At 51.0% G+C, this 57,408-nt stretch overlaps 1 protein-coding gene across 1 annotated transcript; it reads left to right on the top strand.

The window, feature by feature from the left end:
* Nucleotides 1–24,555: 24,555 nt before the first annotated feature.
* On the top strand, nucleotides 24,556–46,135 carry LOC134347622 (acidic phospholipase A2 E-like). The gene is made up of 4 exons (XM_063049990.1): nucleotides 24,556–24,678; nucleotides 30,427–30,598; nucleotides 36,414–36,538; nucleotides 45,411–46,135. The coding sequence occupies exons 1-4, from the start codon at nucleotides 24,639–24,641 to the stop codon at nucleotides 45,536–45,538; spliced, it is 465 nt and encodes a 154-aa protein (XP_062906060.1). The 5' UTR covers nucleotides 24,556–24,638; the 3' UTR covers nucleotides 45,539–46,135.
* The last annotated feature ends 11,273 nt before the right edge of the window (nucleotides 46,136–57,408 follow it).

The following is a 57,408-nucleotide window of genomic DNA, read 5'->3' as shown; positions in this document are numbered from 1 at the left end:
GTCTCGCACACACACACACACACCCACAACATGCCTGTCTCGCACACACACACACACACCCACCCACAACATGCCTGTCTCGCACACACACACACACACACACACACACACACACAACATGCCTGTCTCGCACACACACACACACACACACACACACACACACACAACATGCCTGTCTCGCACACACACACACACACACACACCCACAACATGCCTGTCTCGCACACACACACACACACACACACACACACAACATGCCTGTCTCGCACACACACACACACACACACACACACACACTTCACAAGAATGGTTCCTGAAATGCAAAGGAACTTAGGAGTCCTTGAGCAGGGTTCCCTAAAGGTTAATTTGTAGGTGGTGAGGAAGGCAAATGCAATGTTAGCATTCATTCATTTTGAGAAAGCTAGAATATAAAAGCAAGGATGTAATGTTGAGACTTTATAAAGCACTAGTGAGACTTCACTTGGAGTACTGTGAGCAGCTTTGGACCCCGTATCTAAGAAAGGATCTGCTGAGGAGGTTCACAAAAATGATTCCAGGATTGAAAAGCTTGTCATACGAAAAAGCTTTTGATGGCCCTGGGCCTGTACTCACTGGAATTCAGAAGAATGAGGGGTAACCCCATGGAGACCTGTCAAACATTGAAAGGCCTTGATAGAGTGGATGTGGAGAGGATATTTCCTATGGTGGGGGAGTCTAAGACCAGAGGACACAGCCACAGAATAGAGGGGTGTCCTTTCAAAATGGAGATGAGGAGGAGTTTCTTTAGCTAGAGAGTGGTGGCTCTGTGGAATCCATTGCCACAGGCAGCTGTGGAGGCCAAATCGTTGGGTATATTTAAGGCAGAGGTTGATAGATTCTTAATTAGTCAGGGCACAAAGGGATACCGGGAGAAGGCAGGAGATTGGGGCTGAGAGGGAAAATGAATCATCCATGATGAAGCTTGATGAAAATGGCCTAATTCTGCTCCTAAATCTTAGGGTCTTATGAGAGACTGCAGTTAGATGGACTGACTGGACAGGCTGGGGCAGTTTTCTTTGGAGAAGAATCTCTTTACTGTACCTGACTGAGGCAGGTATGGTAACATTTTAATGGTACTGATGGGGAGTGAAACACTACCTTGTCGTTCCTTTATTTTTGGAATATTTAGTTATTTTCATGATTTATATATTGCACCGTACTGCTGCAGCAAAAGAACAAATTTCATGATGTAATATATAACTGAGACTTAATGTTAACAGCTGAATATGTTTGCACACTATAGTATGAGTAACCCTGAAGGAAGTTACATTAAGGTCACAAATAGTGAGGCAGCAAAGTAGCATAGCGGTTAACATAACGCTATTACAGCACCAGCGATCTGGTTCAATTCCTGCCGTGGCCTGTAAAGAGTTTCTACATACACTTTGTGACCGTGTGGGTTTCCTCTGAGTGCCCTGGTTTCCTCCCACATTCCAACGACATACCGGTTTCAGCTGTGTTGCCACTGGAAGCACGGCAACACTTGCAGGCTGCTCCCAGCACATCCTCGGACTGAGTTGGTCATTGATGCAAACGAATTTCACTGCATGTTTTGGGATTTCAAAGTCTTTTAAAAGGCCTTATCGTATCCGCCTAAACCACCGTTGCCGGCAGCCAAGTCCACGCACTCACCACTCTCTGCATAAAAAACTTACCCCTGACATCTCCTCTGTATCTACTCCCCAGCACCTTAAACTGGTGTCATCTTGTGGCAACCACTTCAGCCCTGGGAAAAAGCCTCTGACTATCCACACGATCAATGCCTCTCATCATCTTATACACCTCTTATCAGGCCACCTCTCATCCTCCATCGCTCCAAGAAGAAAAGGCCGAGTTCACTCAAACTATTCTCATAAGGCATGCTCCCCAATCCAGGCAACATCCTTGTAAATCTCCTCTGCACCCTTTCTATGGCTTCCACGTCCTTCCTGTAGTGAGGTGACCAGAACTGAGCACAGTACTCCAAGTGGGGTCTGCCAGGGTCCTATATGGCTGCAACATTACCTCTCAGCTTCTAAATTCAATTCCATGATTGATAAAGGCCAATACACCGTATGTCTTCTTAACCACAGAGTCAACCTAAGCAGCAGCTTTGAGTGCCCTATGGACTTGGACCCCAAGATCCCTCTGATCCTCCACACTGCCAAGAGTCTTACCATGAATACTATATTCTGTCATCATATTTGACCTACCAGAATAAACCATTTCACAATTATCTGGGTTGAACTCCATCTGCCACTTCTCAGCCCAGTTTTGCATCCTATCAATGTCCCGCTGTAACCTCTGACAGCCCTCCACACTATCCACAACACCTCCAACCTTTGTGTTACCAGGAAACTTACTAACCCATCCCTCCACTTCCTCATCCAGGTCATTAATAAAAATCACGAAGAGTAAGGGTCCTAGAACAGATCCCTGAGGCACACCACTGGTCATAGGCCTCCATGCAGAATATGACCCGTCCACAACCATTCTTTGCCTTCTGTGGGCAAGCCGGTTCTGGATCCACAAAACAAGGTCCCCTTGGATCCCATGCCTCCTTACTTTCGCAATAGGCCTTGCTGAAATCCATATACACTATACCTACTGCTCTACCGTCATCAATGTGTTTAGTCACACCTTCAAAAAATTCAATCAGGCTCGTAAGGCACGATCTGCCCTTGACAAAGCCATGCTGACTATTCCTAATCATATTATACCTCTCCAAATGTTCATAAATCCTGCCTCTCAGGATCTTTTCCATCAACTTACCAACCACTGAAGTAAGTCTATAAGCGCCTAGGCTATCTCTACTCCCTTTCTTGAATAAAGGAACAACATCCACAACCCTCCAATCCTCCGGAACCTCTCCCGTCCCCATTGATAATGCAAAGATCATTGCCAGAGGCTCAGAAATCTCCTCCTTCGCCTCCCACAGTAGCCTGGGGTACATCTCATCCGGTCCCGGTGACTTATCCAACTTGATGCTTTCCAAAAGCTCCAGCACATCCTCTTTCTTAATATCTACATGATCAAGCTTTTCAGTCCGCTGCAAGTCATCTCTACAATCACCAAGATCCATAGTGAATACTGAAGTAAAGTATTCATTAAGTACCCCTGCTACTTCCTCCGGTTCCATACACACTTTTCCACTGTCACACTTGATAGATACTATTCTTTCATGTCTTATCCTCTTGTTCTTCACATACTGGTCGAATGCCTTGGGGTTTTCCTTAATCCTGCCCACCAAGGCCTTCTCATGGCCCCTTCTGGCTCTCCTAATTTCCTTTTTAAGCTCCTTCCTTCAGCCTTATAATCTTCTAGATCTCGAACATTACCTAGCTCTCTGAACCTTTTGTAAGCTTTTCTTTTCTTCTTGACTAGATTTATTACAGCCTTTGTTCACTACGGTTCCAGTACCCTACCATAACTTCCCTGTCTCATTGGAACATACCTATGCAGAACCAGTTGTTTACAATATATATTAATGACTTAGACGAGGGATTTAAATGCAGCATCTCCAAGTTTGCGGATGACACAAAGCTGGGCGGCAGTGTTAGCTGTGAGGAGGATGCTAAGAGGATGCAGGGTGACTTGGATAGGTTAGGTGAGTGGGCAAATTCATGGCAGATGCAATTTAATGTGGATAAATGTGAGGTTATCCACTTTGGTGGCAAGAACAGGAAAAAAGATTATTAGCTGAATGGTGGCCAATTAGGAAAAGGGGAGGTGCAATGAGACCTGGGTGTCATTGTACACCAGTCATTGAAAGTGGGCATGCAGGTACAGCAGGCGGTGAAAAAGGCGAATGGTATGCTGGCATTCATAGCAAGAGAATTTGAGTACAGGAGCAGGGAGGTACTACTGCAGTTCTAGAAGGCCTTGGTGAGACCACACCTGGAGTATTGTGTGCAGTTTTGGTCCCCTAATCTGAGGAAAGACATCCCTGCCATAGAGAGAGTACAAAGAAGGTTCACCAGATTGATTCCTGGGATGGCAGGACTTTCATAAGATGAAACACTGGATCGACTAGGCTTATACTTGCTGGAATTTAGAAGATTGAGGGGGGGATCTTAATGAAATGTATAAAATTCTAAAGGGATTGGACAGGCTAGATGCAGGAAGATTGTTCCTAATGTCGGGGAAGTCCAGAACGAGGGGTCACAGTTTAAGGATAAAGGGGAAGCCTTTTAGGACCGAGATGAGGAAAAACTTCTTCACACAGAGAGTGGTGAATCTGTGGAAATCTCTGCCACAGGAAACAGTTGAGGCCTGTTCATTGGCTATATTTAAGAGGGAGTTAGATATGGCCCTTGTGGCTAAAGGGATCGGGGGTATGGAGAGAAGGCAGGTACAGGGTTCAGAGTTGGATGATCAGCCATGATCATACTGAATGGCGGTGCAGGCTCGAAGGGCCGAATGGCCTACTCCTGCACCTATTTTCTATGTTTCTATGTTTCTAACTCCACACAAAAATCCCCTGAACATTTGCCATGTTTCTTCCGAAATTTTCCCTGAGAACATCTGTTCCCAATTTAAGCTTCCAATTTCCTGCCTGATAGCCTCATAATTCCCCTTACTCCAATTAAATGCTTTTCTAACTTGTCTGTTCCTATCTCTCTCCAATGCTATTGAAAAGGAGATAGAATTATGATCACTATCTCCAAAATTTTCTCCCACTGAGAGATCTGACACCTGACCAGGTTCATTTCCCAATACCAAATCAAGTACAGTCTCTCCTCTTGTAGGCTTATCTATATATTGTGTCAAGAAACCTTCCTGAACACACCTAACAAACTCCACCCCATCTAAACTCCTTGCTTTAGGGAGATGCCAATCGATATTTGGGAAATTAAAATCTCCCATCACGACAACTCTGTTATTATTACACCTTTCCAGGATCTGTTTCCTTATCTGTTCCTCGATATCCCTGTTACTATTGTCTGGCCTATAAAAAAACCCAGTAAAGTTATTGACCCCTTCCTGTTCCTAACCTCCACCCACAGAGACTCAGTAGACAATCCCTCCATGACGTCCATCTTTTCTGCAGCCGTTACACTATCTCTGATCAGCAGTGCCACGCCCCCACCTCTTTCGCCTCCCTCCCTGTCCTTTCTGAAACATCTAAAACCCGGCACTTGAAGTAACCATTCCTGTCCCTGAGCCATCCAAGTCTCTGTAATGGCCACCACATCATAGCTCCAAGGACTGATCCATGCTCTAAGCTCATCCAATTTTTTCACAACACTCCGTGCGTTAAAATAGACACATGTCAAACCGTCCATCTGAGCGCGTACCTTCTCTATCACCTGCCTATCCTTCTTCTCGCACTGTCTCCAAGCTTTCTCTATTTGTGAGCCAACCGCCTCTTCCCCAGTCTCTTCAGGTCAGTTCCCAAACCCCAACAATTCCAGTTTAAACTCTCCCCAGTAGCCTTAGCAAACCTCCTCGCCAGGATATTTGTCCCACTGGGATTCAAGTGCAACACATCCTTTTTGTACAGGTCACACCTGCCCCAAAAGAGGTCCCAATGATCCAGAAATCTGAATCCCTGCCCCCTGCTCCAAGCCCCCAGCCACGCAATTATCCTACACCTCACTATATTCGTATACTCACTGTCACGTGGCACAGGCAGTAATCCCGAGATTACTACCTTTGCGGTCCTGCTTCTCAACTTCCTTCCTAACTCCCTGTAGTCTTTTTTCAGGACCTCTTCCCTTTTCCTCCCTGTGTCGTTGGTACCACTATGTACCATGATCTCTGGCTGTTCTCCCTCCCACTACAGGGTATCTTGGACACGATCAGAAACATCCCGGACCCTGACACCTGGGAGGCAAACTACCATCTGAGTTTCTTTCCTGCGTCCACAGAATTGCCTATCAGACCCCCTAACTATAGAGTCCACTATCACTGCCGCCTTCCTCTTCCTTGCCCTACCCTTCTGAGCCACAGGGCCAGACTCTGTGCCAGAGGCACGGCCACTGTTGCTTCCCCCAGTGAGGCTGTTCCCACCCCCCCCAACAGTACTCAAACAGGAGTACTTATTGTTCAGGGGGACAGCCACAGGGGTACTCTCTAGTACCTGACTTTTCCCCTTCCCCCTCCTGACTGTGACCCACTTGTCTGTCTTCCGTGGCCCCGATGTGACCACCTGTCTATAACTCCTTTCTATCACCTCCTCCCTCTCCCTGACCAGACGAAGGTCATCGAGCTGCATCTCCAGTTCCCTAACATGGTCCCTTAGGAGCTGCAGCTCGATGCACCGGGTGCAGATATGGTGGTCTGGGAGGCTGGGAGTCTCCAGGACCTCCCACATCTGACACCGAGCACAGAAAATTGGCCTCACACCCATACTTCCCTTCCGCAATTAACACAGGTAAACCTACTTCGCCTCGTTACCACCTAAGCCCGTTGAGCCAAAGAACTATCACTCTGCCACCTCTCACTCCGCTGCCCACTGGATATGGTGGTCTTCTTTTCAAACTTTTCCCGCTGTACTGGCTGATGTCATGCACCTGCGCAGTCTTGCCTCTCTTTTACCCCTCTCTTTTACCTTTGCTCCAGAAATCCTTAGCTGTTCCACTCGCAGCCTTCTTGCTCTGCATCAGTTACAGCTCGCCGAAGGAGGATGTTGACCTGTGTTTAGTGAGATGTTCATACCAGGTGATCATTTCATGTCTGTACAGAGGTAACTGATCATATAATTTTATGCATGTAAATACATGTCGTATTCAAGCCTGGTCTCCCACTATAGAAAGATGTATAGAAGAGGGCAAAGATCACCTACACCTGTCCAATAACAAACCCTGGCTTTGGAGAGGGTCCAGAGGAGGTTCACAAGAATGATTCCGGGAATGAAAGGGTTAACGTATGAGGAGTGTCTGATGACTCTGGGTCTGTACTTACTGGAGTTTAGAAGAATGAGGGGGAGGGGATCTCACTGAAACCTATTGAATATTGAAAGAAAGGCCTAGATAGAGTGGATGTTGAGAGGATGATTCCTATACTGGGGGAGTCTAGGACCAGAGGGCGCAGCCTCAGAATACAAGAATGTCCCTTTAGAAAAGAAAAGAGGAGGGATTTCTTTAGCCAGAAGATAATGAATCTGTGGAATTCATTGCCACGAACAGCTGTACACACAAAGTCATTGAGTGCATTTAGAGTGGTGGTTGATAGGTTCTGGATCTGTAAGTGTGTCTAAGATTACAGGGATAAGGCAGGAGAATGGGGTTAAGAGGGATAATGAATCAGCCATCAGAATAGCGCAGCAGACTTGATGGGCCGAATGGCTTAATATCTCTCCTGTGTCTTATGGTTCATGGCTGGACATCAAGTGCATTATTGACGTGGAAGAACAGACAGCATCGACTGTACCAGTGACACCTCTCACTCTGACGCACTAAACAACTTTTATGCACGTTTTGAGGCATGCAACACAACGCCGGCCACAAAAACGGCCCCTCTCCCAGGTGAGCAGCCACTGTATGTAACAGCAGCAGACACGAGAGGACTCTGTCGACAGCCAACCCCCACAAGGGTCAGGCCAGACATCATAACCTGAATACTACTCAGGGAGTGGGCACACCAGCTCACTGACATCTTTAATGGATGTCTTTAACACTTCATTCACCCAGGCTGCTGTCCCCATATGCTTCAAATCAGCCACCATCATCCCTGGACTGGAGAACTCGACACCTTCAGAACTAAATGACCACTGTCTGGTGGCACTGACACCGATCATCATGAAGTGCTTTGAATGGCTGGTAATGGCACAGATCACAAACTCCATTCCTGCCACATAGACACTCACCAAATAGTGACAGAACCACTCTACAACAAACGCCATACATCTGTCGTTCAACTAGTAAATATGCACATGCCACACCGAGAAAACAAGGACACATGTCAGAATGTTGTCTCTGGATATCAGTTCAGCATTTAACACTATTGTCCCACAGACTTTAGAAACATACAAACATAGAAAATAGGTGCAGGAGTAGGCCATTCGGCCCTTCGAGCCTGCACCGCCATTCAGTATGATCATGGCTGATCATCCAACTCAGAACCCTGTACCAGCCTTCTCTCCATACCCCCTGATCCCTTTAGCCACAAGGGCCATATCTAACTCCCTCTTAAATATAGCCAAGGAACAGGCCTCAACTGTTTCCTGTGGCAGAGAATTCCACAGATTCACCACTCTCTGTGTGAAGAAGTTTTTCCTAATCTCGGTCCTAAAAGGTTTCCCCTTTATCCTCAAACTGTGACCCCTCGTTCTGGACTTCCCCAACATCGGGAACAATCTTCCTGCATCTAACCTGTCCAATCCCTTTAGGATTTTATATGTTTCAATCAGATACCCCCTCAATCTTCTAAATTCCAACGAGTACAAGCCCAGTTCATCCAGTCTTTCTTCATATGAAAGTCCTGCCATCCCAGGAATCAACCTGGTGAACCTTCTTTGTACTCTCTCTATGGCAAGGATGTCTTTCCTCAGATTAGGGGACCAAAACTGCACACAATACTCCAGGTGTGGTCTCACCAAGGCCTTGTACAACTGCAGTAGTACCTCCCTGCTCCTGTACTCGAATCCTCTCGCTATGAATGCCAGCATACCATTCGCCTTTTTCACCGCCTGCTGTACCTGCATGCCCACTTTCAATGACTGGTGTATAATGACACCCAGGTCTCGTTGCACCTCCCCTTTTCCTAATCGGCCACCATTCATATAATAATGTTTTCCTGTTTTTGCCACCAAAGTGGATAACCTCACATTTATCCACATTAAATTGCATCTGCCATGAATTTGCCCACTCACCTAACCTATCCAAGTCACCCTGCATCCTCTTAGCATCCTCCTCACAGCTAACACTGCCGCCCAGCTTCATGTCATCCGCAAACTTGGAGATGCTGCATTTAATTCCCTCATCTAAGTCATTAATATATATTGTAAACAACTGGGGTCCCAGCACTGAGCCTTGCGGTACCCCACTAGTCACTGCCTGCCATTCTGAAAAGGTCCCGTTTATTCCCGCTCTTTGCTTCCTGTCTGTCAACCAATTCTCTATCCACATCAATACCTTACCCCCAATACCGTGTGCTTTAAGTTTGCACACTAATCTCCTGTGTGGGACCTTGTCAAAAGCCTTTTGAAAATCCAAATATACCACATCCACTGGTTCTCCCCTATCCACTCTACTAGTTACATCCTCAAAAAATTCTATGAGACTCATCAGACATGATTTTCCTTTCACAAATCCATGCTGACTTTGTCCGATCATTTCACCGCTTTCCAAATGTGCTGTTATCACATCTTTGATAACTGACTCTAGCAGTTTCCCCACCACCGATGTCAGGCTAACCGGTCTATAATTCCCCGGTTTCTCTCTCCCTCCTTTTTTAAAAAGTGGGGTTACATTAGCCACCCTCCAATCCTCAGGAACTAGTCCAGAATCTAAAGAGTTTTGAAAAATTATCTCTAATGCATCCACTATTTCTTGGGCTACTTCCTTAAGCACTCTGGGATGCAGACCATCTGGCCCTGGGGATTTATCTGCCTTCAATCCCTTCAATTTACCTAACACCACTTCCCTACTAACATGAATTTCCCTTAGTTCCTCCATCTCACTGGACCCTCTGTCCCTTACTATTTCTGGAAGATTATTTATGTCCTCCTTAGTGAAGACAGAACCAAAGTAGTTATTCAATTGGTCTGCCATGTCCTTGCTCCACATAATCAATTCACCTGTTTCTGTCTGTAGAGGACCTACATTTGTCTTAACCAAATTTTTTTCTTTTCACATATCTATAAAAGATTTTACAGTCAGTTTTTATGTTCCCTGCCAGTTTTCTCTCATAATCTTTTTTCCCCTTCCTAATTAAGCCCTTTGTCCTCCTCTGCTGGACTCTGAATTTCTCCCAGACCTCAGGTGAGCCACTTTCTCTGGCTAATTTGTATGCTTCTTCTTTGGAATTGATACTATGCCTAATTTCCCTTGTCAGCCACGGTTTCACTACCTTCCTTGATTTATTCTTTTGCCAAACTGGGATGAACAATTGTTGTAGTTCATCCATGCAACCTTTAAATGCTTGCCTTTGCATATCCACCATCAACTCTTCAAGTATCTTTGCCAGTCTATCTTACCTAATTCACATCTCATACCTTCAAAGTTACCCTTCTTTAAGTTCAGAACCTTTGTTTCTGAATTAACTATGTCACTCTCCATCTTAATAAAGAATTCCACCATATTATGGTCACCCTTACCCAAGGGGCCTCTCACGACAAGATTGCTAATTAACCCTTCCTCATTGCTCAATACCCAGTCTAGAATAGCCTGCTGTCTAGTTGGTTCCTCTACATGTTGGTTCAAGAAACCATCCCGCATACATTCCAAGAAATCCTCTTCCTCAGCACCCTTACCAATTTGGTTCACCCAGTCTATATGTAGATTGAAGTCACCCATTATAACTGCTGTTCCTTTATTGCACACATTTCTAATTTCCTGTTTAATACCATCCCCAATCTCACTACTACTGTTAGGTGACCTGTACACAACTCCCACCAGCATTTTCTGCCCCTTAGTGTTATGCAGCTCTACCCACATTGATTCCACATCCTCCCGGCTAATGTCCTTCCTTTCTATTGCGTTAATCTCCTCTCTAACCAGCAATGCTACCCCACCTCCTTTCCTTTCATGTCCTGAATATTGAATATCCCTGAATGTTGAACTCCCATCCCTGGTCACCATGGAGCCATGTCTCTGTGATCCCAACTATATCATATTCATTAATAACAGTCTGCACTTTTAATTCATCCACCTTGTTACGAATGCTCCTTGCATTGACACACAAAGCCTTCAGGCTCACTTTTACAACTCTCTTAGCCCTTGTACAATTATGTTGAAAAGTGGGCCTTTTTGATTTTTGCCCTGGATTTGCCGGCCTGCCACTTTTACTTTTCACCTTACTACTTTTTGCTTCTACCCTCATTTTACACCCCTCTGTCTCTCTGCACTTGTTCCCATCCCCCTGTTGTGAACTAACCTCCTCTCTCCTTGTCTCTTTAATTTGATTCCCACCCCCTGCAACCATTCTAGGTTAAAGTCGCTGATCTCCCTGCCAGGATATTGGTCCCCCTAGGATTCAAGTGTTACCCATCCTTTTTGTACAGGTCACGCCTGCGCCAAAAGAGGTCCCAATGATCCAAAAACTTGAATCCCTGCCCACTGCTCCAATCCCTCAGCCATGCATTTATCCTCCACCTCATCGCATTCCTACTCTCACTGTCGCGTGGCACAGGCAGTAATCCCGAGATTACTACCTTTGCGGTCCTTTATCTCAACTCCCTTCCTAGCTCCCTATATTCTCCTTTGACTTTGGTGAGCAAACTCTTACTCCTCAGACCGAATACACCACAGTGGCAGTGGATGTTGCATTTCCTAAAGAACGGACCTCAGGTAGTCAGAATGCACAAACACTCCTCCCTCCTCATCATACTCTACATCCACCCCCCCCCCCCAGGACTGTGTGCTGAGCCCACTGCTGTACAATCTGCTCACACATGACTACATGGCCGAACACCAGAGTAATCACATCGTCGTCGATGACACAACTTTGGTGGGGATCATCACCAACAATGACATGGCCTACAGAAAGATGATTAAAGAGCTTGTGGCCTGGTGCCAGACTAATAACCTCTTCCTTAATGTCAACAAGACAAAGGAGATGGTTATCGACTTCAGGAGAACTTGCACCACTTGCACCCTCTTTACATCGGAGGACAGCAGTGGAAACTGTGAAGTTTCAAACTCCCGGGAATGCACGTCACACACAACCTCTCATGATCCTAGAACACATCCTACACAATAAGGAAAGCTCACCAATGCCCCTACTTTCTGAGGAAGTTGAAGAGAGCTAGACTATGCACATCAGTACTCACGTCCTTCTACAGATGTGCAGTAGTGAGCATCCTAACAAGCTGCATCACAGCATGGTACAGAAACTGCACTGTGGCAGACAGGAAGACTCTACTGCCCAGTGTATTACTGGCACCAGCCTATCCACCATCAAGGACATATATACAAACAGCTACAATTAAAGGCTTGTAATATCATGAAGGTTCCACCCACCCTACTCATGGGCTGTTTGTCCCACTCCCATCAGGGAGGAGGCTTCGTAGCATCCACACCAGGAACACCAGACTAAAAAAAATTTACTTTCCCCAAGCAGTAAGGCTGATCAACACCTCCACCTACTAAGCCCAATCACCAATACTCTATCATTTCCTGTCAGAGTCACCACTAGTCACTGGAAGCCAACCAGAAAAGGATCCATTTGCTCCCACTTGCTACCTCCCACCAATCAGCTAATGCTCTAATCATGTCAGTAACTTTACTGTAATACCTTTGAATCTTAACTTGGTAAGCAGCCTCATGGGTGGCACCTTGTCAAAAGAATTCTGAAAGTCCAAATATACAACATCCACTGCATCCCCTTTATCTATCTTACATGGGAATAAAGGGATCCTATTCTGGTTGGCTGCCGGTTACCAGTGGTGTTCCACAGGGGTCCACGTTGGGGCCACTTCTTTTTACATTGTACATCAACGATTTGGATTATGGAATAGATGGCTTTGTGGCTAAGTTTGCTGACGATACGAAGATAGGTGGAGGGGCTGGTAGTGTTGAGGAAACAGAGAGTCTGCAGAGAGACTTGGATGGATTGGAAGAATGGGCAAAGAAGTGGCAAATGAAATACAATGTTGGAAAGTGTATGGTTATGCACTTTGGCAGAAGAAATAAACGGGCAGACTATTATTTAAATGGGGAGAGAATTCAAAGTTCTGAGATCCAATGGGATTTGGGAGTCCTTAAGGTTAACCTCCAGATTGAGTCGGTGGTGAAGAAGGCGAATGCAATGTTGGCATTCATTTCTAGAGGAATAGAGTATAGGAGCAGGGATGTGATGTTGAGGCTCTATAAGGCGCTGGTGAGACCTCACTTGGAGTACTGTGGGCAGTTTTGGTTTCCTTATTTAAGAAAGGATCTGCTGACGTTGGAGAGGGTACAGAGAAGATTCACTAGAATGATTCTGGGAATGAAAGGGTTAACATATGAGAAACGTTTGTCCGCTCTTAGACTGTATTCCTTGGAGTTCAGAAGAATGAGGGGCGACCTCATAGAAACATTTCGAATGTTGAAAGACATGGACAGAGTGGATGTGGCAAAGTTGTTTCCCATGATGGGGGAGTCTAGTACGAGAGGGCATGACTTAAGGATTGAAGGGTGCCCATTCAGAACAGAAATGCGAAGAAATTTTTTTAGCCAGAGGGTGGTGAATCTATGGAATTTGTTGCCACGGGTGGCAGTGGAGGCCAAGTCATTGGGTGTATTTAAGGCAGAGATTGATAGGTATCTGAGTAGCCAGGGCATCAAAGGTTATGGTGAGAAGGCAGGAGAGTGGGACTAAATGGAAGAATGGATCAGCTCATGATAAAATGGTGGAGCAGCCTCGATGGGCCGAATAGCCGACTTCTGCTCCTTTGTCTTATGGTCTTATGTAATCTCCTCATAGAATTCCAACAAGTTTTTCGGGCAAGATTTTCCCTTAAGGAAACAATGCTGACTTTGTCCTATCTTGTCCAGTGTCACCAAGTACTCCATAACCTCATCCTTAACAATTGACTCCAACATCTTCTCACCCACTGAAGTCAGGCTAACTGGTCTATAATTTCCTTTCTGCTTCCTTTCTCCTTTATTAAAGAGTGGAATGACATTTGCGATTTTCCAGTCCTCTGGCACCATGCCAGAGTCCAATGATTTTTTAAATATCACTAATAATGCCTCCACAATCTCTACCTCTTTCAGAACACTAGGGTGCAGTTCATCTGGTCTGTGTGACTTATGTAGCTTTAGATCTTTCAGCTTTTTGAGCACTTTCTTCCTTGTAATTGTAACTGCACTCACTTCACTTCCCTCACTCCCTTCAACATCTGGCACACTGCTAGTGTCTTCCACAGTGAAGACGAATGCAAGACACTCATTTAGCTCATCTGTCATCTCCTTGTATTGAACTTCATGAGTTAGGGATTGTGTTCAAGAGCCATGAGGTAATGTTGAAGCTCTATAAAATACTTGTAGACTACATTTGGAACATTGTGTTTATTTCTGGACACCTCATTATTGGAAAGATGTGGAAGCTTTAGAGAGGATGCAGGGGCGATTCACCAGAGTGCTGCCTGGATTAAAGAGTAACACATACAAAATGCTGGAGGAACTCAGCAGGTCAGGAAGCATCTATGGAAAGGAAGAAAGAGTTAACTTTTCCGTCTGAGATTATTTATCAGGACTTATCAAGGTTCAGATGAAGGGACTCGCCCTGAAATGTTGACTCTTTATTCGGCCTGACCTGCTGCGATTCTCCAGCTTGTTGTATGTGTACCTCTGGATTTCCAACATCTGCAGAATCTTTTGTGTTCTGTACAAACTGAAGAACTTATTACAGGGCACTGCTCTAAGCAGCAACCTTCAACCCAGATCCCCAAGGTGCATGGGAAGAACTGCCCCATAAAGGGACTTCCATTGGGGACTCCAGCCCCCCTCACCTCCAGGTGGTGCGTCGGGACGGTGGGCGAGGGCTCGGAAGTGAAGGGTGTGGAGTAGTAGCCCATACAGGTAATGGACCTCCTACCCGCATCCCTGAATGGGATTGTGGGTGTTGATGAGAGACGGCTCAAGGTGCGGGCTCGGCTCTCGGATAAGACTGCGGGGCCTGGGCCCGACCAGCAGTGATTGTGGGTGTTGATGAGAGACGGCTCAAGGTGTGGGCTCGGCTCTGCGGGTCTGCGGATGAACCCAGCCCGAGTCGTTCCACACACCTGAGTCGCACCGACATCAGTTAAGGTAGGGCAGGGGGTCAGCCAGGACTCCGCCCTCTGCCAGAGGAGGGGATTCCAGGCCTGAGCCAACCATGTTCCAGACTCTCAGTAGGTCCTGATAGAAGCCGGGCAGACTCCGCAAAGCAGCACGGCTGACGCCCGCCGGCGGTAGCCGCATCTCTTCGTGAGGACAGCAGCCCCTCCGGAGAAAGAATGTCGCCCACAAGTGCCACCTGGGAGGGGCCCTGAGGCGGAGAGCCGCCAGTCGCGTACGTACACACACCAGCGACTGTCCGCCCTCTCCCACTGGGAGACTCAAGGTCGCAGCGGAGGCCCGGTGATTCCTGTTACCCCAGAAGAAGTCCACTAACTTCCTCTGCATTCTCGCGACAAAGGGGGCAGGTGCGACCAAGGTGACCATCCGGTACCACAGCAAGGAGACCACCAGTTGGTTTACGACCACCACCCTGCCTCGATAGGAAAAAACCCTAAGAAGGCCTGGCCAGCGCCCCAGCCGGGCTACTAACGGTCTTCAGGTCCTGCCAATTCGCCAGCTAGCCCCCCCCCCCCCCCCCGAGGATTCAGGTAGACTCCAGATAGAGGAGATGCTTGGTATTCCACTCAAAACCTCTCATCTCCTCCGGCAGGGAGTCCACCTGCCACTGACCCACTAAGAGTCCGGAACATTGCGCCCATTTGATCCTAGCGGAGGACGCTGCCAGGAAAACATCTTGGCAGTCACTGGGATCTGTCCCCATCAGGAGCACGTCGTCGGCGTAGGCCGAGAGGACGACCTCCAAGTCCGGTTCGCGCAGAACCACGCCCGCCAGCCTTCGTCGAAGAAGGCTCAGGAATGGTTCGACACATCGCTACAACTGGCCGGACAGGGGGCACCCCTGACGTACTCCTCTTCCGAAGGGAATGGGCGCTGTCAATGACCCGTTAATCTTAACAAGGCACTCTGCGGCGGAGCACAGGAGCCGAACTCGGGCTACAAAGTATTGTCCGAGCCCAAATGCCTGCAGAGTGCCCACCAGGAACCTGTGGTCCACCCGGTCAAACCCCTTTTCCAGGTCAAGAGAGAGACACGCTGTCGGGGACCCAGTCTCCTGGAGCAGATGGATCAGGTCCCATACTATGGACATTGCCCTGAATGGACCGGTCCGGCAATGTGTAAGGTTGGTCAGGACGGATCACATCTCAATACCGAGTCAAGACGGTTGGCCATTACCCGGGCGAAGATCTTGTAGTCCGCGCACGGGAGAGAGACCGGGCGCCAGTTCTTTATCAGGCGGAGGTCTCCCTTCTTGGGCAGTACGATCACGACAGCTCTCCCTTAGGACAAGGCTGTAGTCATCCCCCAGGACATCCCCAAAAGCCTTATAAAACTCTACACTCAGTCCATCTAAGCCAGGGGACTTACCCCTCTGGAGTTGCCGAAGGGCAGTAGACAGCTCCTCCCGAATCAGGGGAGCGTCCAGCCGCACTGTGTTCTCAGGGCTGACCGTAGGCAGATCTTTCCAGACCTCATTGCAAGCATCTGCATTTGACGGGTCTGGTGAGAATAAAGTCCGATAGAAAGAGCGGACTTCTTTATTGATTTCATCAGGGTCCGTGATGGGGGAGCCACCAGCAGCCAGTAGCTTCACTGGCTGCTTTTGGACACCACGCCGCTTCTCTAACGAGTAGAAGAAGATTGAGCCACAGTCCAAACCCTGCAGCATTTGGATCCGTGACCTCACGTACGCACCTCGGGACCGCTGGAGCTGCAGATTCCTTAGTGCGTCCTTCTTTTTCTGGTATTCCTGCCATAGCTGTTGGTCTCCAGCGGTCAGACCGAGGCGGGACCCTCGGTCAAGCAACGCTCTCTCAAACCGCTCAATCTCAGAGCCCCGCCTCTTTGTCGACCCCCTAGTATACTCCCGACATGAAAACTGGATGTGGCCTTTGCCCACATCCCACCACAGCCGTAGGGAATAGAACTCTCTCCGCCTCTCTCCCTGGGTGACTCAGAACGCTCGGAACGAATCCCGGAAACGGCTGTCCTCCAGCAGCCGGTTGTTAAAATGCCAATACCCGGATCCCACCCGAGGGTGCAGAGGAGTAAATTCCACCCACACAAGGTGATGGTCCGAGCACGACACTGGCCGCATGGAGGACGCCGACACGCGGGAGATGTATGCCCGAGAGATATACAGGCGGTCTATGCGGGAGCCTCCCACTCTAGACTTTCTCGAGAAGGCGCTAGAGTCGGGGTGAAGATTCTGCCAGGGGTCCACCAAGTCAGAGGAGCCGACTAGCTCCTTTAACTTTTTTGCCGATGCTGGGTCGCGTTGGAGGCCCGATCGGTCCTCCGCCTCGAGGGTACAATTGAAGTCTCCCCCCGAGGATGACGCAGTCCCCAGGATCGATGGAGCTCAGCAGGGTGGACAGCTTATAGAATAGGCGCGTCTGCATCACCCCGCGCCTCGGAGCATACACGTTGATAAAATGCAGAGGTACACCATCCAGGCGCACGGCCGGGAGCGACATCTTGAATTCTTACGATTTCCGGCTGGAAGGTCGGGGCCAACAGGATCGCTCCCCCGCTAGAGTTGGAACTGAGGTGGCTCATGTAGACCCCTCCCTGCCTTCCAGGAGCCAAGCGGACTCGGCCCCCGGGATAGTATGGGGTTCCTGCAGGAAGAAGTGTATAAGATGATGAGAGGCATTGATCGTGTGGATAGTCAGAGGCTTTTTCCCAGGACTGAAATGGTTGCCACAAGAGGACACGGGTTTAAGGTGCTGGGGAGTGGATACAGAGGAGATGTCAGGGGTAAGTTTTTTACTCAGAGAGTGGTGAGTGCGTGGAATGGGCTGCCGGCAAAGGTGGTGGAGGCGGATACGATAGGGTCTTTGAAGAGACATTTAGATAGGTACATGGAGCTTAGTAAAATAGAGGGCTATGGGTAAGCCCAGTAATTTCAAAGGTAGGGACATGTTCGGCACAACTTTGTGGGCCGAAGGGCCTGTATTGTGCTGTAGGGTTTCTATATGTCTTCGTTTCTATGAAACTCGCCGCATATCTCCCATCGCTGAGGACAGCGAGAATGTTAAATCCGCGGAGAGAACCCCTGCTACCATTTACATTTAGACTCACTACGGCGAGCTTCATCTCGGGAGTATACAAGGCCTCAGCACCAGTAACCTTCCAGGTGAGAGCGGAGGCGCCCTCAGCCACACTTTCCCGAAAAAAAAGCAAGAATACCTTTTGCTTTCCAGGCCCAAGTGGTGCCAACGCCACCCTGTGACCCACCATCTCCCGCAGGAGTGAGGCTGCTTCCCTCGCCAGGTCATCCAGGAAGGATTTCAGCTGTCGCCTATCATTCCCAGACAAAGCATTCCTCTTCCCCTTCCCCTTCCGTCTGAGGGTGACACGCAGAGACTTCACGAACCTCGGCAGGCTAGACCAGCGCAAGGGCGCTAGTTTCGGCCGATGCTTTGCACCCTCAGAGGTGAGAATGAACTCTCCGATCTCCTCCACAGGTATCAACGGGGATTTCTCAGGATGGGTGAGGATGTCCATTGTCTCGCTATCAAAGGAGTCTCCCTCCACCCCCTCACTACAAATAGACCCCCCACCTTCCTCCCCGTGTGTTCTAATAGATGGCTGCACTTGTAAACCACACTGCACAGCGGGTACCTCACTCATACCTGCCCGCTCCACCGTCGCATCAGCCTTATCCACAGTTACGACAATGGAGGGATGATCCCCAGGAACTCCCTGCGAGCCATTAGTGGATGGGGTCGGCATGCAGAGCACATCACCCTCCCCAGGAGACAGGTAAGGAGTGGACCCCAGCAACTCCGGTTTTAGGGGTCCACCGGTAGCCTGATGCTGAGTGCGAGAGGCTGATCTCAGCTCTGCTAACATTATTTGACACACTTGCCTCCAGGGAGGCACTAACTACTAAGTCCTGGGTGGAGGGCTCCAGGGCTGTCTCGGTTGCGCGAACAGGGCTAACACAACCCTTCTGCACAAGCATTCCACCTACTGCAGGACTGGAGGCCACATCTGGGGATTCAGGTTTAGAACCAATCTCCACCCGGATTCCCACCCCTTCCGGGGACTCCCCCGCGTCTACATTCCCTGCCTTCTTGGGGGAAGATCCCCTTCTCCTCTTCCGGCCGGAGGAGAACACAGGTGCAGGATTCGCCGATGCAGCAACACTCTCCGCTTCCGTCGCCCCGTCCACTTGCGCACTTCCCCGGGCCTCATTCTCCACTTCAGAGCAAGTGGGTTTCTCCCAGCAGGATGCCGGAGTGGGCGTGAGCTCTGCGTTCCCCTGCCGGACCCTCCCTGCACGTAGCCTCAAGATCTCCCGCCCGAACCACAGGGGCAAGATCAGAGGCTGAAATAGGCACACGAATACGGACGGGGGTAGGGACAGGATTAGGGACAGGGGCACGGGTAGCTGGGGCGATGGTGTCTGAAGTGGACTCCCTCGGGTTTCGGGTGTTGGGACAGTCCCTCCCAGAGTGCCCCACCACCCCGCACGCGGGTCACGGCGGGCGCTCAGAGCTCCAAATACATCTGATGATCTACCCCCTTGTGCCGGACAGTAAACCGGCCCTCAGCGTCATCCTCCCGTGCCAGCTGCATGAACAGCTGGCGCCGGAAAGAGATTGCGTTGCGGAGGGCGCCTCTCTTAAATTTGTGTCTTATGGCCTTACTCGTCCCAAGAGGGCTAGACGGGGAAGCAGGACCTTGGTGGGAATGAAAGGCTTGACGTAACCGAGGACGATGCGTTGCGTGGGAGCTGTCACCAGCTCTATCTATAAAAAGATGTCTTTGACCGTGATCCCCTACTGAGAGCTCAGTGCGCCAACTCATCATTCCCCAGATAAAACACTGCCTTCCTGAACTCTTTCTCGGAGGCCAAAATGCCGCCTCCCCCAACCAAGTCCTCCGTGGCCTCCGCACATTGTTCCAGTGTTATTCCAGGACGCAAAATACATTGCACCCCGCGTTCATCTTGCACCGACCGAAACAGGACATTGTCCGAGGCTGGAGAGCCAGCCGCCTTTGCCTAACTCCCCGGAGACCGGTCCGACATCCTGCCGGTGATAAAGTCTTGGAGCGAGTAACAGGACAGAAAAGTTTGCACTTCCCGCAGTTCGCCCGGTCCTGCGGCGTCAGCAATCCTGTCGGCCCGGCGCCCCAATGTTTTCGGTCCCGAGATCCGGAACGCGTTACAGAGGATCAGATTCCCTTAAACAGCTGGAATGGAGAGGATTCTTCTGTTGCTGGGGCAGTGGGAAGGCGCCCAACACTCGACAGTACCTTACTGGCTCGGCGCCAGGAAATTCCAACGCCAGGAAAGGCTCCGTCGGTCCTGAAGAATTCCCTGGCCGTGAGACATCGAGACGTCTAAAAAATGCTTCGCCTCCTACAGCGAACGAGAAGCACGACGACAAAGGAGGAGAGATGCTGTCCCGGTGTTAGTGGGGAACAACGGTTTTTGTCTCCCTGTTTTCGGAGCGAAACGGCTTCTTGGCGAGATGCCAGCGGTCGCAGCTGGGAGCTACTCCGTTGGTTAGCAGCCGCCAACAAACGCAATCCAAACTGGCAGGAAAACTCCGAACGAAGCCTCCACACTAAAACAGCCACTCACTCAGATGTCCAAGAGAGCCTTCGACTCCCCTCCAAAGTATCTCACGAACTTTATGCAGCAGCTTTTCCTCGATCTCTCCGAGCTTAATCAGAACAGCTCCACGCTGTGCCTGACCCGGAGTGTGTGATGGGATATTCAAGAGGGAACTTGACTGTGTCTGACCCGGAGTGTGATGGGACTGTGTAGACAGGGAACCTCACTCTGTGCCTGACCCTGGAGGGTGTGATGGATTGGTGCAGAGGGAGCTTCACACTGTCCTGGGAGTGTGATGGTTTGCTGTAGAGGGAGCTTCACTCTGTGCCTGATCCCAGGAGGTGTGTGAAGGAATGGTGTAGAGGGAGATTCTGAGTCTGGCTTTGGATGTGCGTGATGAGTTGGTGGAAAAGGAAATTCACTCTAAATCTGACACCAGATGGTGCGATGGGACAGTGTAGAGCAATCTTCACTCTGTGTCTAACCTGGGAATGTCTGATGGGACTATGTAGGGGGAACTTTACTCTGTGCCTGACCCCAGGAGGTGTATAAAGGAATGGTGTAGAGGAAGATTGACTCTATGTCTGACCCTGGGTGTCATAGTCCAGTCCGTGAAGTCCGTATTCTGGTTCACCTTCAGGTCCATCGACCCTTGCTCCAGGTTTTCTTGTCTACCCTGTTTCTGTTCTTGTTGAGCACTAATTGAGGCAGCTGATGCTCATTGGGGCTGGCTGCATAAATACCTCCAGAGACCAGGGCGTGGCTGCTGGATTGTTCTTGTCCTTACTCCTTGTATCCCTTGCTCTGCCTTCTGTTTCCTCGCCTGAAGCCCTGCCTTGTCTTGCCGGTAACTCTCGCCTCGCCTGAAGTTCTCGTCTCGTCTTGCTTTGCCAGGAGCCTTGCCTTGACTTGTCGGTAACTCTAGCCTCGTCTCACCTGCTGTATTGTCCTGGAGCCACACTGTACCTAGCTCCCTTCCTGTCCCTTGCCTCCACCCAGGTAAGCCAGGCTGTCTTGCCATTACCTGGGGTTGGTTCTGTCCCTTGCCTCTGTTGGGTGGTGATCCGCACCCTGCCCAGGAGGAGCCTGCCAAGCCTCGCCTCAAGTCTCCTGCCTCCAGCCTCACCTCGCCTCAAGTCTCCTGCCTCCAGCCTCCAGCCTCGCCTCAAGTCTCCTGCCTCCAGCCTCCAGCCTTGCCTCAAGTCTCCTGCTTCCTGCCAAGCCTCACCTCAAGTCTCCTGCCTCCAGCCTTCAGCTTCGCCTCACCTCGCCTCAAGTCTCCTGCCTCCTGCCTCCATCCTCGCATCACCTCAAGTCTCCTGCCTCCAGCCTCCATCCTCGCATCACCTCAAGTCTCCTGCCTCCAGCCTCCAGCCTTGCCTCACCTCAAATCTCCTGCCTCCAGCCTCAAGTCTCCAGCCTCCAGCCTTGCTTCACCTCAAGTCTCAAGTCTCCAGCCTCCTGCCAAGCCTCGCCTTGTCTCTTGCCTAGCCTCGAGCCTGAAGACTCCAGCCTCCTGCCTAGCCCCAAGCCTGAAGACTCCAGCCTCTAGTCTCTAGCCTCTTGCCAAGCCAAGCTAAGTCTCTAGCCTCTAGCCTCTTGCCAAGCCAAGCCAAGTCTCTAGCCTCTTGCCAAGCCAAGTCTCTAGCCTCTAGCCTCTTGCCAAGCCAAGTCTCTAGCCTCTAGCCTCTGCCAAGCCAAGCCAAGTCTCTAGCCTCTAGCCTCTAGCCAAGCCAAGCCAAGTCTCTAGCCTCTAGCCAAGCCAAGCCAAGTCTCTAGCCTCTAGCCTCTAGCCAAGCCAAGCCAAGTCTCTAGTCTCTAGCCTCTTGCCAAGCCAAGCCAAGTCTCTAGCCTCTAGCCTCTTGCCAAGCCAAGCCAAGTCTCTAGCCTCTATCCTCTTGCCAAGCCAAGCCTAGTCGCTAGTCTCTAGCCTCTTGCCAAGCCAAGCCAAGTCTCTAGCCTCTAGCCTCTTGCCAAGCCAAGCCTAGTCGCTAGTCTCTAGCCTCAAGCCTGAAGACTCCAGCCTCGTCCTGCCTGCCTGCCAAGCCTCGTCGTTCCCTAGTTCTGGGGTCTGAGCCAGAGGCAAGACCCAGGTACTGGGTCCTTGTCCAGTCCCTGGCTTGGAGTCCAAGCCCGGGCTCCTAGCTCCCTTGTCCAGTCCTGTTCCAGGTTCCTGGTTTTCCTGTCCATGTCCTTGCCATCGCCCTGTATCCTAGTCCTGTCCGTAGTACTTCAGTGTCCGTGTCATGCACTTGGGTCCATCCCCAGCCACCACCGTATGACACTGGGAGTGTGTGATGGGGTGGTGAAGAGGGAACATCACTCTGTGTCTCACCCTGGGAGTGTGTGATGGGACAGTGTAGAGGGAGCTTCACTCTGTGTCTCATCCTGGGAGTGTGTGATGGGAGGCTGTAGAGGGAGCTTCACTCTGTATCTGACCCCAGGAATGTGTGATGGAAGCATGTAGAGATAGCTTCATCAAAGTTGCTGGTGAACGCAGCAGGCCAGGCAGCACCTCTAAGAAGAGGTACAGTCGACATTTCAGGCCGAGACCCTTCGTCAGGATTGACGAAGGGTCTCGGCCTGAAACGTCGACTGTACCTCTTCCTAGAGATGCTGCCTGGCCTGCTGCGTTCACCAGCAACTTTGATGTGTGTTGCTTGAATTTCCAGCATCTGCAGAACTCCTTTTGTTGAGAGGGAGCTTCACTGTGTTTCTGACCCTGGGAATGTGTGATGTGACAGTGTAGAGGGAGCTTCACTCTTTGTCTGACCCTGGGCATGTGTGATGGGATGGTGTAGAGGGAGATTCATTCTGTATCTGACCCCGGGAGTGTTTGATGGGTGGGTGTAGAGGGAGCTTCACTTTGAGTCTGAACCTGGGAGTGTGTGATGGGATGGTGTAGAGGTAGTTTCACTCTGTGTCTGACCCTGGGAGTGTGTGATGGGACAGTGTAGAGGGAGCTTCATTCTGTGTCTGACTCTGGGAGTGTGTGATGGGGGGTTGTGGAGGGAGCTTCCCTCGATGTCTGACCCTTAGAGTGTTTGATGGGAGGGTGTAGAGGTGGTTTCACTCTGCGTCTGACCTCTGGAGTGTATGAGATGGGACACTGTCGTGGGAGCATTACTCTGTGTCTGACCCTGGGAGTATGTAATGGGATGGTGTGGAGGGAGCTTCACTCTGTGTCTGACCCTGGGAGTGTGTGATGGAACAGTGTAGAGGGAGCTTCACTCTGTATCTGGCCCCTGGAGTGTGTGATGGGACAGTGTCGAGGTAGTTTCACTCTGTTCTGACCCTGGGAGTGTGTGATGGGATGGTGTAGAGGGAGATTCACTCTGTGTCTGACCCTGGGAGTGTGTGATGGGTTGGTGTAGAGGGAGCTTCACTCTGTGTCTGACCCTGGGAGTGTGTGATGGGATGGTGTAGAGGGAGATTCACTCTGTGTCTGACCCTGGGAGTGTGTGATGGGTTGGTGTAGAGGGAGCTTCACTCTGTGTCTGACCCTGGGAGTGTGTGATGGGTTGGTGTAGAGGGAGCTTCACTCTGTGTCTGACCCTGGGAGTGTGTGATGGGACGGTGTAGAGGGAGCTTCACTCTGTGTCTGACCCTGGGAGTGTGTGATGGGTTGGTGTAGAGGGAGCTTCACTCTGTGTCTGACCCTGGGAGTGTGTGATAGGTTCGTCTGGAGGGAGTTTCTCTCTGTGTCTAACCCTGGGAGTGTGTGATGGGACTGTGTAGGGGAGCTGTCCCTGTCCTTTGTGAACTGGAATTAGCGTGTGGTTCCCATATTGGGATGAGGTTGTGTCTCTGTCAGCAGGTGAAGGGATCAAAGAGGTGTGTGTGACTGCACCTCTCACAGGTCCTAGCACGCCGCCTGCCCCAGCTGGGACCCAGCATGATTTTATGGCCACTGCACATTCCTCACTCCTCACCTCATGAGTCTGGGTCGACAACGAGGGTGGTTGCCATGGTTGCCAGGGAGAAGGTTATTGCACGGACTGGCAGCCTGGGATTTGTAGTCTGTTGTTGGAGCATTGTTGCCGGGGTTGTGAGCGGCTGGCCACAGGGACTACAGCTCTCAGAATCTGCATCAGCACCCATCCGTCCATCACTCTGGAATCATGAAGGCTGGCTGCCTGCTCACGCTCTCCGTTCTCCATGGTAACGTGAACAGATTTTCTTGGGCAAGCCTGGTTTACTGACGTACACAGTTGGTTATTGCTGCATCACAGGGCTCAGTCCTGCACTAGGTCTCCACTCCTGTACCTCACTGTGATCCTCCGCTTCTCTGCACTCTCCACTCCTGTACCTCACTGTGATCCTCCGCTTCTCTGCACTCTCCACTCCTGTACCTCACTGTGATCCTCCGCTTCTCTGCACTCTCCACTCCTGTACCTCACTGTGATCCTCCGCTTCTCTGCACTCTCCACTCCTGTACCTCACTGTGATCCTCCGCTTCTCTGCACTCTTCATTCCCTACCTCACTGTGATCCTCTACGTTTCCACTCCTGTACCTCACTGTGATCCTCCGCTTCTCTGCACTCTTCACTCCCTACCTCACTGTGATCCTCTACGTCTCCACTCCTGTACCTCACTGGGATCCTCCGCTTCTCCGCACTCTTCACTGCCGATCTCACTGTGATCCTCTACGTCTCTGTACTCTGCGCTGCTCTTTCTCACTGTGATTCTCTACTTGCCACTCGCTACATTCCTGTACCACACTGTGAACCTCTGATTCTCCACACTCTTCACTCCCCTACCTCACCGTGAACCTCTGCTTCTCGGCAATCTTCATTCCTCTTCGTCTCTGTGAATCTCTCCTCTCCGCAACCTACACTCCTGTACTTCACTGTCAACCTCTCCTCACCGCACCCTACACTCCTCTACCTCACTGTGAATCTCTCCTCACCGCACCCTACACTCCTCTACCTCACTGTGAACCTCTCCTCTCCGCACCCTACACTCCTGTACCTCACTGTGAACCTCTCCTCTCCGCACCCTACACTCCTGTACCTCACTGTGAACCTCTCCTCTCTGCACCCTACACTGCTGTACCTCACTGTGAACCTCTCCTCTCCGCACCCTACACTGCTGTACCTCACTGTGAACCTCTCCTCTCCGCACCCTACACTCCTGTACCTCACTGTGAACCTCTCCTCTCTGCACCCTACACTGCTGTACCTCACTGTGAACCTCTCCTCTCCGCACCCTACACTCCTGTACCTCATTGTGAACCTCTCCTCTCCACACTCTACACTCCTCTACCTCATTGTGAACCTCTCCTCTCCACACACTACACTCCTGTACCTCACTGAGAACCTCTCTTCTCTGCACCCTACACTCCTGTACCTCACTGTGAGCCTCTCCTCTGCACACCCTACACTCCTGTACCTCGCTGTGAAACTCTCCTCCCCGCACCCTACACTCCTGTACCTCACTGTGAACCTCTCCTCTCCGCACCCTACACTCCTGTACCTCACTGTGAATCCTTCCTCTCCACACTCTACACTGCTGTACCTCACTGTGAACCTCTCCTATCCACACTCTACACTGCTGTACCTCACTGTGAAACTCTCCTCTCCACACTCTACACTCCTGTAGCTCACTGTGAACCTCTCCTCCCCGCAACCTACACTCCTGTACCTCACTGTGAAACTCTCCTCTCCGCACCCTACACTCCCGTACCTCACTGTGAACTTCTCCTCTGCACACCCTACACTCCTGTACCTCACTGTGAATCTCTCCTCCCCACACCCTACACTCCCGTACCTCATTGTGAACCTCTCCTCCCCGCAACCTACACTCCTGTACCTCACTGTGAAACTCTCCTCACCGCACCCTACACTCCTGTACCTCACTGTGAATCTCTCCTCACCGCACCCTACACTCCTGTACCTCACTGTGAATCTCTCCTCTCCACACCCTACACTCCTGTACCTTACTGTGAACCTCTCTTCTCCACACCCTACACTCCTGTACCTCACTGTGAACCTCTCCTCTCTGCAACCTACACTCCTGTACCTCACTGTGAACCTCTCCTCTCCGCACCCTACACTCCCGTACCTCACTGTGAACCTCTCCTCTCCACACTCTACACTCCTGTACCTCACTGTGATCCTCCGCTTCTCTGCACTCTTCATTCCCTACCTCATTGTGATCCTCTACGTCTCCACTCCTGTACCTCATTGGGATCCTCCACTTCTCCGCACTCTTCACTGCCGATCTCACTGTGATCCTCTACGTCTCTGTACTCTGCGCTGCTCTTTCTCACTGTGATTCTCTACTTGCCACTCGCTACAATCCTGTACCACACTGTGAACCTCTGATTCTCCACACTCTTCACTCCCCTACCTCACTGTGAACCTGTTTCTCTGCACCCCACACCTCACTGTGAATCTCTTTCTCTGCACTCTTCACTCCCCTACCTCACCGTGAACCTCTGCTTCTCGGCAATCTTCATTCCTCTTCGTCTCTGTGAATCTCTCCTCTCCGCAACCTACACTCCTGTACCTCACTGTGAACCTCTCCTCACCCTACAGTCCTCTACCTCACTGTGAATCTCTCCTCTCCGCACCCTACACTCCTCTACCTCACTGTGAACCTCTCCTCACCGCACCCTACACTCCTCTCCCTCACTGTGAATCTCTCCTCTATCAACCCTACACTCCTCTACCTCACTGTGAACCTCTCCTCTCCACACTCTACACTCCTGTACCTCACTGTGAACCTCTCCTCTCCACACTCTACACTCCTGTACCTCACTGTGAACCTCTCCTCTCCACACTCTATACTCCTCTACCTCACTATGAACCTCTCCTCTCCACACCCTAAACTCCTGTACCTCACTGTGAACCTCTCCTCTCCACACTCTATACTCCTCTACCTCACTATGAACCTCTCCTCTCCATACCCTAAACTCCTGTACCTCACTGTGAACCTCTGCTTCTCTGTACTCTGTACTGCTCTACCACACTGTGATTCTCTCACACACACACACACACACACACACAGCCTCCCTCGCTCGCTCTGACTCTCTCTCACAGTAGTAATTACTCCCTCCTGCCACTTTCCATTTCACATTCTAATTCCCCCTCATCCCTTCATTATTCCTCACCGGCCCATCCCCTCCTTTCCTCTCTCCCATGTTCCACTCTCCTCTATCAGATTCCTTCATCTTCAGTGCTTCACCCTCTCCACCTATTCCCCCCTCCAGCTCCTCACTTCGTCTCCCCTCCCTCACTAACCTGCCTTCCCCCTCACCTAGTCTCACCTGTCACCTGCCAGCTCGTCCTCCTTCCCCTCCCCCCATCTTTGTAATCTGGCTTCAGCCCCCTTCCTTTTCAGTCCATATGAAGGTACCCAGCCCGAAAGATTGACTGCTTATTCCCCTCGTGGATGCTGCCTTACCTGCTGCGTTTCTCCAGCATTTTGTGTGTGTTGGATTTAATTGCCCTTCACTAGTTGCCCCTGGAGAAGTTGGTGGTGAGCTGCCTTCTTTGACCGCTGCCATCCCAGAGATGTAGGTACTCCCACAGAGCTGTTAGGAAGGGAGTTCCCTGGTTTGACCCAGTGACAGTGAAGGATTGGCGATATATTTCCAAGTCACGATGGTGAGTAGCTTGGAGGAAACTCCCAGAGGCGGTGTTCCCCGTGCTTCACTGCCCTTGTTCTTCCAGCTGGTAGAGGTGGTGGGTTTGCACGGGGCTGTCCAGGAATTCTCACTGCATCCTGAATTTATTGATCATGGAATCAAAGAAATCTCGGACACAAAATAAGGCCATTCAGCCCATCTTGACCACGCTTTAGACTGTTCTATTTGCTGGGTTGCAACAGTGTCTCAGGAATGCTGCACGGTGGTTGACCCGCTCTCTGGGACCCCGGCCCACCCCTGAACTTCAGCAACACGCCTCACAGTATCATATCAGCCCCAACTCCCCTCACAGCCGGCTCCTCGGACAGGGCAAGCATTGACAGGTCCCGCTGACTGTGGAATTCTCCCCGAACAGGTCGGGCACAGTTTACTGTGACAGCGCCCGGCCGCGGGCAGGATGGGGTTAAACTGCTCCTGGCAAATCAGGCGGATTGGAGAAAGGTTGCCGAGTCAGCTGAACGGAGGAGCTTTGCTGAGTCAGCGGGAGAGTGAAACAAGCCCAACTTTGCCGGGTCTGTGCAGGAAGGAGGGACGGGATCTGAGACTAATCTGAGATTACTGCTGAAATGATTACCCTCAGCCCCCTCCTCCTCACTCCCTCTCACTCTGTTCATCTACCCACTCTCTCTCTTTCATCCTCTGTTTCTCCCTAATTCACTTACTTTCTCTGTCCTAGTCTCTCCATCCCCCGCTCTCTGGGGCTCTCCTCTGTGTGTCTGTGTGTGTATACTGTATGTTCAAAGTTCATGTATTATCAAAATATATATACGCCTCCATATACCACCTTGAGATTCCATCTCCATGTTTCTCCATCTCCCCCTCTCCCACTAATATCACTCCATCTCTGCTTTCGGCTGTCTCTCTGTCTCTCTCTCTCGCTCCCTCTCTCTGTCTGTCTCTCTCTCGCTCCCTCTCTCTGTCTGTCTCTCTCTGGCTCCCTCTCTCTCTCTGTCTCTCTGTGTCTCTCTCCGTCTGTGTCTGTCTGTCTGTCTGTCTCTCTCTCCCTCTCTGCCTCTATCTGTCTCTCGTTCTCTCTTCCCCACCCCAGAGCTCAGGCTGTCTGTCTCTGATTCACTCTGCCCTCCCTTCATCCCTGACTATCCCATTCATTCTCCACATGCCACACTTTCCCCCTCGTATCTGTCTGTTCCCCTCTCTCCTCATTGCCTCCCTCTCTCCCACCCTTGCTCAGATGTTTTTGTCCTTCTGTCCCTCCCTTTCCTACTATCTGTCTCCTCCTTCTCTTTCTCTGTCCCTCGATCATAAGACCATAAGGTGTAGGAGCAGAATAAGGCAATCCAGCCCATCGAGTCTGCTCTGCCATTCCATCGTGGCTGATTTATTATCCGTCTCAACCCCATTCCCCTGCCTTCTCTCCATGACCTTTGACACCCTGACTAATCAAGAATCTATCAATCTCACTTCAAACATACCCAGTGATTTCGTCTCCACAGCTCCCATGGCACTGAGACTCACAGATTCACCAGCCCCGGGCCAAAGATGTTCCTCCTCATCTCTGCTCTACCTCCCTCTCTCCCCACCCTTCTCCCTCCTTCCCACTCCCTCCCTCCTTTTCCCTCAGACTTTTCTACCTCTTTCATCAGCTCTGCTTCTTCTGTTTTCCTCTTTCCTTGCATCTCTCCCTCCTTTTCCCTTTATCTTCCACAATCTCCCTCTTCCACCCTTCTCCCTAGTCCATCCTTTCCCCTTCTCCACCCTGTCCCAACTACCCTCCATCTCCCAGACCCCATCTCTACCTCCTACTACCCTTCCTCTCCCTCTCCGTCTTCCTCTCCCTCTCCTCCAAACTCCCCCACCCTCTCTCTGACCCCCTCTCTCTCCACATCCCACTCTCCCTCCCTCCCTCTCATTCTCCCCCTCTCCCTCCCCTTCTCCCCCCTCCCTCCCACTCTCTCTCCTTTTTCTCCTCTCCACATCCCTCACCCCTCCCTCTGTCCCCCTCCACATCCCTCACCCCTCCCTCTGTCCCCCCTCCACATCCCTCACCCCTCCCTCTGTCCCCCTCCACATCCCTCACCCCTCCCTCTGTCCCTCTGCACATCCCTCACCCCTCCCTCTGTCCCCCCCACATCCCTCACCCCTCCCTTTGTCCCCCCTTCACATCCCTCACCCCTCTTTCTGCCCCCTCCACATCTCTCACCCTTCCCTCTGTACCCCTCTCCACATCCTCACCCCTCTCCACATCCCTCTGTCCCCTCCCTGCTGACTGTCAGTGACCCGACTGTCTGTGCCCGCAGGTCTGGTACTGCCCGTAGGTGGGGGCCGTTTGAAGCGTCACCTGGACCAGCTGGGGAACATGATCGAATGTGGAGTGGGTGAAGGCCGCTGGCTCACGTGGCTCGACTACTTTGACTACGGCTGTTACTGCGGCTTTGGCGGTCATGGTCAGCCCCTTGACGCCGTAGACAGGTGAGGGACGGGCGCACCCTGCCCTTGACACCTCCTCACACCTCTGCTCCCTTCACCACACTGCCCCACAATCTGTGGACGTTTGGAAGAGAGTTGGATATATTTGTTTTATTTAAAGATACAACATGGAATAGGCCCTTCAAGTTGCACTGCCCAGTAACCCTTATTTAAACTTAGCACCAATGTGGGACAATTTGCAATGAGCAATTAATCTATTAACCAGTACGTCGTAACACTGCGGTAGGAAACTGGAGCACAGGGAGGAAACCAACATGCTCATGGGAAGGATGTATAAACTCCTGATGGAGTAAGCTGGAATTGATCTCCGAACTCCAACACTCCAGGCTGTTATATCATCATGCTAACTGCTACACCACCGTGGCACCCAGTTGGGTGGTTTTGGAGAGGGAAGAGGGTGTTTGTGCTGAGAGATGGAGTGTTAGCTCCCAGGAGGAGTTGTTGCAGCACCCTGGGGTGAAGGCACAGAAGGAGCCCAGGGGAACACAGGGTTCCAGTCTCCTGCCCCTGAGCTCCTAACGCCAAGAAACTTTCTGGGGCCTTCCACAAGCTCTGGAATTAGAAATGGTTTGTTGTTGTCACATGTACTGAGATACTGTGAAAACCTTGTCTTGCAAACCATTCCTACAGATATAGATAGATTATGAAGACACGCAGTCCTCTTTTTATTGTCATTTAGTAATGTATGCATTAAGAAATGATACAATATTTCCTCCGGTGTGATATCACAAAACACAGGACAGACCAAGACTGAAAAAAACTAACAAAACCACATAATTATAACATATACAAACGTTTGTAGTTACAACAGTGCAACAATACCATAACTTGATGACGAAGTCCATGAGCACAGCAAAAGTTCAAAGTCTCTCAAATGTCCCACATCTCACGCAGACGGGAGAAGGAAGAAAAACTCTCCCTGCTATACCAGACCACGGTCCGACTCTGACTCATCCGAAAACTTCGAGCTCTGATCAGCTCTCCGATTCCGAGTACTGAGCGCCATCTCTATCCGAGCGATTCGACCTCCATCTCAGTCACCAACAGCTGGCAAATCCAAGGATTTTGAGGCCTTCCCTCCGAAAGATTCCCGACCACGCAGTAACGACAGCAGAGAACGAGTGTTTCAGAAATTTCTCTGGATGTTCCTCTGTGCTTTCACGTCCGTCTCCATCAAATCAGAATTGTCCACGGCTCCTATTTAACGGATACGACATCATTTTTCACTGGAGGGCTGCGCGCGCGCAGCGCGCTGCTCTCTCTCCTCCCGCATATACCAAATATCAAATCCTTACACATTGTATTGAGGTAGAACAAGAGAATAAAAATAAGAGTGCAGAATAAAGTGTAACAGCCTCAGCGAAAGTGCAGTGCAGGCTGACAATAAGGTGCAAGATAGGACTTTATTCTCTGAAGTGTAGGAGAATGAGGGGAGATTTGATAGAGGTAAAAAGGGATATATATCGGGTAAATGCAAACAGCCTTTTTTAACTGAGGTTGGGTGAGACTGGAGCTAGAGGTCATAGGCTAAAGTTGAAAGGTGAAATGTTTAAGGAAAATCTGGGAGGAAACTTCTTCACTCAGAGGATGATGGGAGTGTGGAACGAGCTGCCAGTGGAAATGGTGGATATGGGTTCAATTGTAACATTTAAGAGAAACCTGGGTAACTGCGTGGTTGAGAGGGCTACGGAAGGCGATTATGGTCCATGTGCAGATCAATGGGACAAGGCAGAATAACAGTTTGCATGGACTAGATGGGCCAAAGGGCCTGTTTCTGTACTATGAGTCTATCATAACGAGGTAGATTATGAGGTCAAGAGTCCATCTCATCATAGTAGGGAACGGTACAACAGTCTTATAATAGCAGGTTAGAGCCTGGTAGTATGTGCTTTCAGGTTTTTGTATCTTCTGCCCGATGGGAGGGGGGGAAGAGAGATTGTCCGGGGTGGGTGGGGTCTTCGATTCTGCTGGCTGCTTTATTGATTCAGCCAGAAATGCAGACAGAGTCCATAGAGGGGAGCCTTTCTGCTGTGACATGCTGAGCAGCATCCACAACCCTGTACAGTTGGGGGCAAAGCAGTTCCCATACCAAGCCTCCCCCGACTGAGTTCCCTCTAAATATCTGATCTAAATTTCCTAATGTTGAGTGGGGAACCTCCGGAATGTTCTGCTCTGGAGGGTTAAGGAGAACAGATCACTGGGGGAGGGGGAGACATTCTTGACAGATCAGGGGATTGAGGGGGCGGGGACGTGGCACAGAACGTGAGGTGAGGCCCGGGTGAGGCAGATCAGGCGGGATCACATTGAATGGTGGGCAGGACTGTGGGGCCGAGTGGCCTACTCCTGTCCTATCCTCATTTAACTTCCATAGTTCTTATCCTCTGCTCATCAGAGCCACACCCTTGTTGGACCGGCTAATTCCCCAGCCCCCAGTCCTAAAGGGTCCAGACCCAATGCGCATCACCAGTCCTGTAATGGACTCTCCAGTGATTACCTGTGCTGTAACATCCTGCCCTGTAATGGTGTATCCTGTAATGGCCTGGCCGGTAGTTGCCAGACCAGACCCTGAAGCGTGAACAATCTGCTCTCGACTCTGGGAGCACAGGTTAACTGAACTACTCTTGCCCGAATTTTCCCAGCTGCATGTTCTGACAATTCGCTGCATTGCCTACATTGATGGACGCTCCCTACTCTCCCTCAATGATGGCCACTCCCCAGCTCCCTGCTATGAATGACATTCTAAATCTTCCTGCATTGGCACTCTCCTTCGCTTCCAGTATTGACAAACATTTCTTTACCCTATATTGATGGACATTCCCTAGTCCCTTGAGAGGTTCTCTGTATTGACTGTTTGTTCCCCTCCATAGATGCTGCCTGACTTGCTAAGTTCAACCAGCATTTTGTATGTGTTGCTCTGGATTTCCAGCAACTGCAAAATCTCTGTGTTGCTTAATTGGCTGACACTCACTCCTTACGTTGAGTGATGGTCCCTCTTCTCCTTGCATTGAGTGATGGTCCCTCTTCTCCTTGCATTGAGTGATGGTCCCTCTTCTCCTTGCATTGGGATGGTTCTTCACTCCTTGGATTTAGGGATGATCCCTTGCCCCTGTCCATGAGTGATAGTCCCACTTAATGAGCGCTGCTCCCTTACTCGTTGCATTGAGTGATAGTCCCTTTCATTAATGGTCCTTTTATTTTTGAATTGAGTGATGCTCCCTTAATCATTGCATTGACAGACGTTCCCTAACTCAGAGCACTGACTGACACGTTATAGATTCAGGATCAGGTTTATTTGACAAATGTACATCAACACACACTGTGAAATGTGTCATTTCTGTCAACGACCTACAGAGTGAGAGGGTGTGCTGGGCACAGCCCACAAGTGTGGCCACACATTCTGGCACCTACAATGCATGTCCACAATATTCAGCAGAACAACTGAACCCAACAAGCAACTACAGCAAAACGAACCCCTTTCCTCCTTCCCACACCCCCCCCTCACGCAACCCCCCACACACAGGTGATCCCCCAACCCCAGGACATCCCTCCAAACCTCTAGTCTCCAGTAGACTCGCGACTCACGGATATCGTGCCCCAGATATCACAGGCCCAGAGTTTCGGCCATCGGGCCTCAACTTCTGATCAACTTTCGATCTTTGGTATTGGGACACCGAACTCCAGGCCTCAAACTCTGGACTCTCCGACTCGCATACCTTGGGTCTCACCAGCCCTCACATGGCCATCCGGTCCCAGGACTGGCGGCGGGGTGCTCACTGATCCAGTGGGCCAGAAGCCCTCGGCCTATGTAGGCCTCATCCACTGACCAACATCTACCAATATCCCTTGCCACATGTCCCCATTGCAGACCTTGAAGCGCAGAGTGGAGGCCTAACCTCTAACTCCCCCGCTTCCCTGTCCCTAAATCCTAACTCCCCTCTCTGTTCCCAAAACCATCCCTACGACCTAAACAGGAACTAAGTCTGAGCAATGACCTCTACGACCAGGAACTTTACCTCCCTGTATTGACTATTCCTGCATTTGCTGATGCTCCCTAGTCCCTTGCAGTACAAACTGTGGTCACAGGGAAAAGGTAAGGCGGTGTACAAAGAATGGGGGTGTGAGCAGAGTTCATTGAAAGTGACGGGATAGGCGGGGTAAGGGAGTGAAATGTCAGAGACAGAGCACAGGAACAGAGTCACAGTGAACCTTTGTAAAAGCTGGCTCAACCGTAGCTGGTGGGATGAACATAGAACGTAGAGTAGCACACACAAAATGCTGGAGGAACTCAGCAAGTCAGGCAGCATCAAGGGAAAAGAATAAAGAGTCGCCGTTTCAGCTGAGACCATCAATACATAGAACGTTATAGCCCAGTATGGGCCCTTTGGCCCATGATATTGTGCCAACCTTTTAACCTACTCCAAAATTAATCGAACCCTTCCTTCCCACGTAATTGTCCAATATTCTATCACCCACATGTCTATCAAAAAGTTTCTTAAATTTCCCTAATGTATCTGCCTCTACCACCACCCCTGGCAGGGTGTTCCACACCCCACCACTATCTGTAAAAACCTTGCTTTTGACATCCCCCCTACCCCCACCCCCATGCTTCCCTCCAATCACCTGAAAATTATGCCCCCTCGTATTGCTTCCGTGGGAAAAAGTCTCTGGCTGTCCACTCTATCCATGCCCCTTATCATCTTGTACACCTCTATCAAGTCACCCCTCATCCTCCTTCACTCCAAAGAGAAAAGCCCCAGCTCACTCAGCCTGTCCTCATAAGCCATCTTCTCAAATCGGTCTCTGCCTCTGTGGCCATCCCCTAGTGATTAGATTAGACTAGATTAGATTATGAGGACACGCAGTCCTCTTTTATTGTCATTTAGTAATGCATGCATTAAGAAATGATGCAATGTTCCTCCGGTGTGATATCACAGAAACACAGGACAGACCAAGACTGAAAAACTGACAAAAACCACATAATTATGACATATCGTTACAACAGTGCAAGCAATACCATAACTTGATGAAGAACAGGCCATGGGCACGGTAAAAATGTTCAAAGTCTCTCAAAGGTCCCATGATGTCACGCAGACGGTAGAAGGGAGAAACTCTCCCTGCCATGAGCTTCTAGCACTGCAAACTTGCCGATGCAGCATTCTGGAAGCACCCAACCACAGTCCGACTCTGAGTCGTCCGAAAATTTCGAGCCTCCGACCAGCCCTCTGACACCGAGCACCGAGCACCATCTCTGCCGAGCGCTTCAACCCCAGCTCTGGCCGCCAGCAACAGGCAAAGTCGAGGATTTGGGGCCTTCCCTCCAGAGATTCTCGATCGCACAGTAGCAGCGGCAGCGAACCGGGCATTTCAGAAATTTCTCCAGACGTTCTTCCGTGCTTCTCACGTCTGTCTCCATCAAATCAGAACTGTGCACGGCCCCCTATTTAACAAATACGATATCATTTCACCGGAGAGGCCGCTCGCGCTGCGTCATGCCGCCATCTTCTCCTCCCGCCACCATATGTAGATTGTGGTCTGGGGAAGATCAGGGTGATAAGAATCATTGGGGAGTGGCTGTGCTGAGGGCAGGATCAGGTAAAATGAGAGTTAAATAAACGAAGGAGCAGATGGACGTGTTTTGGGGGGTGTGGTGGGAGGGTTGAACAGCCCCTCAGTGGTCCAGCTGCTAGTGTTGTTGTTGATCAACACACCCTGCACTGCCTGACACACTCTGCGGATCCCTACACTGCCTGTCAGTCCCTGCACATCTCAACGCTCCCTGTGTCTCTGTTTCTCCCAGTTGTTGCCGTCTACATGATATTTGCTACGGGAAGCTAGAGTCCAAAGGTGGCTGTCGCTGGTATCATTACCCCTACTGGACCCACTACACGTGGATCTGTGGACGTGAGCAGTCCCTCACCTGTGGTAAGTGCAGACTCCAGCCGAGGATCATTCACAGAAATCAATGCATCCGGGATTCTGTCCCTGAGCAGGCAAAATGCCTGTTCCAACTTCCTACTGACTGCATAAACCCATTCGTTACACCCCCACACATTGTGCATCTGTGTGCTATACACCAAAGAATTACACAACTGTGGGTTACACACCTGCCCATTACAAACTTCCACGTTATGCTTTTGCGTGTTGTACACCAATGTGTTACATACCTGTGCGTTACACACCCGTGGGTTACCAATAATATAAAAGAGGATACCAAAACCTTTTTCAGATACATAAAGAGTGAAAGGGAGGTGAGAGTGGATATCAGACCCCTGGAAATGATGCTGGAGGGGTAGTAATGGGGGGAGGAAGTGGCAGAGAAACCCAGGAATTATTTTGCATTAGTCTTCATTGTGGAAGACACCAGCAGTATGACAGAAATTCGAGGGTGTCATGGAGCAGAAGTGAGTGTAGTCGCTATTGCTAAGGAGAAGGAACTTAGGAAGCTGTAAGCTTTGAAGGTACACTAGACAGCAACCTGAACCAGGAGGACTGCACCCCAGGGTTCTGAACGAGGTAGCTGAAGAGACTGTGGAGGCATTAGTAATGACCTTTCAAGAGTCACCAGATTATGAAATAGTTCCAGAGGACTGGAAAATTGCAAATGTCACTCCACTCTTTAACAAGGATGGGAGGCAGAGGAAGGAAATAATAGGCCAGTTAGCTTGACATCAGTGGTTGGGAAGATGTTGGAGTCCACTATTAAGGATGAGGTTTCAGAGTACTTGGAGACACATGATAAAATAGGCCAAAGCATGGTTTCCTTAAGGGGAAATTTTGCTTGACAAATCTGTTGGAATTCTTTGAGGGAATAACAGGCAGGATAGACAAAGGAGTATTATTGGATGTTGTTTACTTAGATTCTTGGCAGGCCTTTGATAAGATATTGCACATGAGGCTGCTGAACAAGATAGGAGCCCATGGTATTACAGGAAAGATTCTAGCATGGACAGAAGTCTGGCTGACTTGCTGGAGGCAAGGAATGGGAATAAGGGGGGCCTTATCGGGTTGGCTGCCGGTGACTAGTGGTGTTCCACTGGGACTGGTGTTGAGACTGCTTCCTTTCACATTATATGTCAATGATTTTGATGATAGAATGATGGCTTAGGCGCCAAGTTTGCAGACATTACAAAGACAGATGGAAAGGCAGGTGGTGTTGAGGAAGCAGGGAGTCTGCAGAATGACTTAGACAGATGTGGAGAATGGGCAAAGATGTGGCAGATGGAGTATAGTGTTTGGAAGTGTATGGCCGTGCATTTTGGTAAAAGGAATAAAGATCAAAAATAACAAATCAAATCAAGTTTAATTGTCATTCATGGATACAGCCGAATGAGAGCGATCCTCTGGGGCCAAGGTGCTAAAACATACATGCACATTCAAAATTAGATTAGATTAGATTAGATTATGAGGACACGCAGTCCTCTTTTATTGTCATTTAGTAATGCATGCATTAAGAAATGATGCAATGTTCCTCCGGTGTGATATCACAGAAACACAAGACTGAAAAACTGACAAAGACCACATAATTATAACATATAGTTACAACAGTGCAAAGCAATACTGTGATTTGATAAGAACAGACCATGGGCACAGTAAAAAAAGTCTCAAAGTCTCTCGAAAGTCCCATCATCGCACGCAGATGGAGAAGGTAGAAAAACTCTCCCTGCCATGCGCTTCCAGCGCCGCAAACTTGCTGATGCAGCATCCTGGAAGCACCCGACCACAGCCGACTCTTGAGTCCATCCAAAAATTTCGAGCCTCCGACCAGCCCTCCAACACCGAGCACCGAGCACCATCTCTGCTGAGTGCTTCGACCCTGGTCCCGGCAACTGGCAATAGGCAAAGCTGAGGATTTGGGGCCTTCCCCTCCGGAGATTCTGATCGCACAGTAGCAGCAGCAGCAAAGCAGGCATTTCAGAAGTTTCTCCAGATGTTCCTCCATGCTTCTCACAGCTGGCTCTATCAAATCAGGATTGTGCACGGCATCCTACTTCACAAATACGCCATCTTCTCCTCCCCTCCATTGTGGCGAGAGTGGCGAAATAGTGAGAAAGGGAAAATAAAGAACATAGTTATGTAAGAAAACCCAATTTTAGCCCAAGACCCTGAGCAATGCCCTGCAAAGTGATTGTTTCCAGAAGTCCAATCTGTAATTCCACTGATCCAACACTGGAGGGCAGCACCAACAGGAGCGGCCACCCCTCTCCACGCGCCCCCCCCCACCGACGGAGCCGAATGCCACGCTACCACACAAGCCTGTGACTTGTGGCCAAGTCCTCACTACAACTGAGGTGTCACTGCTGCCTCGCCACTAAACAAGGAAGCAGCTCTGTGGTAATCAGTGTCCAGCAGGGTCTCACATTCACAAAAGAAAATTCCAAGCCAGTCGCTCACGGTTTCACTACACGCCAACTTTGATCCAACATGAAGGCGTCAGATCTAGTGCCTCCGAGTCGCAGTGGCAGCATGGTCTGCACACAGGTCAGTTCTTCCAAACTTAAACCAGCTCTTCCTGCAGCCCGACAGCCCGGCCCAACTCTCTTGGTCTGACGGGCTGACTTGCCTTCCCTGGACCACCGTAGCCGGCTGCTCCAAACAGTGAACAGTCCACTGATGCAGTAGACCTGCTGTACATGTAGTTCTTGGAGTCAAGAGCAGTCTTACTGTGTATAAAAACACATTTAACAAGAGAACAGCACCTTTGGTTGGCCCTCGAGAGGCTGCCGCGTGTAATCGCTTTGCCGTCTTACCAAAAGATGGAGACTATTTTCTAAAAGGGGGCGAATTCAGAAATCAGAGGTGCTTGGGAGTTGGGAGTCCAAGAGCAGGATTCCTTGAAGATTAACATGCAGGTTGAGTCGGTAACAGGGAAGGCAAATATAATGTTAGAATTCATTTTGTTGGGACTAGAAATTAAAAGCAAGGATGCTGAGGCTTTATAAGGCATTGGTTAGACCACACTTGGTGTACTGTGAGCAGTTTTGAGCCCCATATCTAAGAAAAGACAGAACAGTACAGCACAGGAACAGCCATTTGGCCCACAGTGTTGTGCCGAACCAGTTTAAAAGCAAATCGGAAACACCAAGTACTAATCTCTCTAACCTACACCATGTCTGTATCCCTCCATCTTCCTCACATCCATGTGCCTATCCAGACATCTCTGAAGACTCTAATGTGTTCGCCTCTCCCACCATACCAGGCAGCACATTCCAGGCATCCAGCACACTCTGAGTAAAAAAACGTACCCCTCACATCCCCCTTGACCCTACCCCCTCTCACCTTCAGTGCATGCCCTCTGGTATTAGACATTTCAACCCTGGTAAACAGACACTCTCTGTCCACTCTATCTGTGCCTCACATAATCTTGTAAACCTCAATCAAATCTCCCCTTAGGCTCCAGCTCTCCAGAGAAAACCACCCAAGTTTGTCCAGCTTCTCATGATAGCACATGCCCTCTAAACCAAGCAGCATCCTGGTAAACCTCTTCTGCTCCCTCTCCAAAGCCTCAACGTCCTTCCTATTGTGGCGTGACCAGAACCGTATGCAATACTCCGGATGAGGCTTAACCAGAGTTTTATAAAGCTGCAACATAACTTCCTGACTTTTGAACTCAATGTCTCAACTACTAAAAGCAAGCATTCCATAATCCTTCTTAACCATCTTATCGAGCTGTGTAGCCACTTCCATGGAGCTATAAACTTGGATCCCAAGATCTCTCTGCTCAGCAACACTGTATGGATTTTGCCCTTAACACTATACTGTCTCCTTACATTTGCCCTACCGAGGCGCAACACCTCACATTCATCTCTGTTAAACTCCATCTGCCTTCTCTCTGCCGATATCTGCAACTGATCTATATCACGCTGTATTCTTTGCCAGCTTTCTAAACTATCCACAACTCCACCAATGTTGGTATTATCCAGGTCATTTATATACATCACAAACAGCAGAGGTCCCAGCACAGATTCCTGTGGAACTTCATTAATTACTGACCCCCAGCTTGAATAAGTCCCCAACCACTACCCTCTGTCTTCTATGCGCAAGGCAGTTCTGTATCCAAACAGTTAATTCCCAATGGACTCCATGCACCTTAATCCTCTGGATTAGCCTCCCATGAGGGATTTCGTCTAACATCTTACTAAAATCCATATAGACAACATTGTCTGCCCTACCCTCATCAATCTCTCTCATTAACTCATCAAAAAAATTCAATCAAGTTGGTAAGGCATGATCTGCCACACACAAAGCCATGCTGGCTCTCCCTAATTATTCCATGGGTTTCCAAATGCTCATATATTCTATCCCTAAGGATTTTCTCCAGCAATATCCCTACAAATGATGCGAGACACACCGGTCTATAGTTCCCAGGGCTTTCCCTTGTTCCCTTCTTAAACAGAGGTCCAACATTAGCCACTCGCTAGTCCTCTGAGACCTCACTTGTGGCTAGAGAGGACATGAAGATACTGGTCAAGGGTTCAGTAATCTCATCTCTTGCCTCCTTCAATAACCTGGAGTAAATCCCCTCAGGTCCTGGGGTCTTATCCACCTTAATCCAACACTTCCTCCTTGACGTCTAAATGTCCTAACATATTTATACACTCAGCACTGATCTCCTGGTCCTCCATATCCTTTTCCTTGGTAAATACTGAAGAAAAGTCCTTCTCTTCGGCCTCTTTCCTAAATCTATATACTCACTGCGTAGAACCTCTTCTCCTTTTTTGCCCAAGTTATTGGTGCCACAACCTCTGGCTGTTCCCCCTGCCCGCTGAGATGTGTTGGCATTGGAGAGGATCCAAATGAGGTTCACAAGAATGACCCCAGGAATGAAACCACTTGATGGCTCTGGGATTGTACTCACTGGAGTTCAGAAAAACGAGGAGGGAGCTCATTGAAACATTGAATATTGAAAGATCAAGATAGAGTGGACATGGAGAGATATTTCCAATAGTGGGAGAGTCTAGGACTAGAAGGCACAGCCTCAGAATAGAGACATCCCCTTAGACCAGTGATGAGGAGGAATTTCTTTAGTCAGAGTATGGTGAATTTGTGGAATTGATTGACAAAGTCTGCTGTGGAAAGCGAATATGTGGAATTGATTGACAAAGTCTGCTGTGGAGGCTAAACAATTGAGTATATTTGAAGCAGAGGTTCTTGATTATTCAGGGTGTAAAGGTTACAGGGAGAAGGCGGGAAAGTGGGGTTGAGAGGGAAAATAAATCAGTTATGACATACTGTATGTCAGTGATAGTAAAACTGATTCTGATTCTAATTAACAATAAAAGAGGACTGCGTGTCCTCATAACCTAATAATCTAATCTACTTAAAAAGTCAGCACTGCATTGTGATCAAGTGTCCTGTGCTGTACTGTTCTATGTTCTAAGTATGATCATAAACATGTTTCAGAACTGTCTTGACCATACAAGATAGATAGTCTTGGTCGAAGGGACTGATTCTATCTGGTCGTCTGTGATTAGAGGTGTTCCACAGGGATCTGGATTAGGACCTCTGCTGTTTGTGATCTGTCTAAGTGACCTGAATGAAAACGTAGATGGTCCGGTTAGAAAGTTTGCTGGTGATATGTAGGTTGATGGTGTAGGTAGCTGATGCAACTAGCAAAGAACAGAACAGGATTTTATATGTGGGTGGAGAAACGGCCAATGGAGATTAACCTGGTCAAATGTGAAGTGTTGCACCTTGATAGGTCAAATGCAAAGAGATAATAGACTGTTAAAGGAATGACCCTTAACAATATTGATGAGCAGAGGGATCTTGTGGTCTAAGTTCGTACTTCCCTGTAAGTGGATACAGTTTGATAGTGTGGTTAAGAAATCATATGACATGCTTGTAAAGCATAGCATTAGTCGAAGCACTGAGTTTAAAAGTCAGGAAGTTATGTTGTAGCTTCACAAGGCACTAGTTAGGCCATATCTAGAGTATTAGATACAGTTCTGGTCAGCTCATTACAGGAAGGATGTGGAGGCTTTGGAGAGGGAGCAGAAGAGCTTCACCAGGATGCTGCCTGGATTAGATGGCATGGGCTAGAACAAGAGTTTGGACAAACCTGGGTTGCCTTCTCTGGAGCAGTGGAGGCTGAGAGGAGATCTGATAGAGGTTTGTAGGATTTAGAGGCATAGATAAAATAGACAGGCAGTCTCTTTTCCCCAGAGTTGAAATGTCTAATAGCAGAGGGCATGCTTTAAAGTGAGAGGGGGTAACTTCAAAGGAGGTGTAAGGGGCAAGATTTTTTACACAGAGAGAGGTGGGTGTGTGGAACGTGCTGCCTGGGGTGGTGGTAGAGACAGATACATTAGGGACTTTTAAGACATGCTCAGATAGGTACACAAATGTGAGGGAAATGGAAGGATATGATCCCTGTGTAGCATAAGGGATTGTTTAGGTGGCCATTATTAAATTGGTTCAACACAACTCTGGGGGCCGAAACGCCCGCTCTGTGCTGTACTGTTCTAAGTTCTATGTTTTACGTTCACGCCCGACTGGCCATCCCAGGTTGGGTCAGTCCGCTGATGTGGTCAGTAACCATCCTTCACTCATTCCAGAGGGTCGTTGGATTTCAGCAGAACACGGTCTCAGGCGTAGAGATGTCTACTTTTCTGATGTCACCTTCATACTCTGGTCATGCGTGTGCCTGTGATGGAGCCGTTAGTGGTTTTGTCAGAGTTCACATCATATTCTTCCGGCTATTAGAGGAAGGGACTTGACAGGAAATGCTCCTGACTCCTGTGTGTCCCCTTTGGCCTCCACATCGATGAGCTGTTCATTTTTAACTCATTCTGAGATCAGTGTTTCTCCCTGCATCAGCAGGGGTGAGGAGGATGTTACACACTGTGCAACACTCCCCCCAGACGGCTCCCATCTCCCATCACGATGTTTAGTGACTCTGTGGATTCTCGTTCTACCTGTCCCCCACACTGATCATTGCCTGAACACTCCACTTCTGCTGAGTTGGATCACCCTCTGCAGCACTGACCACGCACTGGTCCTGTGTGTGCTCCACCCCGGTCTCTGGATGCACTCTGTGCTCACTTGGCGCCCACATCACGGTAAACATACAATATTACTCAGTTCAGATGTTGTGCTATCCTTTTAGCCTACTATCAATCCAACTCTTCCCTCCTATATAGACCCCCATTTTTCTATTATCCATATATGAGTTTTTAAATGCTCCTAATGTATCTGTCGCTGCCATCACCCCTGCGGTGTGTTCCACACACCCACCACTCTCTGTGAAAAAAGAATTACCTCTAACATCCCTCATATACTTTCCTCAATCATCTTAAAATTTTGCCCCCTCATATCAGCCTGGGAAAAAGTCTCTGGCTATCCTCTAGATCTATCCCTCTTGTCATTTTGTGCACCTCTATCAAGACACCTCTCATAGATAGGCCCATGGATGATTTAAAAATGGTAGGGCTGTGTAGGAGGGGAGGATTAGATTGACCTTAGAGTAGGTTAAAAGGTCAGCACAACATCATGGGCTGGCACCTTCCCCCTTCCTTTCCAGTCCTGATGAAGGGTCTTGGCCTGAAACAATGACTGTTTATTCATTTCCATAGATGCTGCCTATGCTGCCCAGCTTGTTCCTCCAGCATTTTGTATGTGTTGCTCCATGTTCTATGTTCCATGACCCTCCAGTGAAGGGATTTTGAGATCGTTTACTTTGAGAGCAAGGGCTCCCGAGGGAATGTGTGAGGGAGTTGATTCCCTGTCAGACAGGCTGTGGGCTGACTGTATTGTCCTTCAGACAGGCTGTGGACTGACTGTATTGTCTCTTGGACAGGATGCGGGCTGACTGTATCCTCAGACAGGCTGTGAGCTGTCTGTATCCCTCAGACAGGCTGTGGGCTGACTGTATTGTCCCTCAGACAGGCTGTGGGCTGTCTGTATCCCTCAGATAGTCTGTGGGCTGACTGTATTGTCCCTCAGACAGGCTGTGGGCTGACTGTATTGTCCCTCAGACAGGCTGCGGGCTGACTGTATCCCTCAGACAGGCTGTGGGCTGTCTGTATCCCTCAGATAGTCTGTGGGCTGACTGTATTGTCCCTCAGACAGGCTGTGGGCTGACTGTATTGTCCCTCAGACAGGCTGTGGGCTGACTGTATTGTCCCTCAGACAGGCTGTAGGCTGACTGTATCCCTCAGACAGGCTGCAGGCTGACTGTATTGTCCCTCAGACAGGCTGTGGGCTGACTGTATTGTCCCTCAGACAGGCTGTGGGCTGACTGTATCCATCAGGCAGGCTGTGGGCTGACTGTATTGTCCATCAGACAGGCTGTGGGCTGACTGTATTGTCCCTCAGACAGGCTGTGGGCTGACTGTATCCATCAGACAGGCTGTGGGCTGACTGTATTGTCCACCAGACAGGCTGTGGGCTGACTGTATTGTCCCTCAGACAGGCTGTGGGCTGACTGTATCCATCAGACAGGCTGTGGGCTGACTGTATTGTCCCTCAGACAGGCTGTGGGCTGACAGTATTGTCCCTCAGACAGGCTGTGGGCTGACTGTATCCATCAGACAGGCTGTGGGCTGACTGTATCCATCAGACAGGCTGTGGGCTGACTGTATTGTCCCTCAGACAGGCTGTGGGCTGACTGTATCCATCAGACAGGCTGTGGGCTGACTGTATTGTCCATCAGACAGGCTGTGGGCTGACTGTATTGTCCATCAGACAGGCTGTGGGCTGACTGTATTGTTCCTCAGACAGGCTGTGGGCTGACTGTATTGTCCCTCAGACAGGCTGTGGGCTGACTGTACTGACGCCTCTCCTCTCTCTGCTACAGTTGACCCCTATGGAACCTGTGCACGCTCTGTCTGTGACTGTGACAAGAAGCTGGTCGACTGCTTCTCCCGGAGCAACTACGATGCAGACATGAGGGGCATCAATAAGGATGTGATGTGTCAGCCCTGAGATCCCCGTAACAGGACCCAGGCTGCAATCTGAGCCCCTCTTGCCACAGGCCGGTCCGTCTTGCTCAACCGCCACGGTTTCCCGATGGTTTAGGTCTGGGTGGGGGGAAGGGTCAGAATCACCAACGGGACCCCATCCTCCCTCACATTTAACAATCTAGCCCAATCCCAGTCCCACCACCCCTTGCATTGAACCCCACCTGCATCTCTCCACCTTCCTCAACGACATCCACATCTGCACCCCTTCTGCTTATTCTCCACTTCCCTTTCCACTTATTCGCCACTTCCCATTCCCCACCCTCTTTATTCCATACCCCTCCTCAACTCCCCACCTAAACCCATCTCCACACCCCTCATCTCTTCCTACATACTCTCTCCTCTCCCCACCACCTCAACTCCACAACCCCATCTCCCCACCCCTCAAATCCACAACCCCCATCTCCCCACCCGCCAACTCCACAACCTCCATCTCCCCACCCGCCAACTCCATAACCCCCATCTCCCCACCCGCCAACTCCACAACCCCCATCTCCCCATCCCTTCAACTCCACAACCCCCATCTCCCCACCCGCCAGCTCCACAACCTCCATCTCCCCACCCTTCAACTCCACAACCCCCATCTCCCCACCCACCAACTCCACAACCCCCATCTCCCCACCCGCCAACTCCACAACCCTCATCTCCCCACCCGCAAACTCCACAACCCCCATCTCCCCATCCCCTCAACGCCACAACCCTCATCTCCCCACCCGCAAACTCCACAACCCCCATCTCCCCACCCTCAACTCCACAACCCCCATCTCCCCATCCCCTCAACGCCACAACCCTCATCTCCCCACCCACAAACTCCACAACCCCCATCTCCCCACCCTCAACTCCACAACCTCCATCTCCCCACCCTTCAACTCCACAACCCCCATCTCCCACCTGCCAACTCCACAACCCCCATCTCCCCATCCCCTCAACTCCACAATCCCCATCTCCCCACCCTTCAACTCCACAACCCCCATCTCTCCACCCGCCAACTCCACACCCCCCATCTCCCCACCCGCCAACTCCACAACCCCCATCTCCCCACCCGCCAACTCCACAACCCCCATCTCCCCATCCCTTCAACTCCACAACCCCCATCTCCCCACCCACCAGCTCCACAACCCCCATCTCCCCACCCTTCAACTCCACAACCCCCATCTCCCCACCCACCAACTCCACAACCCCCATCTCCCCATCCCCTCAACGCCACAACCCTTATCTCCCCACCCGCCAACTCCACAACCCTCATCTCCCCACCCGCAAACTCCACAACCCCCATCTCCCCATCCCCTCAACGCCACAACCCTCATCTCCCCACCCGCAAACTCCACAACCCCCATCTCCCCACCCGCCAACTCCACAACCCCCATCTCCCCATCCCCTCAAACTCCACAACCCCCATCTCCCCATCCCCTCAACGCCACAACCCTCATCTCCCCACCCGCCAACTCCACAACCCTCATCTCCCCACCCGCAAACTCCACAACCCCCATCTCCCCATCCCCTCAACGCCACAACCCTCATCTCCCCACCCGCCAACTCCACAACCCCCATCTCCCCACCCTCAACTCCACAACCCCCATCTCCCCATCCCCTCAACGCCACAACCCTCATCTCCCCACCCGCAAACTCCACAACCCCCATCTCCCCACCCTCAACTCCACAACCTCCATCTCCCCATCCCCTTCAACTCCACAACCCCCATCTCCCACCTGCCAACTCCACAACCCCCATCTCCCCATCCCCTCAACTCCACAATCCCCATCTCCCCACCTGCCAACTCCACAACCCCCATCTCCCCATCCCCTCAACTCCACAATCCCCATCTCCCCACCCTTCAACTCCACAACCCCCATCTCTCCACCCGCCAACTCCACACCCCCCATCTCCCCACCCGCCAACTCCACAACCCCCATCTCCCCACCCGCCAACTCCACAACCCCCATCTCCCCATCCCTTCAACTCCACAACCCCCATCTCCCCACCCACCAGCTCCACAACCCCCATCTCCCCACCCTTCAACTCCACAACCCCCATCTCCCCACCCACCAACTCCACAACCCCCATCTCCCCATCCCCTCAACGCCACAACCCTCATCTCCCCACCCGCCAACTCCACAACCCTCATCTCCCCACCCGCAAACTCCACAACCCCCATCTCCCCATCCCCTCAACGCCACAACCCTCATCTCCCCACCCGCAAACTCCACAACCCCCATCTCCCCACCCTCAACTCCACAACCCCCATCTCCCCATCCCCTCAACGCCACAACCCTCATCTCCCCACCCGCAAACTCCACAACCCCCATCTCCCCACCCTCAACTCCACAACCTCCATCTCCCCACCCTTCAACTCCACAACCCCCATCTCCCACCTGCCAACTCCACAACCCCCATCTCCCCATCCCCTCAACTCCACAATCCCCATCTCCCCACCCTTCAACTCCACAACCCCCATCTCCCCACCCGCCAACTCCACACCCCCCATCTCCCCACCCGCCAACTCCACAACCCCCATCTCCCCACCCGCCAACTCCACAACCCCCATCTCCACATCCCTTCAACTCCACAACCCCCATCTCCCCACCCACCAGCTCCACAACCCCCATCTCCCCACCCGCCAACTCCACAACCCCCATCTCCCCATCCCTTCAACTCCACAACCCCCATCTCCCCACCCGCCAGCTCCACAACCCCCATCTCCCCACCCTTCAACTCCACAACCCCCATCTCCCCACCCACCAACTCCACAACCCCCATCTCCCCATCCCTTCAACGCCACAACCCTCATCTCCCCACCCGCCAGCTCCACAACCCCCATCTCCCCACCCTTCAACTCCACAACCCCCATCTCCCCACCCAACTCCACAAACCCCATCTCCCCATCCCCTCAATGCCACAACACCCATCTCCCCATGCCCTCAACTCCACAACCCCCATCTCCCCACGACCTCAACTCCACAACCCCCATCTCCCCACCCTCAACTCCACAACCCCCATCTCCCCATCCCCTCAATGCCACAACCCCCATCTCCCCATCCCCTCAACTACACAACCCCCATCTCCCCATCCTCAACTCCACAACCCCCATCTCCCCACCCTCAACTCCACAACCCCCATCTCCCCACCCACCAACTCCACAACCCCCATCTCCCCATCCCCTCAATGCAACAACCCCCATCTCCCCATCCCCTCAACGCCACAACCCCCATCTCCCCACCCCCTCCACAACCCCCATCTCTGCACCCCTTCCACAACCCCCATCTCCCCACCCACCAGCTCCACAACCCCCATCTCCCCATCCCCTCAACTCCCCACGCCCTCAACTCCACAACCCCCATCTCCCCACCCTCAACTCCACAACCCCCATCTCCCCACCTGCCAACTCCACAACCCTCATCTCCCCAACCCCTCAACTCCACAACCCCCATCTCCCCACCCCCACAACTCCACGACCCCCATCTCCCCACCCCCATCAACTCCACAACCCCCATCTCCCCACCCCCTCAACCCCACGACCCCATCTCCCCACCCGCCAACTCCACAACCCTCATCTCCCCACCCCCTCAACTCCACAACCCCCACCTCCCCACCCCCTCAACTCCACGACCCCCATCTCCCCACCCCCTCAACTCCACAACCCACCATTTTCCTCCCCTCAACCTCATTCCCACCTCCTATATCTCTACCCCTTGACGACCTCTCTGCCTTCTGAATCTCCCCATATCCTCCTCTCGCAACCTCAGCTCCCACCTCCCCACCCCATCACTCCTATGCCCCTATCTCATTAATGCTGCATCTAACCCCACCCCTTGTCCCCTTATCCAATCCACTCACTTGCTCTCCACCCCACCTCTCCATCTCTCCCAACCCCACCCTCCAACTTACCAGTCCCTATCACCCATCCCCACCAGAACTACCCACCACATCTCCCTCCCCTCTTCTTCTTCCCCATTTACCCATCTTCCCACCTCACCCACTAAAACCCTTCATGTCCCTCCTCCCCAGCTACCCACTCCATCCACTGAAACCCTTCATCTCCCAGCCTCTGATCTCCCTCCCCCATCAAATGCAGCCGTTGACTCCACCACATCTCCCCATCTCCTCACTCTATCCACTAAGCCCCCCTCATCTTCCAGCCCCTCTCCCTCATCTCACTCAATCTACCCTCCAACCTACCGGATCCTATTTTTCATCCCCACCAGAATCTACTTACCACCTCATCTTCCTTCTCCTCTCCCTCCTCACCCCTCCCCATCTTCCCACTCCATCCACTAAAAGCCCACATCCTCCCCCTCCTCCCCACTAGCTCTGCAACTCTACATCCCCTCATCCAACCTACCTGTCACCATCCTTCCCACCCACCATCTCTCCCAGTCCCAACCCCCGTAACTCAGGCAGTCACTTCTGCTCGACTCCACCTCCCTGTCTCCCCATCATTCACATTCCTCCCCATGCTGCTCATCTCTCTGTCCCTCCCTGCATCCCACCCCACACCCTCCTCCCCAAAACCTGTCCCCTCATAACCCCCCCACCAACCCCTACCCTCCCTCTCAACTCCAATGCAATGGCCCACCTCAATCAGTCTCACTCTTCTCCTTCCCAAACCACAAACCTATCTTCGCCACCCCTCCCAAACCACACCCCTACTCTGCATCCTCAGCCTCCCACCCCACTTTGCCCTGAGAGGAGGGTAACACCCACCCATCGGTTGCCCACCCAACCACAGACCTATAAAAAGTGCCGGTTGATGTGAACTGTATGTTTAATCAATAAACACAGTATATTCCTTCAGACTCTTGTCTCTGTATGTGTAAGTGTTTCTCACCCACCTCCCACTCACAGCCCCTCATGAGGGTCAGTGTGTGCGTGTGTGGGATCATTCCACAGTGAGGGTTAGTGTGTCTGTGGAAATGTCCCCCAGTGAGGGTCAGTGTGTGTGTGTGGGACTGTCCCCACTGAGGGTCAGTGTATGTGTGGAATAGTCCCCCAGTGAGGGTCAGTGTGTGTGTGAGACCGTCCCCAGTGAGGGTCAGTGTGTGTGTGTGGAGCCGTCTCCCAGTGAGGGTCAGTGTGTGTGTGTGGAGCCGTCTCCCAGTGAGGGTCAGTGTGTGTGTGTGTGAGACCGTCCCCCAGTGAGGGTCAGTGTGTGTGTGTTGGACCGTCCCCCAGTGAGGGTCAGTGTATGTGTGGGATAGTCCCCCAGTGAGGGTCAGTGTGTGTGTGGGACCGTCCCCCAGTGAGGGTCAGTGTATGTGTGGGACCGTCCCCCAGTGAGGGTCAGTGTGTGTGTGGGACCGTCCCTCAGTGAGGGTCAGTGTGTGTGTGGGACCGTCCCCCAGTGAGGGTCAGTGTGTGTGTGGGACCGTCCCCCAGTGAGGGTCAGTGTGTGTGGGACCGTCCCTCAGTGAGGGTCAGTGTGTGTGTGAGACTGTCCTCCAGTGAGGGTCAGTGTGTGTGTGGGACCGTCCCCCAGTGAGGGTCAGTGTGTGTGTGGGACCGTCCCCCAGTGAGGGTCAGTGTGTGTGTGGGACCGTCTCCCAGTGAGGGTCAGTGTGTGTGTGGGACCGTCCCCCAGTGAGGCTCAGTGTATGTGTGGAATAGTCCCCCAGTGAGGGTCAGTGTGTGTGTGGGACCGTCCCCCACTGAGGGTCAGTGTGTGTGGGACCGTCCCCCTGTGAGGGTCAGTGTGTGTGTGGGACCGTCCTCCAGTGAGGGTCAGTGTGTGTGTGGGACCGTCCCCCAGTGAGGGTCAGTGTGTGTGTGGGACCGTCCTCCAGTGAGGGTCAGTGTGTGTGTGGGACTGTCCCCCAGTGAGGGTCAGAGAGTGTGTGGGACCGTCCCCCAGTGAGGTACAGATGAGATTCTGGGCTGGTATTTTCCATCTCTGGAGGTCTGTGGTTTTTACGCTCAGCTTGACGCTGCAGGAAATGGGGCAAGTATAACCTGATACCAAAGATGGGCATTTATTTCACAGGGTGGGGTAAGGCCATATCTGAGGAACAAGGTGTCGTGCCGATGTCTTTATTTCAGGATGGTCGCTGATTCTGGGGACTGATCAGCAATGGGCAGTCTTCCTCATCTTATTAAACATTCCCACTCATCATCCTCACCACAGTGCAGCAAAGGGAGAGGGGCAGATAGGGAGAGGAGAGTAGCAAGTGGGGAGGGGAAAGTTTGGTAAATGTTGAGGGGAGAGGTGGGGGAACGTTGAGGGGAGAGGTGGATGAATGTTGAGGGGAGAGGTGGGTGAAGGCTGAGGGGAGAGGTGGGGGAAGGTTGAGGGAGAGGTGGGGGAACATTGAGGGAGAGGTGGGTGAAGGTTGAGGGGAGAGGTGGGGGAACGTTGAGGGGAAAGGTGGGGGAAGGTTGAGGGGAGAAGTGGGGGAACGTTGAGGGGAGAGGTGGGTGAATGTTGAGGGGAGAGGTGGGGGAAGGTTGAGGGGAGAGGTGGGGGAACATTGAGGGAGAGGTGGGTGAAGGTTGAGGGGAGAGGTGGGGGAACGTTGAGGGAGAGGTGGGTGAAGGCTGAGGGGAGAGGTGGGGGAACGTTGAGGGGAGAGGTGGGGGAACGTTGAGGGAGAGGTGGGTGAAGGCTGAGGGGAGAGGTGGGGGAACGTTGAGGGGAGAGGTGGGGGAAGGTTGTAGGGAGAGGTGGGGGGAGGTTGAGGGGAGAGGTGGGTGAAGGCTGAGGGGAGAGGTGAGGGAGGTTGAGGGGAGAGGTAGGGAAACATTGAGGTGAAAGGTAGGTGACAGTTGAGGGGAGAGGTGGGGAAACGTTGAGGGGAAAGGTGGGTGAAGGTTGAGGGGAAAGGTGGGTGAAGGCTGAGGGGAGAGGTGGGGGAGGTTGAGGGGAGAGGTGGGTGAAGGTTGAGGGGAGAGGTAGGGAACATTGAGGGAAACGTTGAGGGAGAGGTGGGTGAAGGCTGAGGGGAGAGGTGGGGGAACGTTGAGGGGAGAGGTGGGGGAGGTTGAGGGAGAGGTGGGTGAAGGCTGAGGGGAGAGGTGGGGGAACGTTGAGGGGAGAGGTGGGTGAAGGTTGTAGGGAGAGGTGGGGGGAGGTTGAGGGGAGAGGTGGGGGAAGGTTGTAGGGAGAGGTGGGGGGAGGTTGAGGGGAGAGGTGGGTGAAGGCTGAGGGGAGAGGTGGGGGAAGGTTGAGGGGAGAGGTGGGGGAAGGTTGAGGGGAGAGGTGGGGGGAGGTTGAGGGGAGAGGTGGGTGAAGGCTGAGGGGAGAGGTGGGGGGAGGTTGAGGGGAGAGGTAGGGAAACATTGAGGTGAAAGGTAGGTGACAGTTGAGGGGAGAGGTGGGGAAACGTTGAGGGGAAAGGTGGGTGAAGGTTGAGGGGAAAGGTGGGTGAAGGCTGAGGGGAGAGGTGGGGGGAGGTTGAGGGGAGAGGTGGGTGAAGGCTGAGGGGAGAGGTGGGGGAACGTTGAGGGGAGAGGTGGGGGAACATTGAGGGAGAGGTGGGTGAAGGCTGAGGGGAGAGGTGGGGGAACGTTGAGGGGAGAGGTGGGGGAAGGTTGTAGGGAGAGGTGGGGGGAGGTTGAGGGGAGAGGTGGGGGAAGGTTGTAGGGAGAGGTGGGTGATGGTTGAGGGGAGAGGTGGGGCAGGTTGAGGGGAGAGGTGGGGGGAGGTTGTAGGGAGAGGTGGGGGAAGGTTGAGGGGAGAGGTGGGGGAACGTTGAGGGGAGAGGTGGGTGAAGGTTGAGGGGAGAGGTGGGGGAACGTTGAGGGAGAGGTGGGTGAAGGCTGAGGGGAGAGGTGGGGGAACGTTGAGTGGAGAGGTGGGGAAAGTTGAGAGGAGAGGTGGGGGTAGGTTGTAGGGAGAGGTGGGTGATGGTTGAGGGGAGAGGTGGGGGAGGTTGAGGGGAGAGGTGGGTGAAGGTTGAGGGGAGAGATGGGGGAAGGTTGAGGGGAGAGGTGGGTGAAGGTTGAGGGGAGAGGTGGGGGAATGTTGAGGGGAGACATGGGGGAATGTTGAGGGGAGAGGTGGGGGGAGGTTGTAGGGAGAGGTGGGTGATGGTTGGGGGGAGAGGTGGGGGAAGGTTGAGGGGAGAGATGGGGGAAGGTTGAGGGGAGAGGTGGGTGAATGTTGAGGGGAGAGGTGGGGGAATGTTGAGGGGAGACGTGGGGGAATGTTGAGGGGAGAGGTGGGGGAAGGTTGATGGGAGACGTGGGTGAAGGTTGAGGGGAGAGGTGGGGTGAGGTTGAGGGGAGAGGTGGGTGAAGGTTGTGGGGAGAGTTGGATGAAAGTTGAGTGGGGGAGTGCATGAAGTTTGATGGGAGAGGCGGGTGATTTTTGAAGGGCGAGGTGGGTGAAGTTTGAGGGGAGGGTGGGATGCATTTAGGGGAGGGTTTAATTGAAGGGAGAGATTAGGCTGGTTAGTTGTGAGCGAAGGTTGTGGGGAGGGGTACGTAGGTGTAGAGAGGGCAGGATGAGTGGAATTTGAGAGGAATGGGAGTAGCTGTAGGAAGGAGAGAGGTGAGTGTTGGGGATGGAGAAGGAGAGTGAAGGGAGGGGGTTGGTCAGTGTAGGCTGAGGTATGGGGTTGGTTGGAGTCGCAAGGGGAGAGATGAGCGGTGGTCAATATCCACTGATCTTAGAATGAAGAAGATGCCCTGAACTGGTGTAAGTTTTCCAGCCGGATCTGAAATGTCCTGCCCCTTCAATCCTCCCCCACACCCCCATGGGTCAATTACATTTACCCATCAGTTTTAACCTGGTTGGAAGATCACTGGGTTATCTGAACAGAACTGAATCAAACTCTGTGATTGATTCAACTATGGACTGTGGGTGTTGATTTCCTCCCCAGATCTTCAATCTGTCTGCAGAGCACCTCCCCCACCCCCCCACCCGTTCCTCTTTAACCCTGTCTCAAAACCGAGAAGCTCCAGAAAAATTCCCAACCACACAAAGACTGAAATTCCACTCCTATGTGAACACTCCAAGGATTTCCCAATGGGTAATGCATTCTCTTCCCATAGTCTAGATATCTCTCAGCATAAGTATTCTGCAAACAAAAACTAGAGTCAGAGGCACAGAAACAGGCCACTTGGCCCATCTAGTCCATGCTGAACTACTAATCTGCCTACTCCCATCGACCTGCACCCGGACCATAGACCTCCATACCCCTCCCATCCATGTACCTGTCCAAACTTGTCTTAAATATTGAAATTGACTCGACATCCACATTCTAACCACTCTCTGAGTGAAGAAGTTCCCCTTTATGTTCCCCTTCTACATTTCACCTTTCACCTTAAACCATGACCTCTAGTTTTAACCTCACCCAAACTGAGAGGAAAAAGCCTGCTTGCATTGCCTTTATACAGTATATACCCTCGTAATTTTGTAGACCTGTATCAAATCTCCGCTCATTCTCATACGCTCCAGGGAATAAAACCCTCACCTATTGAACTTTCCCCTCTAACCCAGGACCCCAAGGGCTTCAACTCACCAGAATCAGAATGAGATTTATTGTCACAGATTTACATGATGTGGATTTTAAACACAAGAGATTCTGCAGATGGTGGGAATCCAGAGCAACACATGCAGGTCAGGCAGAGTGTAATTAGGAGCTGATGTTTCATGCCAAGGCCCTCCATCAGGACATGAGATTTGTTGCTTTCCAGCAGCAATACAGTGCAAAGATATTAAATACACAGTAAATTACAAAACAAAGCGAAAAGGAGCAATGACACAGAATATTGAGCAGTAACTGCACAGTAGACACCCTTCAGCCCATCATGTGGTGCTGACATTTTAACTTGCTCCAAGTGTTATGTTTGGTAACTTCAAAACATTGAACTAATTCAAGGGAAGACATAGAGTCCAAAATGTAACTGAGATATTAAATACTCAACGCTCCTCCCTGCTTAGCTATAAACTCCAACTCAACTAAATACACGATGTACTATATACAACTACTCTACAGACATCCACAGTATAATAAATTTTAAATTGTCCCATTCAGGACTAACAATTTATTCACTGTGGAGGATTTCTTACTCTTGTGGGATAATGTCTTTCCTGATTGTGGGGGGTGGGGGGTGGGTCACTCTGCTTGGCAGGTGAGGGTTGTGACTGTGAAAACAATCTCAGGTTCTGGGACCCCCTCCATGTTGGGTGTAAGAGTTGATTTTTGAGACTCAGGAAGTGGATCTGACCTGTCTTTTTTTTCTTCCTTTTTCTTCATCTAGCTTGTGTATCTTGATCTGGAGAAGCTCCATTCAGTTCATAGGAGTATTCTCTTATTAATCCTTCTACTGCCCCCTTTACGATCTGATCTCTCCTCTTGGTTTCCTCATCCACAACATCATCTGAGGAATCCTCTGTTTTCATATCTCCATTGACTCCCTTCTTTTTGGCCTTCCATTCATCTAGCTGGGCTTTTGTCTTTGCATTATGTTTACAAGCAGCTTTGAAGTTCATGCAATAACCTCAATGCACGCAGAGTAGATTCTGGTTCTTTATACTCACAAACGCAGATTGCTTGCAACTTTCCTGAAGCTCCATGAACTCTCTTCCAGCTTAAAACCAAGCCACATTTCACAAGCAACTGCCTGATTAGCATCTCAGAGGCTTTCTCAGATATGTTGCCTACAACAACTGTTGTAGTCGGACCACTGCTTTCGTCACTTTAATGATTCCTCTAAGCAGCATGGTCCTTCGTTGGTCCGATGTGCTTTCCAACCAGAGATGCAGAGGTCAGCGCGAACACCAGTTTGACCTCTGTTAAGCAACAGTTCATGGTGTTTGGCATGACCCAGTACTCATTTTCAGTCGACTCTATTGCAGGGGATGTGACGTACAAATGGTGGATGTATCTCTAATCAAATTGTAGTTGTCTCAGCCAGTCACATTCCCAGAATGCTGGTCCTCCTCTTTTTACCACATGCAAGCTCAAAGTGGCTTGTTGGTTGTTAAATTTCACTGTTACATAAGTCATTCCCAAAGGAGTTATCTTTTCTCCAGTATAAGTTCATAATGGCTCAAACAAGTGAAAATCTGCAGATGCTGGAAATCTGAGCACACACACAAAATGGTGGAGGAACTCAGCAGGCCAGGCAGCGTCTATGGAAAAGAGTAAACAGTCGACATTTCAGGCTGAGACCCTTCATCAGGACTGGGAAAAAAGAGGAGGAGTCAGAGCAATGGGGTGGGGGGGGGAGGAAGAAGTACAAGGTGGTAGGTAATAGGTGAAATGGAAGGGGGAGGTGTGAGGTAAAGAGCCAAGAGGTTGCTTGATGAAAGAGGTAAAGGGGGAATCTGATAGGAGAGGGGAGAAAACCAGGGAAGAAAGGGAAGAGGAAGGAATACTAGAAGGAGGTGATGGGCAGGTAAGGAGATAAGGAGAGAGAAGGAAACAGGAATGGGGAATGGTGAAGGGGTTCAATTACCGGAAGTTCGAGAATTCGATGTTTATCCAATGAGGTTGGAGGCTACCTGATATAAGGTGTTGTTCCTCCAACCTGACTGTGGCCTCATCACAGTAGAGGAGGCCATGGACTGACATGTCAGAATGAGAATGGGAAGCAGAATTGAAATGGGTGGCCACTGGGTGATCCTGATTTTTCTGGCAGCTGCTCAGTGAAACGGTCTCCCAATCTACATCAGGTCTCACCAATATATAGGAGGCCACATCGGGAGCACCAGATACAGTAGATGATCCCAACAGACTCACAGGAGAAGTGCCACCTCACCTGGAAGGGCTGTTTGGGGCCCCGAATGGTAGTGAGGGAGGAGGTGTGGCACTTATTCCACTGGCAAGGATAAGTGCCGGGAGGGAGATCAGTGGGAAGGATCAGTGCACCGACAGTTACGGCACGATTACGGGATGA

Source organism: Mobula hypostoma, chromosome 6 (assembly GCF_963921235.1).
Source record: "Mobula hypostoma chromosome 6, sMobHyp1.1, whole genome shotgun sequence".
In the NCBI taxonomy this organism is placed as follows: domain Eukaryota; kingdom Metazoa; phylum Chordata; class Chondrichthyes; order Myliobatiformes; family Myliobatidae; genus Mobula; species Mobula hypostoma.
The sequence above is the reverse complement of the archived record's forward strand: the minus strand, read 5'-3'. Positions and strand labels throughout refer to the sequence as shown.

What these genes read in the sequence shown, in the direction of transcription:
- LOC134347622 (XM_063049990.1), top strand. Translation starts at nt 24,639, where the DNA reads ATGAAGGCTGGCTGCCTGCTCACGCTCTCCGTTCTCCATG. An exon ending in CCCCTTGACGCCGTAGACAG is followed by an intron (nt 30,599 to 36,413) that starts GTGAGGGACGGG and finishes TGTTTCTCCCAG; the next exon opens with TTGTTGCCGTCTACATGATA. An exon ending in TGAGCAGTCCCTCACCTGTG is followed by an intron (nt 36,539 to 45,410) that starts GTAAGTGCAGAC and finishes TCTCTGCTACAG; the next exon opens with TTGACCCCTATGGAACCTGT.